The following is a 60,948-nucleotide window of genomic DNA, read 5'->3' as shown; positions in this document are numbered from 1 at the left end:
AACCTGTTAGAAGAACGTTCCATCTGAGCAGTTGCTCTAAAAGCAAATGAAACATAAGGCATCAATGTTTGTTCATGTGTTAGTTCTCTGAGATAAAATGCTTTGTTGTATCCTGCTAATAAATCCTAAATTTTTTTTGATATCACAGACTTACACATCAGAGACTCCAGACTAGAGCAGGCTGCTTTCTTGAGGGCTACGAGAGACATTCACATTGGAGCACTCCTTCTTAACCTCCAGACAAACCCTTTATCTCCACTAACATGCATTCTTTTACTTTTTGCAACAGATACCCCAAATTCTGTTTTGCCATCTGCTCTGCAGCAATTGAGGCTTCAGAGGATTGGCTATTTATTACTTAATAGCCATGGATTGAAATACAGTAAATTCTTTACAAAATAAAAATCAATACTCACTGACATACTGCATATTGAGGAAAATAATTGTTTATGGCACACAGCTTAAGCTGTTCTGGTAATCACGTTGAAAAATACAATATTTATTCATTAGATCAAATTTAATGAGGCCTCCTGGCAGTAATTATAAAAATTACTGTAGCAGTAAATTACTAATGAGTTGTGATGTGCTTCCTACCTGTGAGGAAGGACTGGGGGTTGAAAGAATTGATATCCAGACAACACTAGGGAGGGTGAGATCTTGAGGCTAGGAGTCAAGCTCACAGCAGCGCAGAAGTTGCTCACTGCACCGGAATGGTTAAAGTAAAAAAAAGAAAAAAAAAAATAGCTGAGAGACTGATAATCATGAGTTTCACTTTAAATTGTAGCCCTACATTTGTTTCCAAACCGACACCTATAGGCAAGGGAACAATGTTATCAATGGGAGGAACAGACTTCTGTACATCCTCTTGCTACAGACGCAGCTGAAGTGACCTAATTTACTGTAGTAGATCTTAGGCTGGGAGCAGCTTCTTGCTTCCCAGTTCTTAAAAAGTTCCATGCAAAACACAGCAAAGAGGACAATGTTTTCTTAGTGCCCTTAAATCTTCAGAAGAGTCACGTAAGATGTGGAGCTAAGACAAAGGTTTAAATCCCCCACCAGCTTGCTTTCAGGCAGGGAGTTTGACCCGGATTTCTTTCTTCTGAGACAAAGCTTTAAGGAATGCAGAGGCTTTTGGCAGCAAATGGTACACAGTATGAATAACACCAGGGCAGAAAGGTGTAAAAATGGTGCCACTTCTATCAAAGTCCAGGTTGCTGCTGAGCACGGGGTGTTGCTGCAGTAGCAGAGGCTGGCTAGAGAAAGGGGTTCTGCTGCATGCCAAAATGAATGCAAAAATGAACTGGCATATAATTACATTTCTATCTGTAGCTTTTACAGGTGCTGTAGATGTGACAGGTGGTCTTTGGTATTGTAAAACCCAATTAAATTGGCTAGCTTTTAGCATTTTCTTTTGCAAAAATATTTTTAAAAGATTTTTTAAAATCTTTTGCTGCAAAAGATTGATTCTGGATTGAAACATCTACCCAAAATCAAATGGAAAAAGGCTGGGCATTCTTCTCACTCATGGCACAGAACTGCTCTTAAATACACGGTTGAGGCTTTAAAAGGAGTGGGGAAAGCTTATTTACTCCTTATGTTGGTGTGTTTTATTAAAAGGAGCCACTAGGCATGGATACTTCCTCACACTCTTACACATTGTGAAGTCAAAAGGAGAGAGAAGTGTGTCCACTCACCCTGTAGTCGTCTTCCAAAAGCCTTGAAAGAAGCAGAAATGCAGGTCCCATGGACACAGAGATGCAGAGATGCTGGCTTTTGTGGAATTGAGGGTTTCTTAAGCTAAAAGAACCCCTAGGAGTCAAGCATTACAGTACTGAGCCCAAGTCCCTTTGTGGCTTAAGCCTCACACCTAAAAGGTTGTGTACAAAGCCTTGGGCAAGCTAGGAAATGAACAGCAACCTGTCAGCATACAGCAGCATTATTTTTGCAGTTTCCATACTTTCAAGACAAGGGTACATCTTTTTCCCCCCTCTAAAAAGCAGTGATTTGCAGTGGTTTGGCTAATTCGCATTACCTGGCTATTGTTGTTGCAATAAGGCAAGAAGAGCTTTTGCCATGATGCAATCTCTCAGCCACCCAGAAATTAGCCTTATTTAACTTCATTGCCACTAAATCCACAGACCTGCTCTGTCTGTGCTGTTATGTCACACTGCAGAGAAAACCCATCTGCTTTTGGCTGTGAAGATGGTATCTCTGCTGCTCGAGCACTGAGTTCTTTTCCTAGCGTTGCCACACATTTCCTCAGTGACCTTAGGAAATTCTGTCTTCCCCTGTTTCCCTTTTTAAAGCACAGAAATCCTCTCCAGGCATTCCCTTGCAGTCTGATCCTGTCTGGAAAAGAAAATAAAGTGTGTTTTTTTATTACTAGCTAAACTGAATTTGGCAATGGACAGATGTTCACTTTGCATACAGCTGTGCTGGCTGAAGATATATTTTTCTGTCTTTCTGGAGGCTAAATTAACACTGATAGAAAATTCTGTGGTCTTCAGATAGAAAACACTTTAGAAATAGGAATTATTGTGGGTTGGTTTTTCAGAATTGCAGTCAGCCACAGCTGGAATCAGTGGAAGCTGTGGGCTGTAAAAACCTGGAGCCCTGAACTACAATAGTTTACATGAATTTAGAAATAGTTAATAGTTGGCACAGGATTTTGGATCAATCTCCAGTAAGAGCTCTCAGGTAAATACAAAAGGTGGATGTGGTGGAATGCTCCTGTTTGCTTTTTCTCTTCCTGCATTGTTTTTTGATGTTTGTTTCATTTTTTTAAGCTGCAGAATGCAGGTCTGAGGACTTACTGCCCAGAAGGCTACGAGCTTTCACCATAGGCTGTCTGACTATTGTCTAATGATGCAGAATAGGTTTTCAGTTAGTATTGTGAGTTCTTAGGGCAAAATGAGAGCAATTTACCTAATGTTTCTTCTTCTACACCTATGAAATTAATTTACTGTATATGGAGGAAGGGGGGGACACTGGAACTAAATAAAAAAACTAAATAATAACGATGAAGCTTTTAAAAGAGAATGTCTCACAATCTGACATAAGTAGTAAGATTGTTGCTGTGCACTATTACTATAATTAAATTACATTATGCTATTGCATTAAATTAATCTGTCAGTAATACTGTACTTAGCAGCAAGATTTTGTCACATAAACATTATGTGCCTTTAAACTTCTTCATTTTGTCTTGCAAAATGCAGGGAAAATACATAAATTGGAGGAGCAGAATATAACATGAAAAGCTATAGCGCTGGAAAAAGGCCAGCTGGTTCAACATGCCAGTCCTTTTAAAGCAGGTAAGTAGAGTATTAGAATACATTTACCAAAAGGGTGGAACATGAGATGCATGCATGAGGTGCCAGCTATTACTTTGAAAATGTTAGGTACCGATCTAAAAATTATCTTTCCAGCCTTTTCCCAAACAACAGAACACATAAGGCTGAATCAGAAGCTGCTGAGAGTAACCTGTTAAGAAAAACATGCAAACAATAACTGAAATGAATCTGCAATCTTTTATCTGAACAGAGGCAGAAAAAGAAGGGGGCTGCGGATCACTTAGACTATGATCAGTGAAACAGCAGCTGATCAGAGAGGTGCAGTCTTTAGAACAATGTTAGCTTTTGCAGACCTAGGAAGCATAATAATATTTTTCAAACTGAAGACTTCATTCCCATCGTAACAGATCAAACCATCTTTCAGAGCAGCAGATCCTGTCCTCTCTCTGCCTGGTAAGCTGTTGTACATTTATTCTGGTGCTAGCTCTTTTCCAAATGAGTTACTGGTGCTTTCATCCACATCCTGTTGACAGCCATCCCATTCTCACCTTTGCAAAATACAGACTGTGTTAATTGTTCCTTTTTGTTATCATGCACAATTACTTGGATTTTAGCAAAAATTCTCAAGAAAAATGACAAGCAGATTTCTGTCCCATAGATAGCATACAGATACACACTATAAACTTGCTGTATGCCAAACTGCTGTAACTAGGACTAGAGCATTTGCCGTCCTTCCTGTATTTGCCTCTGCCTTACAGTGTTCACTGAACCATCCCAGCCTGCACTCCCTGTGATCTGATTGTGCCGGCAATATGCCGGGATGGACATGCTGCTCATTAAGGATTCAGATGAATACAGGGGTTCTCTTCCAGCTCCTGGGGGTAGGAACAGGATGAAAACATTGTGAGACTTTATTAAGTCTTATAAGACTGCCACCCCTTGCCTCTGGCAGCTTCAGAGGTGGGAATTAGCCTTTACAGGGAGGTTATCATCTGTAATACATATTTATGCTGTGTCCATCCTGTATAAGAATGCTCTCAGTAAAACTTAGGCTAGGCTGTAATAATACTTTGCACTTCTTTGTTGCCTTTCATCTGAGCATTTCATTGTGCCTTTAAAAGCTTTCATTAGCTAAAATTCACAACCCTGTTGTGCAGTAACTGTGGATTAACACCTCCACCACATGCAAAATACAGTTCTGAGAAGCAAGGACTGGAGTAAATGATTTAAAAAGCTGGAAAGAATGGAGGGTGTGGAGAGAAATGGAATTGATTATTTCCATATCTATGTGCTAGCTCTGTGTTTTCTATCTAAATGTCTTAGACTTGGATTGATGTTCTGGCTTCATTCTGCTGCATTTTTAAATGCTGATGTGTGGCAAATTTAGCATTGTTTCAAAATTCTGAAGATACTCATTTGCAGGTTCATTTATTATCTGCTGGAAATCTATCCTTTGATAACTGGATGCAGATGTAGCCACGAGAGTGATATAATTGCCTGTGGAGCTAGGTATGCATTTTAAGTATTGCTAAGCTACAGGGTCTAGTTTCCCTGGGATATGTATGACACTTGTGAATGCCAGTTACACACATTCCAGGGAAGAGAATATGCCCCTAAAGCTATAGTGTCCTTCGTGCATAGCCTCCAATCCTCTACAAAGCTTACATTTCACAGGATTCAACATTATTGGTTCTTTTGGGATCAATGAGAAACTCACCACCCATCTCCAGTATCTCTGAATTACAGAGCAGAACCAGATCAAACACAGAAGAGTTCCCTCATTTATCCTGCCTCTGTAATACATCAGAGTGTGTGCTGCATTCATTTTGTGTAGGCGGGCTGGTGTCTAATGTACTCTGTGAACATATTTATAAAGGATTAACCTGTGCCTGGTGTTCCTAAAAACTGATTTATTTAAAATACATATTTTATTCTACTTGTCTCAACCATACAAATCATTCCTGTTTAGCTTTGATGTTAGTCATTTTTGCTGCAGTGTAATGCACTGCACATTATCAGTAGTCCTGCTATGTGTGACAGGCTTTTTTCCCCCAGCCAATACTTCTCAGTGCATTGTATCATCTGCGTCTGAAAATTTTAACCTGCAGTGAAAGTGTTCACTAATAGAATGTACTGCTTAGCAAATGCTGGAACACTGAGGCTTTGAATAGGGTGCTGTTGCTTTCAAAGTGTTTAGAAGCAAACTGGGTGTAGAAGGTCAGGAATCACAGGTGCTGGAAAAGACCTGGATGCACTTTGTAGCTGGAATGTTCTCCGTGGTCACACACGCTCTGACCTGGCACCTTCATACTAAGAAGGATCCAGTAAAGTGAAGCTCCTGGGCTGCAAACAGTTGCAGCCCTACCTCCCACCAGCCCCAAGTTAAGTATGTATATTTAAATTATTTACTTTGACACAGGCAATATTTAGAAATTTGTTTTGTATAGGAAAAGGATTAAAATACTAATGAATAGCTTGGCAACAGGGAATTCTTACCTTCACCTGCAACACATGAAGATAACTCCAAAATGTGAAGGGCAGTTTGAGAAGTTGCTGACTAGGAACTTGGGATAAAACTGAGGAAGGGCGGACTTCTGATGAAGGATTAAGGGTAATTATTGAAGTTATCCACCATAGGGAAAATGACAAAAGCAAACACTGGGAAACCGGTTTCTTCTGATATTTGACAGCCAGACTTAAGGTTTCTTCTCACCTTGATCTTCAACCAAGAATTCAGGGCTTGGTTTGATTTTGGTGTTTTGATTTTAATTTTCTATCAGCCTACACTGGGAGTGCAACTGTGTGAAAAAGCTTATAGAGTTTTCAGTATCTTCTGAATGGAATAGTGGTACTTGATTATACTTTTGTTGCTCATTTGATTGCCATTGAATTCAAGGACTGCAGGCCACTGTAAATTTTTGTATAACTCCTGTGTCAGATATTATTTGTTGTACCATCAGTCCATCTTATTTGGATATAAGAAAACACAAAAATCAGTCTGTGTAGCAGGGGGAGGAAGATTCTTCTCAGCAGCCCATCAGGCAGTTTTTCTAGTTCATTTTCTTCCCCATTGTTCAAATACTAACTCGGAAGCTTGCAAATGTTTCTGTTTCTTGCCAAGACAGTGGTTCTTTTGCCCTGGCACACATTAATGTTTTTTTTCCTTTTCTTGTGTTTTGAGTGCAGCTGAACAACAAATTTCTCTCTGTTTAACAAGCAACTTCCTCATATTAAAAGTTTTTTCCAAACCAAACTATCTTTTTTTTTATTTCAGCACAGTTCTGCATTTGTATTTGTTAATTAAATACTGACAAGTGAAAAACAGCAAGTGTAGCAATATTGTGTGTTTGTGGGCTTTCAGAACAGCCCCTCTGGAACCTGAGCCTGTCTATCTCATGGAGCCACAGCCACAGCCATTCTGTGAGAGGTAAGACAGTAAGACAGCAAGTTGGTATTCATGAAACAAGAGTGGCTGCTTCAAAAGAAATCTAACCTCTTTTCTGCCATTCTGTGTGCACTAGACTCAACAGTACTCTCAGAAATTTTCATGCAAGCTACACCCATTTTGCACCCCTCCCTGAAATGGAGATAGTTTTGTTTCACAGCAGCAAAATAATTTGCTGCCTATTTTCTCCCCAATGTAAGAGACTTTCTTTAAGTGGAAGTTGGCTCATCAGAGGCCAAAGGAGGACATGGATAGATGGATGGATGTGTGTGTACGTGCATCTGGAGTTCTTTTGTTCTCTCCCTGCCAGCTTTGACTGTTAAAACAGCCATTTCAGTAATTTCTTGGCTGGCTTTGCAGGGAATAAAATCTTGGTCTTTGCCGCTCCTGGAAGAGAGGTTGTCATAATGTTGCTCCCCCACTTGACTGACAGACACCTTTGCGAACACACAGCATGTTTCATCTCAAAGCACTCGATGAATATCCTTAACCCCCCCTCTGGACCAGCCCACCTCTCCTTGCAATGCTCCTTGTCTTTTCTCGCAGGATCGCAATCCTTGCCTTTTGTTCCTCCTTCTCGGGAGTTAATACCTCCCCACCTTACAAGTCAGCAGCAGATGCTGTCAGTTTAAAACCCTAAATAACAAACCCTCCTACCCTGAAGGCCTTTTCCTTTCAAGCCTGTATTTTTCTAGCCTGTGAGGGAGTCAGTGCCATAACCCTGAGTTTTCATGGAATAGTTTCTAAGCCTGTATCTGTGTATCATGAATATCTTCCAAAGAAGGAATGAACAACCCTCTTCTGGCAGCTCCTGTATTTTGTACCTTCCTGCCCTCCCTCCCCACATCCTCTGCTCCTTATATGCCCCTCCACGTCATGCCCTCTGCATGTGATGTCTCCTTTCAAGCCCTCATTCACTGCTGCTCTCACCTCAGCCTGCTCCAGCCGTTGCCTGACAATGCAGTCACAGCCCAGAACCCAAACAATTTTGCCTCTGTTAAGGTGTGCCACTGTTGGTCTTTTGCAGATTTTCAGAAAGCTGGATGACCCGTGACACAAGTTTCCTATCTTTCTCTTTCCTCCTCACTCTATTTCCCTAACTGTTGAATTCCTGGGGCCTGAAAAACAAAGCAGAAGCTTGGTTCTGTCCTTTTTACCCCACTTAAGATCTCTGGCATCACATCCTCACCTTTCTAGCTGAGGGGTTTTTCACCAGTCTGTGGTATTGCTTCTTGCTTCCTAAAATGCTGCTGTTAAGAAATACTAGACACACCTGCCCTGGGGATAGCTGAGTGTATCCAAGCCAGAGAGAGGAGACTGCTGGCTTAGAGGCAAGAAGAAGTGTATCCAAGCCAGTGAGCAAGCTGCCGTGTGCTTTCTCCTCCACAGAAACATGAAATAGGTGACATATAGGGCCAGCTTACAAAGGGAAGCATTAACAGAATTTGTGTTCATTTCAAAGACACAGAAAATGATCCTGAAGATAAACTGAAGATCTGAGATTGTTAGGTGATCTGACAGTCTCTGTCATTTTATCACTTGCGTTTGCTGTTTCTGACACGTTTGCTGAGCCCAACATGCTTAAACTGTGCACGTATTCTGATTTTTCCCTTTGCCTCCTCACTCTGTCCCACCTTTCTTTAAAATGTCAGCTGCTTAGAAATCAAAGGAGTTTTTTCAAATGTCTCAGATGGTAGCATGTCAGGTAGGTATATAAGAGACAGAGGGGTTTGAAACAGGAGGATAAAACTATCATGATGACTGAGTACTGCATGCTTTGCAGCATGCACGACAGGGAGAATGTCCTTCCCTGGAGGAAGTTTACATCTCCTGCTACTGACAATTACTATGGGGTTTTAGACATGACAGCGATTCAAGTGCTGTTTTCAGTCTCTGTTGGTTTATTTCAGCTCCCCGAGCCCAGGGACTGACAGCCAGGCTAAGCTGACCACTCCACCAGTGCTGTCTCTGTGTAACCTCTGTGGTGCCTCCCTGTCATGTCACCTGCTCCACAGTCCCTCCCTGTGCACGCTGTGCTCCAGCAGGGAGGCTGTCTTGGAGCCAGCTGCACAGCTCTGCTCCACAGCAATGATTTTGCTCCCTGGTGACTCACTGCGTTTTGCACCTGATGGTAAAAGATAATCTGTCACCTTAAATCCTACTAGTTCTGCAAGATAGCTTTTATATAATCAGTGGGTACTTTTACCCTCTTTTGTCCAAACATGAATATAAGGTCCAGCTTGAATCCCCCATATATTTTTTTAAAGAAAGCAGCTGTGTTGTCCTTCAGGAAAACAGCTTGTAATTTAGCATTACTGCGTTACATCCCCTAGGCAACGCTTTCTGTCTTCAGGACATATATTTATCACAGACATCACAGTATCTCTATGGTGGTTTAGTTTTCCATCAAGCAAAGCTAAAAGAGCATTTAATTCCGTAAAGCTCTGATTGATCTTCACCACAATGTACCTCTGGTGCTTTTCTCAATGTTTCCTCTGCTGAACAAGATTTCTTCTTCCACTTTTGATCTCTCAGAAGTCTGAACTGATCTCAGAAGTGTGGGTTGCTTTGCCTTCTAGCGCTACCTGTCTTTGTGCTTGGCAGAGCTTTCCTGTCCTTTGGTCAGCTCTGGAGTCCTGGTTAGCTCCACCAGCCAGTGGCTCTTTGCCTCACTCGGGAGGCTCCCTGTGGAGAATTGAGTGTATGTAAGCAAGGGCATAATCCGCCAGCCTTGGATGGCTTTCACTTTTTGTTTTCAGTTTCATTTTTGTATTATAAAACAGTCATGGTGAGTAGATAGATGGACATCTTAATTGAACATCTTAGGGTGTTCAATTAAGATGAACAGAAACATCATGGCTCCACTACTTACTCTGAAACTTTTCTCTGTTCTTAGCAGAAGCCATTTTGTTAATTGCTCCTTCTTCTGGTGATCATTACACCCTTGAGCTCAGAGCAGTGCCCTTTTATTGTTACAAATTCTGATCCCAAAACACACTAGAAACCAAGCTTGGTCTTCTGCGTAGCAGATACTGAGTGCTACAGCATTTGTCAAATGTATTTGATCAGTGCACACAACTTGAGAAAAAAGCAAGCAAGCAAGGAAGAAGTGGAAATGCAAATTTTAGAGAAATCTTTCAAAGTCTGCAGTAATTGGCAAGGTAAATGCAAGGCTCTTTCTGCTTTTCATAACACTGGTAATATCAGTTTATGATAAAAACCTATTCTGAGTTACACAAGAAGGTAAGATATTTGCCAAAAAATTCTTTCATTTCAATTCTATTTTTTTATAATGGACATGAAGTGCCATCCATGCTGAATGACTGTTGGCATTCGACTCACCACTGAGCAACTGTATGTTGATGGATAAGCCAGTCTCATCCAAGTGTCAGGAAGATTATCAAAAAAAAAAGAGCTGTCTGTAGTTGCTCCATCTCTGAGGAGATTGCCAACTCACTCTAACAAAAGAAAACATTAGTGTGCTATTTGCGTCCCACAAAGAGACTGTGATAAGATGACATGATAAATGATAGAGGGCTTTTTTTTTCCCCCAGGAAAAACACATAAGGTAGCTAAATCGTCAAGTGTAAAGAATATTTTGGCTCTTGCCACTGGGGTGAGTAATTTATTTTTTAAAAAGAGGAAACAGTCAGAAAAACAAGAGTGTAGGTTCTGGGTTTTCACTCTAATTGCATTAAGTAATTATATGATATAGTAATTCATATACATACACGTGGAAGCACCCACCTACGCATATGTGCAGAGAGAAAATGATAAAGGGCCAAATTACTAACTTGCTTTCTGATATCCCACAGAAAATTGTACATGCAATCAAGCTACCATTCTACTGACTTGCTTGCACTAATGGCTATTTGAGTGCCCATGTTTTGTTACTCTGAATTAAAGATCGAAAGGAAGGTAATTTTAGGTGGCAAAAAAGGAGGTCTCTCAAAAAAAACTAGCTCTATGAATTAGACTTTCAGTACCTGCTTTTGGAGTGGTATGCATTAACTACAGCTCTGCATGGATTTACCACGACTGTCTGTGTAAATTGCTAGCAATGCCTAAGAAGCTATTGGCTGCCCAGTTATGCGATTGAAGATATATTACATGTTAGTGCAGCAGGTACATTGCTGTTTGAGATTGCTAGACGTTATGAAAATTTGGCCTTCTATGATTAGGAACATTACATGTTGCTATTCAGCACTTTGTTGGTGCTGAGAGACATTATTACCAAAAACTGCTGAAGATGTGTGATGAGTTCCCCACGTCCTTTCCCCCTCTCTTCACTGCGCCCACCAGATGCAGAGTGAGACCAGAATTTGGGTGCTGCTGATGCTGCACCTTCACCTGCAGTTAATGGCCATCTCCTAATGATGGGCAAATGCCACATCCTGGTGGCTTTGAAGGTGTTGATCATTTAACTGTGTGCCTTTTCCAGCAGGGATCTATACAAAGTAGTGTTTGTTTTGGATGCCTCAAAAGGTTTGTTGAGGCATCCAACAGCCACCTCCCTTCTCTCCTATGGACAGCCTAAAACACAAGTGAACAAATACATAACAAGCAACTAGATCTCCTTGCAGTTATAACAGAAGCAGCAGATTTCTGCAATGGCAGAGGAGAAAAATGTACCAGCTTTACTTCTTTGTCTGCACTGAAACAGGAATCAGACCATAATAAGAGACCTTGCATTTTGCTTCCTTTTATGCAGAGAGAGGATTTCAGTGTCCTGAGCTGTTTAATGCTATTGTTTTTTCCACACAAATTACAAGAATTTGATATATGGAGATGAGTTACATGTTTGGAGTAGGGAGCTTGTGAAAGCCCAGTTTTAAAATAAATGAAATGAGAAATAAGCTCCCAAAGTGTCACAACTGCCTGTTACTGGCATTTACACTGATGCTATTTAAAGCCACGCATCCCCTAAGATTAGTAAAGCAAAGCACACATATCTTCAGACCTAAGTTAAGTTCTTGAAGAGAATGCCTCACCTCATCTATGAATGGATCCAGTCTTTCATATTCTGGAAAACAAATCAGTTTATGTGAGTATCATTCTGCTGGTGTTTGAGTAAAATATCTGATGTTCCTTTCTTCTGAAAGATTTTTTCTTTATGTTGTCTAGCTCTGCTTTCATCCTCAAGAGATACCATGTTGCATGAGGCAACTGTCTCTTGTACCCACAACTGCATAAATGTAAAGGAAATTATAAAAATTGTATAAATGTAAAGCTAATATAAACTTTGTGTATCTTAACTCCATGCAATGAAAGCATTTCTGTGCCTTCATGTCATAGTATGAAGGATATGGAGGATTTATCCTGTGAAATGGAGAGAGAGGAAAACCTGTGCACATCCATGCTGTTAGGAAGAAAAGCAAATTCTGCCTTATAGCTTGGAAATAATGGCATTTTTCAACCTGACAAAGGATCCTAAATGGCACAATGCTATTAATATATTGTAACATTCCAGCAAGATCTTTTTTGCTCTGTGATGCAAAATAATGCATATATTTATGTCTCATGTATACTAGAGATCCCTCACTGCAAATTTCAGATTGAATCCCTGCAAAAAACCAGGTAGGAAAATATCTAATTATATTGAAATCAGTTCTGTAGGAGGAAAAAAAACCCAAATAAACCCATAGACAAAGGCAAAAACTGTCTCATGACAAATTTGAAGGCTGCTCTATGTTTTGACTGACCTTGTCTTGCACAGCTTAGGAGACTCCTTCCCCAGTCACTCCTTAGTGACTGAGTATTTGAATTGCAGCTCTGATAGCAGATGGAGCATGTTGTCTGCAGGTATCACAAAAGCAGTCTCCACATTGGGGTGCAGGCCATAACATATGGCACTTTGGGGAGGCAGTATTTTATCCATATTTTTATGGTAGCCTTTATAATCCAGGTTTGAAGAGACTGCAAACCCTGAAGCAAGCACTGACTTCCTATCAAACTGTCAAAAAAATAATAAAAACCTTGTCACTAAGACACTGCTGGCAATCCTCACTAGACAGAATAAGGAACCTGCTTAGGCATAAATGAAATAGTTCTATTATGGAGCCATTGTTGAGAATGAGACTTTTATATCACTATTATATCTGTGGAAATTAATCTAATTTGTTCCCCATTTTAATTAGCCCCATTAAGTCACACCCAAGTTCTGATGCTTGCAAGAAAAAAAGAGGAATTTTTTAATAATCAGATTATCCTTCTGAAAGAAAACAGCTGAAAGATAATTTTAATTTTAAAATAAAAAGACAAGAATATTTTTAAAAGAAAAATGTTATTTCTTCCAAATTATGAATTGCTGCTCTCTGGTGTAACATTATTATTCTGTGTAGCAACTTATTAAATGAAGCAATTTATGGTAGCATCTCTGAAAAATGCCATCCTTTATTGAAATGAAAGTAATAGCATAAGGACTGTAAAATAAAAAGGCAGAATATCTTCTTTTAGACATTACAAAAATACATGTATTGTCTATTTGAAAATCAATACAGTCTCATAAAATAAAATGGAGCTGTGGTATCATCATCATAATTTCTATTTCAAATGGTTTGCTGAGAGCCAAATTGTATCTTTTATGGAAAAAGAATGACAAATGGTTTAATTCAATATCACACACGTGTATATATGAGCTGAAATTCTGCTACAACTCAAAGCTGTTAGGCAAATATTTTAGTATCACCACAAGTTTAAAAACAACAGACATGTGGGAGTGCATCCATTTATTTACACTTGTACTGACTTAAAATTCAAAATGCTATTTGAAGCTTTTAAAGTACTGCTGTGGGATGTTAAATTACTGCTGAATTCTTACTGTTCTGAGATACCTTTCAACCTGCCAAGATGCATGATGATGATAATAATAATAATAACAGCAGTAGTGTGGGGATCTTTAAAATCATGTGGGGCTTATTTCTGTAAGATAAATACCATTTTCACTAACCCCTGTTTTATGATTCAGCATTTCTAATACATTAAAGTGAAATAATGAAAGTAAAACAACAACAGGTTTGTGTGGGCTGGGAAAAGGAAAACGAGCACGTGCATTGTCAGAATTTCTGCAGAAATTGCAGGGGGAAAGAAAACCTCATGTAAGTGGCGCTTCCCTCTCTTCCCCATGGGGAAAATTCCTCCTCTTGTTTTTAGTGTTCGTTACATTTCCTTCTTTTATTCCTTTTTCTGATCTCGTCCTTTTGTTCCCCTTGTCTCCTCGGATGCCCGTCCTCGTGCCGCAGCGGGAGCTCCCGGAGCGGGGCCGGAGCGCGGCGGGCGCTGCAGGTGAGGGGCGGCGGGGGCGGCGGGGAGCCCGGCCTGGGGCTGCGGCCGAGCGGGCCCGGAGCGCTCCTGCCTGCCCTGCCCGCCCTGCCGTGCCTGCCCTGCCCGCCCGCCCTGCCCGCCCGCCCTCCCTGCCTGCCCTGCCCTCCCTGCCCTGCCCTGCCCTGCCTGCCCTCCCTGCCTGCCCTGCCCTGCCTGCCTGCCCTGCCCTCCCTGCCCTGCCCTGCCTGCCTGCCCTGCCCTCCCTGCCTGCCCTGCCGTGCCCTCCCTGCCTGCTCTGCCCTCCCTGCCTGCCCGCCCTGCCCTGCCGTGCCCTCCCTGCCTGCCCTGCCCTGCCCTCCCTGCCGTGCCTCCTTCCAGGGACAGCAGCGCGGCTGTGAAGCCCCCGCCGGTGGCGCTCGGAGCTTTCTGCCTTGCTCAGGGCTGCGGGGGAGGAGGAGGAGGTGAGATGGCAAACGTGCTCGCAGGTGAGGACGAGGGCTGTGACCGCCCGTCTCCGCCGCGCTCGGCTTGCACGGGTTGGGAAGCTTTTTGCTACCTGCTCCCATCACCATCTGACAAATGCCGGGTTCAGTGGGGAGCCCTCGGCCACAGGCAGAGAGATAATCACCAAATGCCCCACAGATGTGGGAGAGGACTTTTCCACCTCTCTCTCGCTGAAGTAGTTTGTCGCACCTGGACCATTGGTCATTATCGCTGCTCGGCCGCAGCAGCGCGGGCACGGCGCTACAAGAAATCTTTGCATTGCTACGGGATCAGAGGTCACCGCTGCAGGGGACCAAGGCTGGTTTATTAAACAGCCAAGTCTGTTTAAGGTGTAATTCCTCAGGAAGAGCAGTGTGCTTGTGGCCATTTTAAACGGGTTAATGGAGCGGACCCGTTCAAGGCCGTGTGCGCTTTTCCCCGGGCACAAACCCCAGCTCGGGCTGGCGCCCGGGGTTGCTGTCGGCCGAGTCGCCTCAGCCCAGCAGGTCTGTGACCTCCGGCTCCTGCCCATGTCACATCCCTGCCCTCCGGGTGGAAACTGCAGAGGAAAGTGCAGGATGCAGCTGACACCGCTCCGGCCGCGCTGGCTCCTGCATTGGTAATGACCGGGCTGACACAGGCGCCCGGGCGGGAGGCTCCGGGTCGGGGGCGGGTTACACACTCTGCCCGCCAGCGCTGTTGGCAGCGGCTGCTGGGAGTGCGGCCCTGCGTGGCGAGTCCCGTATGGCCCCACTCCAGCGTCCCCACGAGCGTCTGCGAGAGGGAAAGCTCCCCTGGAGGCCGAGGCCGCCGTCCCAGCCGCGCAGCGCTGCCCGGGGTCAAAGGCGCTCCCCGTGGGACTCCCGCGGCGGGTCCGGGCCCGGCCGAGCCCCCCCGAGCCCGCCCGCGCCTCGGCCCGGCCCGCGGGCAGCCGCCGGCAGGGGGCGCTCTGGCTCCGGGAACGCGCCGCCGCTGCCCGGCCCAGGCCGCCGCGGGCAGGGGGAGGCCGGGCCGGGGCACGGGCGCTGCCCCGGGCGCCAGGCGGGCACCGCGGGGCCGGGCTGCCGCAGGGCGGCGAGCCGGTGACGGGCTCCCGGCAGAGCCGCCGGCCCGGGAGGTGCGGCCCGGCCCGGCCCGGCACCCCGAGCGCAGCTGGGCGGGCGCGGGGAAGGCGGCGCCGCGGGGATGGAGGGGCCGGGGCCGCAGCGGGCCCAGAGCAGCCACGGCCCCGGCAGAAGTTGGTGCCGAACGGGCTGAGGCTGTGCCTGCAGCCACGGGTTTCTTTGTGCGTCTGTCTGTCTGCACTTTGGGTGACATTCCCTTCGCCGCGCGGGTGGCTGGCGATTTTTCCCTTTTTTACTGCTGGAAGTGGTTATTCTATACAAGAGAAAAAGAAGAAAAGCCTTTGTAATTTTTACAGAGGTTTTATAGAATATAGTGCCGAAAAAGCAATTTGTTTGGGGATTTTTTGGTTTTTGTTTTGTAATTGCGGAGTTTTTTTAGCATTCGGGTGGATGCTGGATGATCTTTCTTTAGTACAGATTTATGTCCTAAAGAGATACTTGATTTCTTTGACCATATCTGTGATCATAGCTTACAACTACTACCTATACACACCTGTGTTTGTAAGTATCTTTTAAGAGTCAGTAAGAAAAATTGTTTTCATTAAAAGCCTTCCAAAACAGAAAATGAAAAGGACAGAGGAAAATATGATAACCTAGCAGCCGAGCCATGCTTGCCTCTAATGTTTGATCCAAATGTTTTTGACCAAACACATAGGAATATAAATTGGTGTAGTGAATCTCACTGATTTACCTCAGCTGAAGACCTAATTCTAGTGCACTGCATGCTCAGAATATGTAAAAGATATTCCAGAGACACAAAACCACATGGTTGTGCATCTCAAGATAAACCAAACTAAGCTAAATTAAACCAAAATAAATTCTTGTTCTATACTACAGTAATTACCTGTAGTGACTGCAAATTCTTCATTTCCCATGCAGACAGACAGGTACTTGGTTAGAAACTGTATGTGATGCTTTAAAATTGAAAGAAGTAGTTTCTTGTTTGATTTTTTTTCTTTTTTGTTGATAGATGTGCAGTCGCTCTATAATATGTGAACAAATCTTTAAGAAATGAAATTAATTCTGCTTTGCTATTGCATATCCTGTAAAGGCTTTTAGTGACTTCAAGTGGCTTTAAAATGAAAAGTTCAATACTCACATTTTTAAAGTTTTATTTCTGTGGTGGTTTGCTTGCCTGGTCAAATTTATCCAGTGCAGCACGGTGATCAGGCAGTGTTACAGGTAGTGGCTTATCAGTTATTTTAATGGGAAATTTCCTAAATCCACTCTGGAATGAGATGTGCTGTAGGGAAAGGAGCAGGTTCCCCACACTCAAAACCAATCGCCCTGCTGAATTCCTTCCCTGATTTTCTTCAGTAATTTCTCTAATGTGTCCAACCACTTTACTACAAAATAAATATTCAGAGATAAGGAGGGAGAGGGGGGAGAAGGGAGGAAAAAATAGGCCTCCCAGTGAGCTATTGATTTCAAATTTCAAACATTTTATTGATACAAGAAAAACCCAGACATAAGGAAGCAGTTTGATATTGCACAATATTTGAAAAAAAATGTGTGCATCTGTTTAGCACAATACACTGCATAATGACAGCAATCTTCCCTGTTTGTATCTATTCATCTGATTATACAGCATAACAATTCTTTTTGCTACACATTTATTTACTAAAGGATTTTTTTTAATGGATAATAAATTAGTAAATCAGATATCATGTGCTTGGGAAAATATGTGAGTTGACTCCCTACATGCAAGATAGTTGCAATTCATATTTTATGTGCTATTCAGCGATCTCACATACAGAGATGAAGTTGTGTGCTTCCCTTGTGGCAAAGACAAAGGAAGTTTTAAATCACTATTTAGTACTCTTTCATCTAGGCACATGTTATTTTGAAACGCTTCAGTTTTTAGCACTGCAGTGCAGCACTGATGTAATGAAGAGCTTTGACTTACTTGAAGTATAACCCAGTGGCCTTCTTTTGATGCCTTTTCCTCAGCTATTTCTGCTGCAGCTTCCTGTCCTTGACCCAGCGATACATTGTGAAGTTCTCCTGAGTCAATGGTAAATTCAAACTTGTTCCCTAAACAGAACAATATACTGTACTACTTTGAGCCAAATAATGAAGTGTTCAAACAAGCATATGTTCTACACATAGTGTTAACATGGCACCACCTCACATGAGTCACCAAAGGGAAAAAAACAGCCCTCAAAAATACAATTTCAATCAATCAGCTGAGCTAGGATATTGTGCTGCTTTCTGGCTAGGTATTCTGTATTAGCAAAATGCTCCTGTGTCTGAAAAGCATCCCAGAATGAAACAATTGATTCTTGCTGATGGCTTCCCTACATATTGCCTATATGAATATTTCAATGCACACTGAAGTGGATATGTTAGAAATTTAGCTAAAGAAAACAATATAAATTAATGTCTCACTGAAGGTGACATTACACACAGGCAATGGAAGAGGTTTAACGGAAGTCTTTATGCTGGTATTAGGAAGTAGTTGGGTCAGAGGAGGCTTAGCAAATTTTCAGTGGGGTTAAATCTGTTGCTCAGGTATACTTGTGCAGATACAGCAGAGCAAGCAGCTAGCTCTGATTTCAGAAAGCAGAGAGTGTTCCCCAGGCAGCTGCCTGAGCCAAGCCCTGAAACTTTGCTCAGACACTGAGTGCTGGAGGTGTAATGCCATCGGTGTGTTAACGTGTGACAGCACTCAGCAGTCGTGGAAAGGCCTGGTTTATTTCTCTGGTTGTGGTAGAATTTCTAGGACCAGTGGTACTGCTAACTAACTTGCAGAAAGTTCTTTTATTTCATGGGAAGTGTTATGTTTTCTCATGGTTTTTAGTAATAGTATTTAGTCCAGACTGATCTAATAGGTCAGGATTGATAAGGGGAGGAGTCCAGGAGATAAACACTACTGGGGAACAGCACTGCCTTCTTTGGAAGTTTTTGTGAACACTGAGCACGTTTAGTTCCAAGTTACATTTGGGCTAAGTTCCCATAAATGAAGAATTACAGTGGACAGAACCTCGTGAAAAACAGCAAGGTATAAGACCTGTCTGTGGGGCATAGTATTTTGTCATGACTTCTATTTGGTAGAGATCCAAATGCAAAACGTGTTAGGGTCACTCACAGTACAAAATCAAAGGTCTGAGACTGGTGATGCAAACTGACAGCACAAGTCATCCTGGGCATTCTGCTGCCTCACATAAATAGTAGGTTGAGGAGAGAATTTGTCACTTTTCATGCCTTTGGAAATTTCTCCTTTCTGGACATTTCAAATCCATTTCTTTTGCTTGTTCTATCCAGGAACCTTCAGTATCTCTCTTCAAGTAACATAATTTATTTAACATTGTCCACAATTGAAAAAATAATATGTGGAGCCTGTACATTTGAGCACAAGCAAGTGGATTTTAAAAATAAATGTAACTGAAGTTTTTTTTTTATTTTTAAAAATAAATATAATATAAATTTAAAAATATAAAAATGTAGGGTCATTATTGTAGACACTCTGTACCCTGATTTCTCTTCATGGAGAGTTAAAGTCAAGTAAATGTCGAAACAGTGGTCTAAGTTCAGAATGTTCACAAAGCATGAGTTTGTTTTTCGGTAACTAAAAGCTTTAGAACAGCTGTGAAATTAATAGAACTTATTTGTAATATTTATCAGTGTTTATTTTCTCAAAAGCTTTGGGGTTTATTTGTGGCCAGCTTCCTCTTCAGAAACATTTAAAAATCTTTTAAAACGATTCGGGATAGAGTAAGCTTAAATCATACACATATAGAAACATTCCTTAGAGTATATGAATATGTTTACAGATGATGGTTAAGTGTGTCAATTTATAAGACCACCTAAGCTTTCACCAAAGTATGGACAAAATTCTAAACATAAATAATTTTTTTTCTGAAATTTCTACCTTAACTAATTAATGTGGATTTTTGTGTGTAAGACTTTTAGTATGTCAGCAAGGCTAGAGACACTGAATTGTGCTGAGAAGGAGTATTAATACAATGTTCCAAGGTCAGTTGAACTCAGATTTTTCTAGAAGAGGAACAGTTTTTATTAAGAAATTGCCAGATCAAAGTTATATGCTGAAATGCTTAAAATTTTAAAAGTCTGCACAAGACCTAAATTTTCCACCGTTGTAAGAAACAACAAGAGAGCTCCACGCCATTATTTATTGTGTTGTACAGGGATGTGCGGGGTTCTGTTGCTGGGTATTTAATCCAGAGGTGCATTCAGCTATGTATTAGGAGCGAGCTCTGAGCCATTAGAGCAGCAAAGGATAGGACAGAAATAAACTGTTGGCTGCAATTGCCCCTTTGAAAACGAACAGGAATTTTGAGAGGGGAGAGAGGGAGATTCCTTGGCCTCGGTGGAGTTTATTATTCTCTGGAAACAGGTAAACCAACCCTGGCTCAGGAAGATACTTTAGAATAGGAAATGTTTTGCCTTTGAAATGTACCAGATTACATGTCATTTCAAATAGTGTTCATGGCAAAGATACCCCTGGGACCACCTTACAAGAGCTTTATTTCTTGCCTGCAAATTAGTCAATTCAAAACACTTCTCCTCTCATCTCTGCCTTCAGCTCTTAATACCACACACGCCATTCGTAAAATAGCGGAGAAGAATGAAAAGACCCTGGATACAATGGTACAATTAAAAAAATAAAACAAAAGACTGTAAAAGCAAGAACAAGATGGGTTTCAGCAGGCAAGGGGAAAAATGAAATTTTGGTGCGTTTTTGGAGGCATTTCAATAAACCCCTTTTCTTCCGTTTCAGCAGGGGCTCATTGAAACAGCTATGTTTTCCAAGTGCAGGCAGACAGCCAATAGCATCTAAATTATTTTTAAGAAAGCACTTATAGCACTAAGCACTCACTACTACTAAATCCATCTTAGAGGAGAAGGGTGGAGTAAGAAGAAAGGTCAACAAATGTATCAAGTTCTTTGTGTAATGCCTCACTGACATTTTCCAACTCCCTCAGCTGGCTTTTATTTTTTTATTTTTTATTTTTCAGAATCCTGGTAAAATGCAGTAAAGGATTTAAGGTTATCGTCTGTCTCTCTCTAACTTCTGACATCTCTTTATAACAAGAAAGAGTCACAGCCAACTGTAACAGGAGGGCAACACAATGAATCCTGGTAAGACAGGGAAGGGGGGAGGTTCAACTTTGCTGCCCCTTTGCCCCTATTTCTTCCTCACAGAACAGAAGTGCCATCTGTTACTGGTCCTAACATGCATACATTTGATTTCCATTCAGTAATAACTATCACAGGAAAAAGATTATCAAGTGATCTAAAGCACTATCAGCATTAGCGCATCTTCCCATCCAGTGTTTTGTTTGTACCTCCAAAGATGTAGCAGATGAAATGGATATGGGCAAGTATCTTAATTGCCTAGAATTATTTTGTTTTCTTGTAGAGGACCATATGGTCAAGGTGTGGATTATGACCAGACTGAGGATATGTGCTTAGGTCAGAAGAAGATTTAGAAAAATCAAACAAGAGGACTGATGTTTATATTCTCCAATCTGAATTCACTACGGTCTTTATTACTTGGTGTTGTAATACATCATCATAATAATGGAAAATAAAATCATAGCATGTATGTGAGGGTAGACAGTAGTAAAGTATAAGACTGTTTTAAAGCAATCTGTAAAAATGTTTCTCTAGGCTTCAGTCAGATTTATCACATTCACAAATAAAAATCCTGACACCACCAAATGTCTTACAGCCCAGTAAACTCAGTTTAAGATTGTGCTAGTTTTGACTGGGGTAGATTTTCTGGGTTAATTTTCTTCATAGCAGCTGGTGTGGGGCTGTGTTGTGGATTTGTGCTGGAAACAGTGTTGATAATCTGGAGATGTTTTAATTAATGCTGAGCAGTGCTCACACAGTCAAGGCCTTTTCTGCTCCTCACACTGTTCCACCACCGATGGGGCTGAAGGTGCACAAAAAGTTGAGAAGACAACAGCTGGGGCAGTTGACCCCAAGTGACCAAAGGGATATTCTCTGCCATATGGCATCATGCTCTCTGTATAAAATAGAGATGGAAGTTGGCTGGGGGCTGCAGCTCAAGGACTGACTGGGCATTGCTTTGGTGGTGATGAGCAATTGATTTTCACCGGCATCACTTTTTCTTGGGTATCATTTCTCTCTTTTTTGGTATTATTATGGATCCCTCAGCTATGCCCAGTTTTGCCTGACATCTTATTGTTGAAAGAAATGGGGTGCAGCAGCAGATCTCTGCAAAGGAAGGGTGCCTACAGTGTGCTGTTTGCAAAGCAGGGTAACAAACAATTGGTGCAGTGGGATTTCTCTGTCAGAGCCCTTCAGGTATTTCACTGCTCTTTCCTCTTGCTGTGTATACCCTATTGTTTTAGCAGTCTCTCATTTCTTCAACTTCACATCTTTTCCCCTTGCTCTTGCTGCCTGTATACCTTGTTACTTAAAACACTTCTATGACCAGAAATTGGCTGCCCTGTCAGATGCCAGCTTTCTTCCCAGAGGCTGGAGAATGACCTCAAACATGGGAGATGCATGGCCAATGCTGTTAAAATGTAAATAAACATGTAAAATGGTTCAAGAGGAAAAAGCCAAGAAAATTATTAGCAAGTAGCTTGTGCTTTAGACTAGCTTAATTTGCTCAAGTCAAATCTGAAGCTGATCTGTCTGGCAAACCTACTGATGCCTACATTGTCAAAATACATGAGACAACATTTCATTTCTCCAAATTTCCATTAATTTCATTGCCTTATTTTCTTTCTTTTCCTCCTACACGGGGATGACATTTTTGAAGTGTACTTTTAAGAGCATAATTTGATCAAATGATCCAAGGGAACTCCCTATAGATATCCATGATTTAATGCTGTATGTGCTCTAAAGGTTAGCATGCCTGACAATGGCAACTGGTTTAACTCCAGTTAATTTTTAAATAATTAATAGAGTGTGTTTTTTCTGAGCAGAACTGTGTTTTGCTTACATAATTCAGTGAGAAAGGCGGGGCCCTGCCATGTGGTGGTGAGCATTCTGAGCATCCCAGCCTCGACCAGAGAAGGTCTTTGTCACCTTGCTGAAGTCAGTCATTGCACATGTCCTCATGCAAGATGCTTGTAGCTGACCTCCAGATAACCTTGAGGATACTGGGCAAGCATTCACTGGCTGGCTGATTTATGTTTCAGTATAGTAGATATTCTGGGCTCTGAAAATAAGTAGGGTCAGCATCTGAATATCTGAATCTGAATTTCTGTCTTCCCTTTTTCTTCTCCATTTGGAATTTTATTTTCCAGCTCAGATCACATGCGCTAGAAGCCAAAGAAATCTCTTTTTGCAGGTTAATATTTTCATCCTAGTCCTGGTTCATATGCATGTAGGCTTTGGGCTCCTCTGCTCTGTACCCGTTTGTCACTCTTTTCAAAGGCAAGAAGGAAACTCTTGGTATGGGTGCAGAACTTAGAAGAGATCTGTGCCGAATAAGAGCGAGAACGCAGCTGCACAAGACTCAGCACACTTCTGACAGACAAAGTGCGGTGAAGGAAAAGATGACACTTTAAGCTAAATGAGAGATCGTTATACAACACTCTTCCCATTCAGCTCGTTCTAGGGGGAATATATACATGTGGCAGCAGCAGCACTCAGGACATGAAGAGCTACTTTGAAAGCTGATGCATTTCCCAGTGTTGGAGATGGAGATGGAAAGTAGAGAGTGAGAAAATTGGCTGTCCCTGCAGAGGTGCCCCCCAGCCACAATAATATTTGTGAAACCGTCACACTTCTCTGTCCTTGACAAGAAAGCAGCCTGAACTGGTTCAGAGCAAATGCAGTTTGTAGGAAGCATTTCAGACTGATGTTCTTCCCTGGTGAGGGAGTGTTCCAGGGGCCTGGCAGAGCGAGCTGGCAGCATGAACAGCTCAAGCTACAGCAAGGGGACCAATCAGAACTACACAAACTTGTCCATATTCCCTTGTGCCGTGCTGAACTGGGAAGGCAGGCAAGGGAGAGCTGAAAACCTTAAGGCAAAGGACTGCTCTGTGGGCTGCCTGGCCACACAAACAGGTGTACATACACAGAGTGGTGAATGGCAGCTCATGCAGGGTTTGTGCTCTACTGGGAGAGCTAACTGGGCTGTGAAAGCGAGCTTTACCCTTTCAAAGCGACCAAGGTAAATGACAGTTGAGAGTGTTACACAGGCATTTGGGTTCTTTACACTCAGCCTCATGTTCTCAGAGTGTTTTGCTCGCTGCACTGCCTTGCGAAATCAGCAGTAAAAGCCTGTGACCAGAGGGAAAGTGGTAAGCCAGTGGTAGCACTAGTGGCAGCACTGATTAAAACAGCAGCACGCAAACACACTGACCTCTTCCTGAGTGGTAACCTTCAGTGAGAGCTAATTCACTGGATTGATTTTATTCAGCTTGTCCATGAGAAAATAGAGCACAGCAGCATTGACTGCAACTGGCCAAAAGTGCTTGTGAGCTTCAGGGATCTTTATAGTGCTTGTTTCAGCTTCCAGGTTGGTGATGTTATGATGTGCTATTACACTCTAAGTCTTCTGTGTGGCAAAAATGTACTGGCAAAAGAATATAAACTAATCTAAAAATTTATTGTTAGTCCAGTTAATGTTTTTAACAATCCAATAGTCAAAATTACTTAATATATAGGAGTATAGGAAGACTGCATTAAAAATAGAGTTGCTACACTAAAAATTCCCTCTTGTATGATGTTGCACTTACTCCCCCAGTTCTCCTTTGGATTTTAATATTGGTATTCCTCCAAAGAAATAGGGAAGTATTATGATGAATTATCACCAGGATTTGTGTGATACTCAAGGGAGAAGGATGTCTTTCTTCTGAGCCTGGTGTCTGCTCAGATTTAGTTTTATGTTTTCTTAACACTATAATCTAACTATGATTAAATGGTGATTTGTGTCAAATGTGTCTGCACTCTTCCCCACAGCTGACTCTAGAATTGTAGGCAGTTCAGTTCACAATGAATAACCATTTGTTATTATCCTAAACTAGAGTTAAACTGAAACAAATCTAGTCAAGAGTGCCTCACAGCTGGACAATTGCTATCACAGCTAAACCATGTTAAAATCTATCTAGGCCCATAAAAAGCCAGAGCATTGCTGAGTCCCTACACTGTCACCTCAATATAAACCCTGTTGCTTTTTACCAATAATGGCAAAATCACATTTATTGGGCTATAAAGTCACTTTGAGTAGTCTGTGAAATGCAGAGCAAGGATTTGCAAACCTGCTATGACTGCAGAGTCATGACTGAGCAGCAGATCTTGGAAACATTCACACTTTCCTAACTTCTCTTGAATTAGAGTAATTCAAAGTCTGATTGACTTGTAATTCTTCATTGCCATCAGGAGGCCAGCTAACAAAAAGTATTTGATTTTCATTGCCAATATAATTTTCCCAATCAGCAGGAATACTGTGATTATTAAACTGAGAGCTATAGTTTGTAGTGCTAAGTAAAAAATTCCCGTAGCTGCAGGAGACCACAGTGTAACCTGATAAAGGTATAGGACAATTAAGAAACATGCATGAATCTAAGATACAGCAGACATACAGACACACAGACAGGCACTAGCAGGCAGGTTTTACATGAGGTCGTTCACAACAATTTCTGAAGTTGGGTCTCTACACAAAACTAGATCTCATACATATGATTTGAGATTGATTAGAAACGGAATGAGAGACGTCATAGTCACACCTGTTCACCTTTTGATCTAAGTAATCATCTGAAGACTGGAAACTAATATCTTCATGTCTCTATTAAATATTTCAATGCTGTTTGTCAGCATGCTTCTGAAAAGACTCAGTATTCAGGGTTTTTTTTGGCAGACTGTGTTCACAGATGCACACCTTTAATAACAGAAGCACTTGTTATACATTTCCAAAATTATCTGATCAGCTTCCTACAAACAAGAACTTTTCCATCAATTTGATAGATGACTTTGTATTTTACATATATGCAGTTTTCACCATGTACAAAATTTAAGGTGCTTTAAGCCACCTCCCATAAAATTGTACATAAATGGTACATTTATTTTGAAAATGGGATTTTGCAATTGCAAAAAAACACTTTGTTGATCCATCTTTTCTTTTATGTTTTAAAAGCACTCAGAGTTTCAGCTGTACATGTAAATATATATCTTTTTATGTTACAAGAATAGATATTAATATCTGGGTGATCTGTTAAATGTCATTACTCTCCAGAAGAGGCCATACAGACCTCGTCATCTGGAGATGAGGGAGTCACAGCCTTCCAGGGATCTTCTGCCAATGTTTCACCACCCTCATGGTAAATGATTTTTCCTAATCCCTGGTCAGACTTTCTCTTGACTTCTGCAGGTTGCCTCTTTTCTGTCCATATCCACATCTAAGAAAAACCTGTCTCTGTCTTCTTTGTAGTCTCTTGTGAAGCATTTCCAGACAGCAGGAGATCCCCCTGCCCTCTTGGCCTTTTCAAGGCTGAAGAACCACAGTGCCCTCAGCCTCTCCTTCACAGGTTTCCTGCTATAGCCTCCACTGGAGTAGGTTAATGTTTTTCTTGTACTGTAGGAGGTGCAGTAATTAAATTTGAATTTTTCATTTATAACATCTATTTTTTGTTCATACACTTAACTGGTAGTGTAACCCTCTTAACACCTTCTATAGCTTTTGAGAAGCAACAGAACTCTTTTTGAGTTTTGTCCTGTTTGGTGTAGTTGGATGTGCTTCTACTTCAGCTGTCAGTTTTGTTCTCTGAAGTCCAAATTTCTCCTTGCACTGCCAGTTCTTCAGTTACATCCCTTGCCACTAACTAGACAGCCCATGTTTCAGCATCTTACAGGCTTTCCAAGTGAAAGCACCCTCCCATCCATCCCCCCACCCCTTTATTTCTTTTTTTCTTCCCTTTTCTACTTGAAAAATCTTGTTCTACTTCCTGCAAGAAGCTGGAACCCAAGGGTGTGGTTCCCTCAATACACTGCCCATGGACCAGAAAAGTTCAGGACAGAGAATACCTAGAGGAGGGGATCCAGGATTTTAAAATTATAAGAATATGAAAGCTCCTCTGAGTTTGACTCTGTAAAATTACTGACAGCACTTGGCTCTGATGTGCTGCTGTATGGAATGCTTCTGAATTTCACCTGCAAGTCACTGAGAACAGAGCAGACTCAGGACTTAGCAGAAATTATTCCCCCTTTTGAAGGATCAAGCTCTTGAAGAACCCCTGCTGTTAGAAATATGACCTCTTCAGGTACTTAAAATTACTTAATTAGCATTATAAACATTAGAAAGAACAAGATCATCCTAGCAAAGGGAATAGAGCCGTAATTGCAGGTGTTACAGAATTTAGTACAAAAGATGGGTGTTCCCAATATTTGTTTTAAAGTATTTTACAAGGCTATATAAAGAAGGAAGCAAGCAAGCTATCAGGTAGTGGGGGTTTTCCCCTCCATGTTTTTGTGAACTAAAATTAGAGGGAACACATAACAAGCATCTTGCTTTTAAATTTGCCCATGACAAATAGTGCAGCTGCATGTAGTGTGCAGGAACATCTGTAGAATCATGACACATGCAGAATTCCCCCACACTGAGAGCGTGACACTATACTGAAAACAATTCAGTTGTAGAAGCAATATAAATATATTTTATATAATCTTTCTCCACCTTCTCCTCCCCCTTGTCTTTTGAATCATGTTAACTACAGGATTCTGTCACTTCTTCTCAGAATCAGAAAAAAAGTATAAAAGTGACTAAGCATTTCAGAATTATGCTCTTCTTTCATTAGCAGCTAGGATGCAGACATTTCTTATCTGAAGAAACAAAAAAGAAAGAATAACCAGTGGCAGAAATGCACTAGAAAGACACCATAGCTTACTCCAAATGGAGCTTGACTTGGTTTGAAGATGCAATTTAACTCTTGAGAAATCAAAGGGTGATTTTCTGTGTCAGCATCTCACGTGGTTGTTCAGTTCAAAGTGAGCTGTCGGATTGCTGCCAGTCTTTGCTTCACCCATGTAAGTGATGGCACAAAGTACTGTGATACATGATATCACAAAGTGCTATGAAAAAATATGTCTAAAATCTACAGATTTCCAAAGTAAGGGGAATCTCCTTGCCTGGGATTTTGTGAGTTCCCACAGTTTATTGTCTGTATGTAGTGATGGTAGAACTTGCTCGATGACCCTTTAAGCTCCACATGGTCATAAAGAAGGACTGTGCCTTTTTCAAAAGCCTTGAAAGCTTTTCCCAAAAATTATTTTAACAAAATATTTGCTTCCTTCTTCTAAATATTCTGTTGTTTGCTCTCTGAAATAGTTGTTCTGCAATCTTTAGATTTTAGAAGTAAGAAATTTTATAATTGCAATGCAAACATTGATTTTTGTAATGTCTGAGGTTGTCTAAATTTAGACTATGTGATAATAATACCATGAGAAGGCAAACACATGCATGTTATGAAGACTTGGATCATCATCAACTTGTTTCTTTGAAACATCTTACTTTCAGTCATTAGGACACATCAGAACTGATAACTGTGTGAAGCTCCAAGATAATTTCCAAATTTTTTATGCAGACTGCAAAGCAGGCATGAAGCCAAGACCCAGCTGTCTTGGTCATAATTTTCAACTCCTTGCCTATTAAATTCCTGCAACCCAACTGCAAAAACACTACCCTTATGACATATTCCCATTTGGATTTTATTGATAGGATACATTTTTAGTTTACTTGCTGATAGTCTTTGGTCAAGTTGTTTGAACTCTTGCTTTATGCATCACCTGAAAAAACCTTGTTTTCCTCTTTCAGAGAAACATACTGTCCATAAATGAGAAGGTTTTTAAAACACTCTGATGACTGGAAAGATATGCAAGTATAACTGATATTGCCTGATGACATTTGCTTACTTGTAAGAGTATATTTATCCCTTAATTAAATTAGATATGATTCCTCATTTAATAATACAATGACTTTGAACATTCACATCCTGGTTTGTGTGTCCAGTGACTGCTTGCACAAGATACACAGTCATGTGCATCAGCACAGCAGAAAGGAACAGCAAACATCCTGCAGAGCTGGAAAATGCCTTCATTAACTTTTCAGTATCCACAACTTTCTTATGGAGAAGTGCACATCCCGTGGCCAGGTGTAACTGCAGTCAGCTGTGGCCACCCCAAGCTGGAAATGAGTGTCTGAGCATCCTGCTCACTAACCCTTCCACTGCAGTGCCTGTGTTCTGGCTGGTCTCTTGGGTGAGTGCTTCAACAGCTCCTTGTAGTCCTGGGCTCCAGTTAATACTATAAACAGAGGCACAATTTCAACAAGTTAGCAGCATAAGGAGTTGTGGGAAAATGTACCAGGGAAACCTTTGTTTATATGATATGTAAAATGGAGCTATAGAATACCCCTCTTGCAGATTTTACTTGAAATAAATTAAAGAGTTTTGTGGTAATTTAAAAAGTTTTATTTTGTTTTCCTCATGATGGAGATGCAATGATTCTTGGAGGGAGAACACATACACATGGATATATTTACCATGGATAAATGAATAGAAAAATAAAGACTATTAAATAAATACAGTTAGTTTGGTTTAGACCCAAAGTAGCCAAATTCAGCATCAAAATGATTAATACTATAGCTGATCTAATTCTTTTACTTGTTTTTACTTTGCTTGTATTTTTGCTGCTGTGTCTTGTTTACAGCTTCTCAGCCAGAAGAATATCCTGCAGCAAATTACTGTCAGAAGCCAAAAAAAGTGTCCATAATTCATCCTAACGCACTGTCAACTTAATTTTAAAATAATTTTTCTGCTTTATGAGTTCTGGCTGAAGTGGTAAGGTTGCAAATCCATAAATCAAACCATAGGAAATAAAGGAAATACATACCTCTGTTTAAAAGATTCTGTTTTCCTACTTCATTGTAAGCGTAGTTTTTATTAATTAAAACTTCAGTCACTAGGAAGAGAAGAAAGAAACAAAATTGTGGACTGTATTCTTTACAACTGTACACATCTGTGTTGTGACTCCAGAGCCATCTCTTTAGACTATAGAGAAGCTTTTCAAGATTTATAAAGCAGAAATTAATTTAGATTGTGCATTCCAGTGAGCACTCTGAGGAGCACATGTGTGTGTGTGTGTGTGTGAATTAGGCTGAGCCTGTTGAGGCCTGTAAAGGGTACAGTGTGCTGTGAGCTGTCCTGCGTTTGCAAGTGCTGCTCTGGGGCCCTGTGCAGACACTCACAAAATGTCCTCAGTTTCCAAATGTTTCCAAACTGACCTCACACCGACCTTCACTGCAATAACAGTGAAGCTGATTCAAGTTCTTTAGCTGTAAGAGGCACATTAGAGAGCAGGTGTGGAAGCTTTCTGTGAATCTTCTGAGAATCACTGAAAATTGGGTGAAACCTGTGTCCCCAAGTGCAGGAACAGCAGCCTGGCAGCAAGTGTGAGCATGGCCTTGTTTGTGCTCTTCTGCACACGGGGAAAATCATGCAGAATTCCCTGTCCCAGGAGTCAGTTTATCATCACAGAGGGAGTAGAGCCCCAGTGTGTGTTCCAGCTCAGAGCTGCCACCAGCAGCTACTGAATAGCACCACGTTCTGAATCTCAACACACCATGAAAATCCTCCTTTAATCAAATGCTCCCGGGGGAGCAAGAAATTCAAGATGCACTTGCAGCCTGGGCTGGTGCACAGCACTAGGTCAATACTTGGCATAAAGAGCTTTCTGCTTGTCTCTGCAGTGGAGGGGGGCCAGGGACACTCGTAGCAAGCAAAACCAACAGGCAGCACATGAGGTAACATGAGAGCAGCAAGGAAGAGGCAAAGGTACAGGACTGAGTGGGGCACTGTGGTGGCTGGACTAGAAAGAATTTTGCTTCTCAGCTTGAGATGTTTAATTAAGGAATTTCATAGTAATTTTGACGAAGCTTAACAAGTAACAAATGCAGTGCTCTGGCTCACTAAATTCTTTCTTGCAGTCTAAATAAGCTGCAGATCTCAGACCTGGAAGAATTCAGTGCCTTTGTAGCACTTTCTCTCCAGCTTGCACTGTAGGTAAGTGCTGTCCTGTGGCAACCTTTTAGGGTCAAGTGATTTAGAGAGCTTAGACAAGGCTGGGGTTCAGGATCCCTATATTCAGACATGATCCTGAGTAGCAGAGGCTGTGAGGAAATATTTTCTGACATTTACTAGAGGGGCAGGGGAGGGAAGGGAGGACTCAGCTCTAGGAAAGAGAGTAGGTACAGCTAAACTAGAAGGAGGGGAAGGACTCAAGAATATAATGAGGAGGTGGGGGAAATGACACTGGAATAAAAGGGTGAGTATGTGAGATACACACTCATCCTGGCCTTCCTCTGTTCAAAGCACTCCCTCCAAGGGTGGGTATAAGACTTGAATAGAGGGGATGGATGTCAAAATATTTCCATAAGGAATATAATGCAATAAATCAGAGAAAAAGGGCAGAATGGAGGCAAGGAGCAAACAGTAGGAGAATTATTTTAGTTCTAAGTGAATGATTATGTCTCCTGAGTGATTACACATCAGGATGGTGGTGTGTTGGAGAAGATTGTTCAGCTAGATAGGAAGGAGTGCTCAAATTGCAGTCATTGAACTGTAGTTCATGCAAGGGTGCAAATAAGATAAGAAAAATAGACAAGTAAAAATCCAGCTGGAGTGAATGTGTTTTGGGCACTGCAATCCATGTGAGTTAATGTAACTATCATACAGGTGCAGGAAGAGTTTTCAGAGGAAGCTATTTGGAATACTTGTAGAACATAATCAGAGAGAGAGACCTGATGAAGGAAATAACAGACTATTAAAAATACTCTGAACATAACTTGCAAGTAATGGGTTAAGTACAAGATGAATAATTTCTTCCAAGTTTCTGCTAGAACAGGATCACCAGCAAGAAATATCTGCAGTATGACACAGCTATGGAATCACCGCAGTACAGGGCTGGTGAAAAACAAGAGATACAATAGCCCATTCATTATACTGCCATGAGTGGAAAGTAGGAAAGGGCTTGAGCAGAGTTGATATGGGCATTACACCTTGGGCAATATCAGGCATTCAGAAGAAAGAGAGCTGTCACATTTCCTTCATAGCTCTGCATCAGTTTTACTCTCACTAGCACTGGTCGCTTTTTGATTAAAATAGATAATTTATAAATTGAAACAGATGTGACTCTTATCCAGTTTTTCCCCAGTGCTGAGGTTTGATCTTATGCCAGTTATGACTGTAAACATAAGACCAAGGACTTCTCATGTGGCCATATTTTTGCCAGGCACTGCTGTCACTTTTCTATTTAGCAATTGTTGTAGCATCCCCCCACTCAGTGGCTGGATCGAGACCTTTTGTTCCTGTAATAGGGACGTGGAATAATAAAGGTTAAGTTTTAAATTTCTACTTACAGAAGCTAGTATGTCTCAGAACTCACTCACTCGTGTTTTTGTAAAAAAAGCAGCATCACTGGGAAAAATTTATTTATCCTTATTTCATCCAAAATTCAAGAGATTAAAAAAGATGAAGATTCCTACACTGAATCCAACAGTCCTTCTTTGTTCTCCAGTAGGTTACTGGGAACTTAGTAATGGGGAAGTTTTGAACTCATCTTTGCTCCATGTGGAGCAAAGTCAGCCATTACTATTGCCAGTTATTCTTTCAGATGTTTTAAATTACAGTTATATTGCTTTATTTATGCATGTATTTTATCTCCAGGTGTTTCATGAGAATGTGGAGCTGCATGTCACAGTACCTTTTTTCCATGGGTTAAAGGAAACTGTTCAAACACTCCCAGCTTGTGCTGGCCAGGTACCTTCTGCTGAAGCAATCCTTTGTTACCATGGAGGGTCAGTCACACAGTGCTGGTCAGATTATGTGCTGCCTGTTATGTCCACAAGTATATGGAATATAGCAAGGAAAAGAGAATAACAAAGCTTTAGTGGTTTGCTGTCCCTGACGTGTATTAAGTTGGAAGAAATTGCAAAAACCCTGAGTTATTTTCCTCAGCAGTCCAGAGTTCAGGGAGACCGAGAGCACAGGAACAGTTGCTGCCACTGCACACCATTCCCTCCTTCCCCAGTATGGCTTTCTGGCCAAAGTTAATGATTCATAAGATTCTGCACTGATTTCACTGTGAGCTTCCACATTTGCATAAGTAAAAGCTTCTGCAGCTTCTGTAAGGAGATTCTTAGTGAAATTGCAGCACAAAACATTGATATTATGTAATTATGGTAGTTCATCTTAACTTAAATGAAATTGTTACTTTAAACTTGCTCTAAGTGGCTCACAATGTAATTTTTGTATGACACACCTACAAAACAAATGAGTTAATCACAATATGTGTCATTTTTAATTTTTCTCTTTCATTTTTCTTTCAGTCATTCTCTCTTTGTAATTAGCATGAAGACTACCCTTCAGTCAAAACTAGCCACCTGGAAAGTTTCAGCTTGTAATATGCAGCTTTTTTTTGTGAATTATGAATGTGCAAAAAAGAGACCTTTCTCCTTACACCCACTTCCTTGCATAATTCAAAATATGAATGAATGAATTTTATTCAGGCTTGCCAAAAAAATTATATTTCAGCTGATAACAAGCATGAAAAATTTTAGATGAAAGGGATTAAAAAAAAAAAGAATATTCTGAGCATGGGAGAACAGCAGGTTAAGACAGAAGTCTATAACTATAACAATTGCTATCAAGCAAATACCATATCCAAGCACTAAATCTTGCTTTGTGCTGCCCTAGTGCGCAGTAGCAGGGACGGAGTAGAATAATAAAAGCTGATCCCCTTATGCAAACAGCAGGGCACAGCACTTGAGAGAATACAAGGAGAAGGTGAGCCTGCCTACTGTTCTGGCTTGCTAACCATATTCCCAAGGTCTGTGGGTTAGTTGTCTAGCTCCAGTCAGATAGCAAAAGGTACTTCAAACACTAGCAAAGGGAATGTTTTGGTCCTTTACAGAAGAACATTTCACTAATTCCTTGCCTCCAAATGTACTGTTCTATTAAATAAAGTATTTGAAGGAATTCATATAAGCAACATCATGGTTTAATGGGTCAAAAAGGGAACAGAATCAGTGCCAGGTATTTTTGGGATTGTGTATTTTAAGAATATATATCTGAGAAGAAGGTATTATCTGTGCAAAGCAGAATGAGATTTGGGCTCATGCCAGTACCACTTTGAAAATAAACTATCACAGTGAAAAAATGTTACCATCTGGAACATTTCTGCATCATATTTTCTCTTGTTCCCAATAATGCCTTGGTGATAAGTCCATCTCTCCTTTTCTACTCAGAAAACAGGATGAAAACTCCCATTCATTTACTATGTGTTTTTTAGAAAAAATGCCCATTACAGTGGCTAAACAGCAGTGAATACTAAAGTATTACCTTGCAGATTCACAGATCCACATTGATTAGAGGATCAACAGACAGGATTTGCAAATAGGAAGCCTGGGCGTAGAAATCCCCTTCCAGTCTGATGTGAGTTGACTGTTGCAAGTTGAGCTTGGCAGAGAGTGACCAAAATTGAGTTGTCAGCCTCCTCCTGCATAGTGGAAGAAGTTGTTGCTTTCTTGTGCAGATGCAAGAGTTTCTGTGGGAAAACAGAACATAATCATGGTTCTGAATGTCTCTGTGGATTGGTAATGTCTCTAATACATAGATCACTTGTGCAAATTCAGTCCCAGCTGGATGGGAAATTATTGAAAATGGTTGTTGTTTGATTGATATAAAATGAGTTGTCAGCTTGATTCAATGCCTTCAGGGCAGATGTCCACAGCATAATTGGCACCTGTCAGAAGCAAAGAATTCCTTGGTACAGAGTAACAGCTACTCATGCAACCACCCAGAACTGTCCTTGCATGCCAGGGCTCAAAGAAGAAGGCAGAAAAAAAATACTTCTGGGCAGGATCTTTTATGCCATAAAGTCAATGAGAGATTTGATGTGACACTTGGTGCAAGCTTTTCCCTGGGATACTGGCTACTCATGATCAGCCTTTCTGCTGTTTGGTCAACACTTTCGCTAAGAATTAGAAGAAAACTCACATATTTGGTTACTTGTTATTATTGTCATGGTGAAGGTGGGTTTATAAAGACCACTTAATAAAGAAATGTTTACATGTTTGCTTATAATAAAAAAATGCTGTGAATAATTTTATTTTTCTATTTCTTGAGAAATTCTCCTCACAACAATACAACTAAAGAAATAAGAGAGTGTCCTCTCAGCAAAAAATAAGGTAAAGAAACAGCCAGGAGTGACAGTACAGCAGTGTCAGTATTACATTGCTACTAGTAAACAGTGACCTATTATTTACCACAGAGTAGATTGAACCGGATTTTTTTCCTATAAGTCACTAAGTAGCTGTCATATGGTTATTGCTGCCTTTGACCAAGTGTGGTACAGCTAACAACAGGAATGGATTCTATTTCCCATCACCAATCTGTCGAGCGGGCCACCTTCTTCCTGGGGCTGGTGCTTTGGGAGGTACCAGCTGAAGGACTTTCCATTAAAACTCATTTTACTGTCTTCATCTAGCGCATGGCTCAACTTTCCTTCTCTCCTTTCATCTCTGTTTCCTCCTTTAGATTATTTTTCATTACGCCTCCCCCCCCCAGCATACCCACACTTTGCCTTTCATCTCTCTATGTATGCTATTCCAGCACTTGTCAGGCCCAGCAGTAGGCACATGGGAGAACCAAACAATATGATATGTTAGGTGGAAGAAAATATTAGAACAATCATTTATTGTCACACTTTAAAGAGTTCTGCTATGTTATTTATTTTATTATTCTGTATTAGGTACATGGTTTCGTTTTACAGGCATTATTAATCACTAAAATACATTACACTTTCAGCCAGGACGTTAACATTTTAAATGCATTCATCTTGCTTTTTAAACAGAAACAATGGGTCTTCTGCACTGCCCTCCCTCCCCTTTAGTCAATAAATCCTTTCTATTGATTCAGGAAATAACTCTTAAACCCTGTTTTATATTTTAAGTTCCACTAGCTACACTCAGCCATATAATTTTGCTCAATAACAAATGGATCTTCTATTTTTGCTGTTTACTATGTGTTTGGTTATCAAACTCAGCTTGAAAATATTGGGTAGAAGAGGACAAAAACTATGATGGCAGTGAGCCACCATGAGAGATTTCCTAAATGAATATTGCAATAAAATAAAGTATCTGTAAAAAGTGTATGTGTGTGTGTATAAAAAACAGTCTCATCAGTAAATGAATGATAAATGAAAAAATCCATCAGTGAGTATGGATTCCCTTGAGCCAGCCTAGATCAACAGACAATACGGATTTTTGATAATTTATGGCTTTGCTGTTATTTATTCTCTCCTGAAATACCCATTGCAAATCTCAGAAACATAATTAGAGAATTATCATATTGCTTAACTAAGTAGTGCAAATTGTATTAGATTCTATGTATCCCAATCCTGGGCAGAATCATTAGTGTTGTTTAATTGTTACAAATATAGTCATCGCATTTTAATAAATTGCCTTCGTTGTCAATATCCACAATTGACTACTTCCCTTAACGTTGGTGGATAGGTTAGTTACCAGGTAATCTTACAGTTAAGATACACCACAATGAAGCAAAAATGTAAGAAAATGCAAAGGTCAAAACCATGTTTCTATTATGAAAAAAATGAATGATAATGACATAATTTTTTCAGCTCATCAGGTTCTTTGCTAAGTGCCTCTGTTATTGCCAGATCAGTAGTGTATAACAAAGAAGTGCTTTCTGTAGGCTGCTTCATTAGCCTGCCCTGTAGGACCTCACCTCAGACCTTTCACTAATCTGTTGGCCAGCTCAATAGCCTTGTTAGTTCTATTCACTTCTTCCTGGCAGCGGATTTTCTCAGCTGTAGCTCTCTCAAAGGCAGTGGTTAAGGCAGCCAGGATTGTGTCTAGTTCCTTCAAATAAAAACAGTAACAAACAACTTCGGACATTGTAAGAACACATAAAAATATTTCTGCTGTCCCATTTTATATTGCTGGAAGTTAAATTACACAGTGCAAGAAAGGTGTAAACATTTAACTGCGCTCAGAATTTTGTTTAGGTTGCGGTCCAAAGGTGGATTCAGGAAAACCTGGGGAAATGTGGGGCTGGTCTTTGGTTTCCCCTAGTTGTTCAAGATCTTACATCACTAAAAAAGGAATATCCCCTTCTCCCCAAGGATTCTGAAATGAATCCTAATATATTTCTTATTACAGCTGTATATCTTCTATAGCAGATCCCAAACTTGAAAGGACAGCTGTTTGGAAACTAAAGAAAACAGAAGGGTTTAAAGATGATAGACAAAATACTTGAAAATGCACAAGTAGTGCCCTTTGCTGACTTTTTCAGTTCAATTATGCTTCCCAGTGCACACACTGTTTCCGAAAACAGCCTGAAATCCCCACCCACCTTAGATTTGGGAGCAAGCAGCTCAGTGCCTGGTACATCAAAACATTTGAGCACACAAACAGTCCCACTAGGTCAAAGCCTTAGTTATTCCCAGAGGGAGGAGTGGAAGATAATTCAGCATGGATGGCTGAACATGGATACGAGGCAAGAACGACGTGCAGCTCCAGAGAGTCAGGGCAGAGCACCCGAATGACTCTGAGTGCAGAGGATGAACTGCCTGGGGAGCTGATCAAGGAGAGGTCAGAAGGGTGCTGTAAGGCCCCAGCAGAGCAAGGCACTCCAGAACTGCTGTCACTGGGTGCCCATGAACAGAGCCAGGGGCTGGGGCTGGGGCAGCCAGAGAAATGATTCTCTCCACCAGCAAATATGTATTCCCTTCAGCCTGGCAAAGGTGTCCATGCAGCTCTACTGAATTTCATAATATTCCCCAGGGAAAGTCACAGCTGAGCACAGTTCCTGGCAGAGGGCTGTACTTTATCCCTGCTGTGCTGCTGACAAGTTCTGTGCACCTTGGGCAAGGCCAAGGGGCACCCCAGGAATCTCCCTAGAGAAATGCTGAATGGGTGCCTCAAGTCCTCCTGCCTTGAGGACACTGTCAGGTGGAACCTGTGTGTATAACAGGACATTAAAAGGAGCTGTGTGATGGGACAGATGGCTGTTTTATTGGGAAGGCTTGGAGAAATTTGGAGTAAATTACAGCACAAGCATTTTTAAATGGTGCCCAAAGATAGCCTTTAAAGAAGGGCCCAGCAGTTTTGCAGCAGCCACGCAGCCCAGAAGGGCTCTGGAGCGGGCAGAGTGGGGACAGGTTACCCCTGCTGCTGTGTGAGGGGAGCGTGGGCAGCACCTGTGCTGGAAATGTGTCCTGCTGGCCAGGCCTGCTGACTGACTCCTGCCTCTCCTTCCTGCACAGGGAAGATCCAGGCACAGACTGGAAACTCACCATGCATGAAGAAAAGCACCTGCTGTGGTTCCAAGGCACACTGTGGGGCTGCAGAGGCTGGGGATGTGATCCCATCATTTAGCTGAAACTCAAAAATGTTACTGAGTGATGAATTATACCAACAAATACCTTTGCCAGTATTACAATGAATCGTGTGGGGAATACCTCTGACAGAGGAAGGTATTACCAGTAATTGAATTTCAGAGGCTTCTAAAATGTCCAAAAAAGTATTTTTTGGTATATCTAGTTGTCCTGACTCTGAAGTTCATGTCTTTGAGCCAATTATGACTCCAGCTTTCCCCAAGATTTCTGTCTTCCACTGCAATGCACTTCTACAAATGCTTGATATGTATATATATTGCCTAAACAGAAATTAAGGTTGTCAGATGGATAGCAATAGGTCTCTCTTCAGGTGAGATCAAGGACTAGCACTTAGGCATTAAAGCTAAGGGAATGCAGAGAGAAAAAAAGTGGGAAAGCTACCTGCTGTTCTGAGCATGGATGCTGCAATGCTCATGGTGGGGTGCAGAACTTGCTTTAAAAATTTTCAGAGGTCAGGTTCAGGAATTGGGAAGGATTTTTTACTGCAGTTTTGGCTCTGCTGAGCCAGGCTGAAACACATTGTGTGCTTCTCTGCCCATTTAGTGTTTGGCAAACCTTCCTCTAAAAGAAAAAAAAAATTAAAAGGAAGTATTGGAAGCAAAAATTAAAGCTGAATATAGACATAAAAGAACACATTTGTGTATGCATATGTGTGTGTGTGAATAGGTATGTATATGTTTGTGGTTGAACAACAGAACAATTGCAGTTCATGAAGGTCAAACCCAGGACTTGTGAAAGGTGCCAGAGGCAGTGAAAGTGCTGGCAGGAGCCATATGGGGAACTGGAAGTTGCCAACTCCTCCATGTATTTTTTTAAGCTTTTATCATATGAAACACTGTGTGCCAGGAAAAGTATGTAGCAGCTTACTGTTGGGTACCAGGTCTTCCCTCTTATCCTTTTCTACCTCATTGCAATACCCCTTCTCAGTACCTTGACTCAGCTGGCAAGATATCTGTGATGTGGAACTGATTTGGGCAAGGACGGAGAGGCCAAACTGCAGGTGAATACTGGAGCTGCACAGAATGACTTCCTATCCAAATGGAAGCCCGGAACAGTCAGGCCCTTAATGTGTTACAATTCATTTGACTATCCACATTTTTGACTTTCTGTAAATAATGTGCTAAATGGATAAAAGAATATACCATTTTTCCTTCTTTCCTCTGAGTTACTGATAACAAGACAAGTTCCTTCCCTTACAGTTTGTGCATATAAATGTGATTAATGTAAAAAAAAAAAGTGCCAAAATCTCTTTATCTTTCTCTCTCTCTCTTTTTTTTTTTTTTTTTTTTTTTAAGCATTGCCCTTTTCAAAACAAGGGGAAATTCAGTATAGTTTCAGTGCCACAGTGATCAAACAGTGTCACATCACTATGGCAATTGCTGCCCAGGCCAGGAATACAGATCAGCTTTAATTGTGCAACGCCTTATTGCTGGTGCATGTCAATCAGAACCTATGAATTGAGAAAAATTTGCTCTGTTCATTCTGTTAAATGATGTATCCAATTAAACCTGTTAGAATTCATGATCTTCAGTCAAGGTTAAATGAAAGTAGTTACTCCTGTCAGCTAGGTGATTAAATGCTGCCTACATCAGGCACATTTATGTGCAAAATTAAAATTTTGGTATAAAGCATGAATCTTTATGCATGCCAGTTAATTATCTTGCGGCTCCTCCATTTATTAAATGCCCACTGCATTTCTTCTTAATCATCAGCTTCCTTTCAAAACTTATTTCAGACACTACATTATACCAAATTTCAATGTTTAAAATGAAACGCTTGCTCAATGAAAACTTCCTCTTTTCAAGGGTTTGGCTGTTGCTACGTTACTAAAGATGGCCATTAACAGTTTTTGAGTCATTATGCAGAAGGTCTGTTCGCGTTGTTTTGCTCCATTCTGAGAGAGCGTTACAGGAACCCCTCGAGCTGCTGCCGTGGGGCAGCTCCTGTTCCACAGAAGGATCTGAGTTCTGCGGCACATCAGCCAACTCTAGCGCCGGCTGGCAGAGGCGCCGCGGCCGGGGCAGCGCCGCACTGGGGCCGGGGCCGTGCCCGCCCAGCACAGCCCAGCCCGGCCCAGCCCAGCCCGGCCCAGCCCAGCCCGGCCTGCCCAGCCCTGCCCGGCCCTGCCCGGCCCTGCCCAGCCCTGCCCGGCCCAGCCCGGCCCAGCCCAGCCCGGCCCAGCCCGGCCCGGCCTTCCCAGCACAGCCCGGCCCAGCCCAGCCCGGCCCAGCCCGGCCCAGCACAGCCCGGCCCAGCCCAGCCCGGCCCAGCCCGGCCCAGCCCAGCCCGGCCCGGCCCAGCCCGGCCTTCCCAGCACAGCCCAGCCCGGCCCAGCCCAGCCCGGCCCAGCCCGGCCTGCCCAGCCCAGCCCGGCCCCGCTGTGCCCTGCGCCGAGCGCTCCCCGGGCTGGCCCCTTCCCCAGCCTCCAGAGCTGCCTCAGAATTCCCTTTGGTTTGGCAATCTGACGCGTCCTGTTTGCCCCAGGCAGCTCCCGTATTGCAATATCATATTTTAATTAGAAGAAAAAATTATGTGTTGCATGCTTGAATTAAATTAAATTGCATATTTATATTTATAAGACACAGTATTGGCAGGATTTAAATGCTATATGAATTGAAGAACCAGAATACAGGTGTATTATAGTGATTTGTAGCTGAAACGTTTGCTAGAAATGCACACAAAGCAGAGCAGTACCAAATGCTAATTTAATACCCTAAGACAACACTGTGCTCTTGCAAGCACAATTTCCCATATTCCATGTTAGCATTTATCCCCTTTCATTATGAAAAGGTATTAAGAACCTTTGTTACAAACAAGCAACATAAAAAATATGTCATACCACTTCACAACTACTAATGAATAATATCATTTAAAACAGACTGGGAAATAAACTAGTATAACACATTCTGCTCTACTAGTACTATAAATATTCGCAAGGTTGTTATTAAAGATAAATGCACACAGTAATTTTCTACTTGTAGGTTTTACAGGTATAATTTTGAATCATACAATATTTTTAAAAACACATCACAAGGATGGAAACCAACAAAAAGACTGACTGGCAGCAATTCCTTGTGATCAATAGCTGACGTCTCCATCTATCTTTGAGGGCCCACATGAATTATATCGTGGCAGTATGAACCTTCAAGAGGAGCGGTGTGATTAACTTGTTCAGGGTCACAATGGGGAGCGTCTGATCAGAAGGATTTTATACCTGTGGCATTGCTGTTCTGCAGCCACATTTGCAGATACACTCTGCAGGTGCCAGCAGCTGCCCTGAGGTGCTGCCAGGGGGAGGGAGGGCTGTGGACAGGCCAGCCTCAGCTCCATATTCCTGAGGGGCAGCTCGTTTTGTCTTCGCTGAGATCCAAAGCTGAGAGCTCTGGCTCACAGCAGGTGAGGTACGAATGTCACACACAGATCCCTGCACAGCCTGAGCCTTCCTGGGGAACCCTGGTGCAGTTGCAGCCATGGCTGCCCCAACCTGCCCTTCCCAGACCTCAATAGCCTCCACTGCAGGCTTTGGAAAGCAGACAAAAAGACCCCTCCTCTGCTGCTCCCCTAGAGCTACAAATAATGGTCTTCTCTTTCCTGGCAGCTGCAGAGAAAACTACAGATATTTTTTCCTGTTTTGTTCAGCAAATACAAGCTGTAAGTGAAAGCCCAATATCTTTAGATACCTCAACAAAAGAGGAAGAAAGGGAATCCACACTTAAAGAGAATAATTCCTCAGGGGCACTGACAGGAGATGGCGATGTGCCAGGGAAGGTAGCTGGAGAATAAGCCTCTTGGCAGGATTCTGGGATGTCTATTGCTGAACTGCTTCAACTCAGTTGAACTATCTAGAACTCACATTTAATTCTTCTTCTTTCTCTACATGTTCTTACTTTCACCCCAGTCCTCCAAAACCAGATATCATAAGCTGTGAACCCCAGGCCCAATGTGCCTTAATGTTACCCCATGAAACAATACTGGCAGGACAATTTATTTCTGCTCAAAACAATTTCCCTGCCCTAAAATTGTGATTGTTAGGTTAGCATCCCATTGAGATGAGAAAAGGAAAGAGCTGCACTTTCAGGTTGTGCCTAAAATTTTAAGGAAGGCAAGCTGCACTGATTTATCCTTGGCATACTGTTTTATACCCATAAGAACAAAAAACTTCTCTTTAGTGGCAGATTAAATTGTGCAGAAATGGACTGACACTGAGAAGGCAAACACTGCAGTCTGCTTAAACAGGCTGAGTCCCACATCAAAGGCTACTTGGCCACAAAAATATAAGTGTGTACGCACTTATAAAAAAAATTGGCGTGGAATTTTATCTTTTTAATAGATAGATTTGCAAAGAATTTGTGATTTAGATTATATTTATTTTCAGGAAACTTGCTTACAAAGTAATTAAATGTATTTTATCCATTAATTCTCTCCTTTTTTTTTTGTTTTGCATTGTGCTACAGGAACAAAACTAAAAACTATGGAATGGAAGGACTTTTTTTTTACCTGAATATTATAAATGAATAGAGCAAGAGATGTTAATGTTTGTCATTTTCCTTATCTGTACACATGAATATGTTATATGCTCATTTCCATTGCAAATGGAACAACGGAATGATCATTGCAAACTGAAATATACTGTACATTTCATTTCTTCATTTCTTTGAAAATACCACTGACAAAAATAATCAAATGCTACCATTCTTGTTCTAAAGCTCTGAATCTCAATGAAAATGGAAGGAATTAATGGTGTCCATCTGGAATAAAGCATGCAGTGTGTTCTGGAGGGTCATTATTATTCACTGCTGAAACAAAGTCAGCCTATGGAGCCCTGAACCATGACTGGGCAATTGTGCAAGGCACTGTACAAACATGTAGCCATCCTGTTTCTTGCACACCTCTCCTGCCCCTTGTTCACAATTAATGAAACAAAATGCATCATAGCTACATCAAACAATGCGTCATAGCTACATCAGTGAGGAAATACTAAAGAAGGAAAAGAACCTTTTAAGGTAAAAGACAAGCTTGTCACAAGAATAAACCTGAATAAAATGTCGGTGGTAGAGTTAAAGTCACGATTAAGAGGATTCCATCCATCTGAGCAGTGGGGTTCTGGAGTAGCATTCCTGTAGGAGCGATGGGGCACAAGAAACCTTCCAAGCGTTAAGAAAAAAATCACTCTCTGAGTTTCTTTAGTTTTCCACTACTCTGTATTTACTTTGCAAAGTACAATAATGTCTCCTTCTCGTTTAGTCCTAGAGACCAAAAAAATACAGTGAGAGGTAGTGCCTAGCCCAAAGTATATTTTAAATCATAATAGACAACAGAACCAAAGGAAGGAAGATCTGTAAGTGCAAGCATCAGCTCTGAGCTCAAAATGACATTTGAAGATACAGTAAAAAAAAACCACTAAGGCAGGCAGGAGGATTGGTACTTTTCACCAGAGATAACTCACAGTGATGAGGCTCTCTGGGACAGAAACCAAAAAAATATGTAGAATAAATAGGCAGGAATAAAACCATAGGATGAATATAGGACAGGAAGGTAAACTGCACCCTGCTGAACAGAGTGGGGCTGACATCCACGTGTGCCTGGTCTTACTGCTAATGGGACACTGGGTCACATCCTGAAAACCCTTACTTATGCAAGTAATCCCACTAAAATCAATGGGAACCATGACTGTAATGACTGCTTCCATGTCTCCACTAGGGATTGCAAGGTCAGGTCCATTTTCTGTGCAATATTGGATGAATGCTAGAAAATCAATATCTCTATTGAGACTTCTTCTTTTGGAGTAAAAATAAACCTGGACCATTTTGAGTTCAAATGTTCATTGTTCCTGGGTGTTTTTATAAATTCCTTTTGAAAGCAAAATGGTCAAATCAAAATGGAGTGAAATGTTCATCTTTCTGGTGTGTTTTACAGCTTGTTGTTATACCTAGCTTTGTAATACTATGAAAGTTAAAGGCAACTTCATAGTTTCTTTGTATTTAATCTTTATCTGTTAAAAAGAGACATTTTAGTTTTAGCAATTCCCTCTATTCAAATGAGTCAGGGATAAGTGGGGAGAGAGGAATGGCGCAGTCTATTTTTCTTGGAATTTTGTTATTAGATGGAAAACTTTTTGGTCTTTTTGCCATAGAAAATTCAAAGGAAGGGGTTTTTTAGTGAGAGGATTTTGGTGCAGTCATAGAAATGTAAGTAACTGTTATAAAGTATTGCTTTGGTAGCATGGGAAAAAACCCTACTCAATTCTGTTCACATTACAGGTTATTATTTTACTTCAATCACTATGGAGCACCTTCAATTATAATTTTGTTTAAAATGCCTAAACCTAGCTTGGGGTATTTATTCTTAATTTGCTACTAAACTACAATTAAACCTACTTGTAATTGTGTCCAAATTGAATTTTCATACTGAAATATGTTGAATTTGTGTGTTTGATTCCCTTATATGTCAATTGTGGTGCATCAAAATGAAATTATTCCAAGGCATACAGATACATTATTTTAGGGGTTTTGTAATAGATTCATGCTTTTCTGCAATCTCTTGATAGTTTGAATGAAATTTTAAGATGGATGTCATTATGTTGGAGATGTGATCAGCTTCATGTCTGGTATGAACAGTGGTCTACAAAAGAAATAATTTCACAGAAAAAAATCTGCTAATTCCTAATATATTAGAAGTGTAATATCCACCAATGAAGAGACTAACAAATATGAATTGTGCTTTCTCTCAAAGACAGTTCCTTGAAATTTTGAGAAAATACATCCTCAATCCATTCTGCATGCATTTGGTTGATCCAACTCAAATATTTTTCCCAAGAAATTTCATTCAGCAACAATTAATGGAAGAATCAGTTCTCTTTCAATCCAGATTAATGGGAATAATGGATGACCAAGAAATAATAATGCTTTGGTACCCAGGTTTCAGCCAAGTTGATTGTATTTATTCTGGAACCAATACAAAAGTATGGACTTCTCCTAGGATTCCAGCTCAGCTGGATTTACTGGCATGCTGGGGAGCAAATCCAAGAATGTGTTCAGTGCTCAGTCCCTTTTACCCACCTCTGCAGGACTTGTTTCCCACCTGCTGTGTGACACATTAGCCATAACTTCTTCCCCTCTTGCACCAGTGCACACGGGACTGTGGTTTGGCTCTGTACTGCTAACAACATTATTGACAAAGCAATGCTCCTGAAGTGTAACAACGAGCTGTTGTAGCACTTATTTACGCAATGACGGGCACTTTTCACATACTCCATGCTTCTGTTGGTTTTGGAGCTGTATTACTCACACAACATATTTAACTAGCACTAACAGCTTTACAGTACAAAAAACATGTAATTGGAAATCCAGGAGAACAACTGGCACCACTACAACCCCACACAAACACAGCACAACACTACAGCAAGCAGTACCTGTGTCTTCATGGTGTGCCCTGCTTTGCTTCACCATCTGATTTCTATGTTACTATTGCAAATGAAATTAACCTAAACCCCAAAGCAATGGATAACACTTTCCAGTCTGTTTTTTAGCTAACTATGCTGCCTACAGGATAAGATTAAAAATATTCCATTATATATTTTTTCTTTTATATATTTTTTTCTGGAAAAGTATAAAAATTAGGCATCAAAACAGGTCAAATACTTACATATATCTTTTTGATGTGCTCATGTGATAGGAGAGCAGATTGATAAAGGACAGAAGAAATGCTAAATATGCACCATGACAAACAGTGAAAAATTAAGTATTGTAACTAACATTAATTACACTCTAGTAAGATGAATAGGCCGCTCATCATTAATGAGAATGTACACCTTTGTCTAAGTTTCACATCTACCTGTGATAAATGTGCTAACGGCGATAGAATACATCATAGTAACATTTGAATTAACAGCACACTAATAGATTGACATACAAGTATGAATAAAGCATTTAATCATAAACATTATACCACACCCAACAGCAAATTTTCTTTTTTGCATATATATCAAGTAAAATGTATAAACATTTATTTCAGTTTATGGTGAGATAATGTAATGGTATTACCTCATACTAGCCTAATATTCGTAATCCAGACTCTTTGATACTTACGTGGTGGCTTTTGGGAGACATTCAGGCAGTTTAATTAAACAGTAAGGGGAATTTCTGAACAGAAAGGGACAAACTACCCACTGACTCTTGCCCATGTGGCAGGGATGGAATTCTCAAACAATCTTCATAATGGATTGGCTCCAATGCTTATGAAAGGATTACTTTATTGACTTGTAATGAAAACTGAAGCAGGTCTGCTAGCCTACAGTTCTTATCTATATCTTCAGTAGCCATCTCTGCTGTGTTTCCTGGTTTTTCTGGCCGGGAGGCAGAGGGCTGATGGAGCCAGGCATGCAGCAGGAATGGCCAGCCCTGCCTCCTGTGCCCGCAGAGCCCAGAGCTGCAGGCAGCTGGGGCCTCCCCATTTTGGAGGAGCTGGGATGTGCAGATGCCATGGCCGTGCCATGCTTCCACAGCAGCCCTAAGGGAAAGGTCCCCCAGGTGACAATGCCAGACCACTGTCCCTGTTCACCCACTGCCCTCTGACCAGCTCCTGAGGCCCCTGGGCCTGGCAGCCTGTCCTGTGTCCCTGGCAGGACCGCCTGGCAGCGTGCCTACATTGCCTAATGCCACTGCGGTGAATGCCCATGGAAATGGCCGTGCTCTGCTGCAGGACCCAGCCAGGGCTGAGCAGACACTCAGCTGAGGAGCTGGGCAAGGAAGCTGGGAGGGCAGCTTGGTTCCCTGTTCTCCCTGGCACAAGAGGCTGAGGTGCCCTGAGGGAGCAGTGTGGGTGTCTGGCACAGAGCAGAGTGCACAGGTAACGCCTGGCACAAGGATCCTTCCTCGCTCAGGGGCAAGGCTGCAAGCGCGGCTGGCAAGGGAGAGGGCAGGATTTCACTGCCCAGCTTCTCTCATGCACTGCTCCCAAAGTCTGCACTTCAATGAAGAGCTTGACAGGCAGAGATGAGAAAGCAGAGGGAAGAACAGGAGAAATCTTCTGGCTCAGTAGCAGCAAGCAGAGCTCTGCTGCAAGTAAGACTAACAAATGGTGTAAAGACAACTGTAATTCACAGAACAAACATTGTGAATTAGTTAAACATTGCAAGAAGGAATTGCTTTAGCCTAATAGTTTCCTGAAGATCATTCAAACAGTGCAAGCTCATCAGTGTATTTTTTAAGCAATTAAGCAGATGGTTTAAAATACTTTAATTACTGCCAGGGCTCACCTAGGCTGCACAGTAGATGCCACTGGACTTGTGTAGTGCCTGATACAAAATGCTGATATAAAATACAGAGAGATATTATACAAGCAATGTATGAATACTCAAGCTCAATGAATCCATCTGCAGGGACCAAAAAAGGCCCTGCAGGTCAACAAGCCTAGAGACACAAGTGAAAAATCATGTTTGCTGTCATTCTTGTAAAACATACTGTGTCAAGACACCTCGTGCTGGTGATCTGCTGGGGGAAAGCAAAGCAGCATTCCAGGGAGAAGGAAGTCCCCACATGCAGAACAAGGCACACACACGTGGTCAGAGCACTTAAGTCTGGCTTTTCCCTTCTGTCTAAACTGACAGATCTCTCCAGGAGAACTGGAGGTCTTGAAAACTAGTGTAGGGATTTCAAACTGTTTGTATGTTTTAAACTGTTCTACTGCCACACCAGCACACAAGCCAGCAAGATAATACAGTATGACTGCACTGGTAGCTGCCATACTCACATTGAAAGCATATATTTTCTTCTTTGTTGCACTAAATGGTACATTAACTTGCTTTCCTTTGCATTCCAGCTGGCAACTTATTGATTAGGGGAACACTTCTTGGCTTCTCCCTCCTATGTAATAATCTTTATAATTTCACATTTCTAAATGTTAAAAGCACACTAATGCAAGTGGGAAGAGTTTCCTCTGCTATTTCATATACTTAAGGAGAAGATGTTATCGATTCATATGCTTTACTCTAGAAGTGCTTTGCAAGGGCAATAAGTATTATTATTTTCATTTTAGCAGAAGGAGAATGGCACACAGATTGTCCAAGGTCACCCTGCAGATCAGTTAGAAAACCAGGATTAAATTCAGACCTTTTGGGTCTCTGTGCAGAGACTCTTCTGCTGAGCTATTTTTGGAAGCCTCCATATGAAGCATGGCCATGATACACAACCCATTTTCACAGTCTAAAAGTAATTTATGACATTCAAAATATTTTTTTCTCTAGTATTTTTAATGGCTATAACTATGAAGTGAGTTCTTTGCAATAGCAGAAGAGTAGCTGAAAGAAGCAAAACCTTAAAATTTTGAGCTGAAGAAATTTACACTGGTTTAACTCCTACCTCCTGGACTCTAATGATGTTAACTCCAGCACTGTGTGCAGCAGCCAGCGAAATTTTCTTGCACAAATTTTGAGTTGAACTCTGGGTCATGGAGACAATCTTCTTTTACAATAACTGCAGAAATGTATTCCTTATCAAAATTAATGCATTTTTTGCAGAAATCCATCTACCTAAGGAAAAAAAAAAAAAGGAAATGGTGTGTGGAGATAGTAATCAGGTAACAAAATTTTAAGCTTGTGGAAATTTCAGTATGGTTCAAAAAATACCAGCTTGATAAATTGTCAGTATCAGAAATGGTAAAAAATTATTCAGAACTGTTTTTCATATGTATTTTGATTATTAGTTTGGATGCTTCTCTTGACACTGAATCTGCTCTTCTTTCCAAACCTTCCCTTTACTGAAGCTTATTGTTACCTGCAAATGCAAGTCATTCTTTACTAATAAATTGTCTCCCACTCTTTTTCCCTATCTCCCTTACATAAACACAGTTTCCTGGGGTTTAACTAGTAAAATCTAAAAATTAAATTAGTGGGGGGAAAATTAAATAAGTGACCTTACACACAAAGCAAGCAAAATATAGTCACATATTTCATTTTTTTTAATTTTTGTTACAAATAAAAAAACTGCTGGCCTGTTCTATGATCTCAAGAAGTCTTCTGAGTAATCTAGCAATTTGCTAACAACAGCCTCAACAGAGAAAAGATAACAGAAAATTTTCACTCTACATGCAAGCAATGCAAATACTGTACATCTCAATAATGTATTTTGCAATCACTCTTTTAAATGTCTGTGATCCTAGAGATATTCTGGTTGTTCCAGGATACGAGAAACAATCTCTGGACACAAACAGTAATTAATTGGACTAATGGCTGATTTACTAACATGAACTCTACTTAAAACTTGCAGTAATTATTTTTTGTTATTCACCAGGGACTGTTGCCTTTCAGAAATCGATCAGTAAGAAATCAAAATGACAAAATTATTTTTAATATATTACTTTGCAGAAGCACAACTTTTCAGTGTTTTATCTTAATGAGATTTGTGGGTACATGGGTCAATCATTAACCTAATTTTAAGCAACAGCTTGATTTCTCTTACATTCATCATTGATCAATAGATCAAACAGTCTTTCAAGCAGTGGTATGAATAATCCCTAGGATAGAACCGATTGCTAAACTGTTTATGAGCAGTAACTTGGGATAAACTAATACTCCACCTATGCAGTAGTCAAGATATCATCTTCATACATAGGGTTTTCTGGCTTGCTTTGTGTTCCTCCATAGGACTTCTGCAGAAAAATACCTGAGCAACACCACACTGACACTACCTTAAAGGATATGGGAAGATAGGCAGCTGAAGCCCCATACTCTTTTGGGGCATTCAGCAGTTTTATGGTCATCTATGACTGTCAATTATTTTACTTTTTAATTTGTTACTTATGGCTATCAACAATTTTCTGGTCACTCCTTTTAATTGAAGACTGAGGTTATATTCTCAAATATATAGATAGTGACATTTTGATGTGATAGTGACATTTTGATTAGATAGTGACATCTGGACATTTTGATACCTAAATATGTTGCCCCACACCCCTGTCTCAAACACTTCTAGAGCAGCAAGGACCAATATCACAAGCCTTTGATTTTCATTGCCCCAAGGAAGACAGGGAAATCTGTGAAGTGTATATTAGTATCCACTCATAGCTGTCTAACATGTTTTTGTAATTCCTCTGTCCTTTACAACACCATCAAATTAAAGAGGCAGAGCTGGTATGTTTATATCCTAAATCAGAACAGAATCAGAAATTTTGCAGGCTATTATGACGGGAAGTGTGTCTTTTTCCTGATGTGTTTTGAACTCTTCCTATTTCTACTTTTCAGTCCTTTAAGTTTAGATAACATGGGCTAGGCAGTGCAGAGCAGGAGAAAAGAGCAGACTGGAGGCTGGAGCACAGCCCTGACACTGAGAGTCTGCTATGCTGTGATTGCAGTGTTGCTGCTGGGAGCTGTCACAACAGCACTCAGGGAAAGTGTAACCTCACCCACCTGAAGGCATCCAGTGCATCGTCCTGCCGTGCTCTCAGCCAAAGCCATGGGTAGGGCTGCTGCAGTTACACTGCTCCAGGCAATTAGAAAAGAAATCCACAATATTTTATCTCCCATGAAAACTTTTGAAAATGTTTGCACTTTCCCTTTCAGGGATGTGGGGCACAAAGGAGGTGTTTTATCTTCTAGGAAATTTAGTATCTATATGCTAAAGTTCTATTTAGCATTAATGAAAAACTATTTTTCTCTCCATAACTAGCAGCCATTGGTATATAGCAACTAAAGGCTTTGAAACCTTACTCTCTATTCTGTATCTCATCACAGCTATTAAAGAAAGACTGAGAATTGGAACCTTATGCTGAGTAGGTAGGATTCTATCTACCCATGCCACTTTACCAAGCAAGGCTTCAACTTCAAAATGTGCTGGTGCTTAACTGAGCCTCAAACTTGCTAAAGCTGCAAGGAAGGCTGTGTTGAAACCAAATCTTTGGTGTCTGACACTATCAGGTACATGAAATTCATCAGCATGATAAGTGTTCCTGCATGCAGTATCAGTAGCCATCTTTCTTACATGATACAAAATTAATCCTTCACTTGAAGCAACTTTCTCTTGGTCACTATATCTTATTTCTTGGTGACAAATGGACAGGATGTGCTACAGAGGAATTCAGCACAAAGGAGATGAGACAACATAAACAGACATGCTGTAAACCTCCCACTGCTCACCTCTCCAGCATTTCAGCACTGCTGTCACCAGCTGCTCAGATGAATGATAAGAGTTAGTGTTTCCCAAGCCTCAAACAAAGCAAACAGGAGCTTTTTTCACTTTTCACACATGGGTATTATTTGGAATTGGAGGCCCCCAAGCTATGGCAAGAAGAGGGTACAGTGTTGGGTAGGCACCGGCACCTCTCTGAATCCCTGCTAAAGGTACATTAGAGCAAGTGAGGCTGAGCACTGAGTTCTCAGCCTGTGGTTGCCTGACACAGTCCAGTCCAAACAAGCCTGATAATGACAGCTCTCTAAAGAGCTGTCACAGCATCACATTAATAGTACACATTAGACTGAAATTTCTGAAGCTTCTTTGCAAAAAGATTTTCTCTGGCACCCATCTGAGGAATCTGGTTTTTTGACATACATCTTGGAGCCTTTATACTTCCTAAAAACACACTGACATTTAAGAGCTGTATTCTTTGGCAATATTTAAATATGTCACATTTTACAGAAATAAGATGGTAAAGGTGCTTGCAATTCACTTGGGAACAATTTTTGAATTTGACAAAATCCTGCTATTTCTGTGATCTTTGGTATTTTCTTGAAATAGCACTAGGAAACCTATGTCTAGCAATAAAACCTCATTTAGTTGGACTGTTCAAATAAATCACATTCCTTAAATGTGCTCACAACATTTTTTTCATTTACCTTCTCCCCAAATATATTTGAGATTTTCCAGCCTCAGATTTTCCCCCACAGAGACAGACACAAGGCTCCACAGTGCTGCATCACACCGGTTATAGTTTGAGTAGGTTCAGGAAAGTTCCCAAGTCCATCAGGTTTACCTAAAAAGCTGACAAGATTACAAAGCTCTGCTGTAAAAAGTATAGATCCAGAACTTCCAAGTGAGACAAAAAAAAATTCTGATCATTCTACCACAGAGCAAGAAAGAGAGATACATTACTATATTTAAAATACTTTAAGCAGCATTTTCTGCATTAAGAACACAGATTTAGCAAGGTCATCTTTAGACTCTTGTTGCTGTTTCTAACTTTTGCCTGACTAGTAACAACCTGGAAAATATCACACTTCCATTTTCACACCCACTGCACTCATGCTGCATGGCAAAAAATTGTTAGAAACAAATGGATTCAGAGCCCAGTGAAACCAATTTACAACCTAGTCCAGCACAGGAAACTCCTCAATTTCAAACTCACTTACACAGGTGCAAACGACAGCCTATTTAACTCTTGATTTAAATGTCTTATTAAATCTTATTTATTAAAGACTTACTAAATATACTATACTTCTAGCTCTGAAGGATACCTTTTCTATATTAAAGATTTTTGAGTAGTCTACGCAGTTAAATAAAAAAATAATTTTGACATCTTAAAATGTAAGTATCATCATTCTAGGAAAAATGCAGGCATACTAAGTGTCCTTAAAAAATAGGATGAATTGATGTATATCTGTAAATGAACAGGTTACTTGCTAATGCAAAAATGTGAGTGGTATGTGAAATCTGTAACACACTGGCTTCTCTAATATTTTGCATTTCTTTCTTCCATGAACACCCGATGAATATGCAGCCCGAAAGGACAGAGCAGTGTTATGAGGATGGCTGTCAATACTGGCAGCAGGATTGCTCACAAATGCCTGGCATTTCAATCACAGGCAAGGCATGCACTGGACAGAGGGAACCAATGGGAATTGATTCCCAACTGGATGCTGTGCCAAATCACTTGAATTTCTGCCCAGTGTCAATTGTGCAATAGCTGGAAGTTTGGATGCACATCCCTCATTGTGACTATGGTCATACTAAAAAGGGTGAATTAAATCAATACAAAGCTGCTTTCAGTTGGATGTGAGGGCCACAGGAATGTGTTCCAGTTCAAAGCAGGGGAGCAGACAGTGACACTTGTTACTAAACAGTGGCTGGCAAACACGGCACAAAGAATAGACCTGAGGCAGCAGCCTCCGTGTTGATGGGATATTTATCACTGAAGGAGGAAATCAAGAATGTACCATTTTCAAGATTCCTTGTCTTTTTTTTTTTGCAGCAAAGGCAGAACTGGGGGAAGGGTGTGAGGGAACACAGCATCACAGTGAAGAGAAGCTGTATGCTCTGTTCTCTGCTTTACCTTTAATGTAAAGAGCGTAGACATTGAGGGTATAGAATCTTCTGTAAATCAGACCAAAGAGACCGATTTTTTTTCCATACAATGTTACTTTAAAATTGCTTACCAGGAGCTTTATTTGGGGTACAAAGCTGAGGCCCTGTCCCTGACCTCATACCTCTGAAACAGGGGTAGAGTTGCTGTTGTAATCACTTCTATCAGTCATGGAGGAAGAGAGCAGATTATCTAGTTCCAAAGTTAAGCCTTAGAAAATAAAAATATATCCACAGGTATTCATGTAGCAGAAATTCCTGATAAAATGTGCCTACTCCAAATATCACCTGAAGCCTGTAGCCCAGCTGGCTTTGAATTTAGAGTTACTCACTATTACACCTGTTCTGAGCAGCCATCATCTCCCAGAAAACAGCCATGGAACAAAGAAGATGAAAGCACTGGTCTTGCAACTCCCCTCCCAGGTGGATACAGCTTGAGTTATACCAGCATTAATGAATAAATCACCACCTATACATGAGTATGTATGTGTGGATGTAAATATTATTATGTAGGTTTATATATACTCCGGTCTATTTATATTTCTGTCACACAAGACATCAGCTCAGTTCCATTTTATGTGGATGTTTGCCTGGGTTTGGCTGGGGCAGAATTAATTTTCTTACTAACAGCTGGTACAGCAGTGTGTTTTGGATTTACTGTAGAATTCTTGTTGACAAGACTCTGATGTTTTGGTTGCTAAGTAATGCTTCCACTAAGTCAAGGACTTTTTGGTGTCTCTGCTCTGCCAGGGAGGAGCTGCACAAGGAGCTGGGGGAGCATGGCCAGGGCAGGTCAAAGAGATATTCCATGAATGGTCAAAGGGATATTCCATGGCACACAATGTTATGGACAGTGCATAAACACGGGGAGAGGGATGTGAGGGCCTGATCACTGCTGGAGATGGGCTGGCTCTGGGCAGGTGGGGAGACAGTGTATTGGGCACCACTTGCATTTCTGGGGGTTTTTACTCTTTTTCTCTTTTATTATTATATTTTAAACTATTTAAATTGTTAAACTATTCTTATCTCAACCCACAGATTTTACCTTTTATTCTGATTCCCCTCCCTGTTCTGCTGTGGGGAGGCAGGATGGGAGAGAAGGGGATGAGTGAGTGACTGCATAGAACTTAATTGTGGACCTGAGTTAAGCTGTGACAATGTAGATAGACAGATGCAAGTTCTGTTCTTCACTGTTACCTGTGATGACTTTTCTTTTACCAAGCTTTTCTGTGTACTATCTTGTTTTGTCAATCTGTGCCTTGGTGTCTTTCTTTCTCAGATGAAGTTCTCTCTCTCAAACAGCAAGCTTAGACCTCAGCTCTTCCACCTAAATTATGGAAGAGAATTGGTAATTAAGTTTTAACAAGATTTAAATGATATTAAAACCAGACAGTTAAAAGGAGACACTGCCTTGGGCTTTGTTGTAAATTTGTATAATTATTTTTAGTTCTCTGGAGGATGCATGATTATGTTTCTGTATTTATAAAAATACTGCCCTGGAGGCATGAAAATGAATTTTATAGTCCACTGATTTGCATATTAATGTCAGCCTTACGGTGTAAAATGTATATTTTAGCAAATAAATGTCCATAACAATTATCAAAAATTCCAAAGAATTTTATAATATGTTTGACCTGGATTCATTTTTTTTTTAAGTAAAGACAAAATAAGAAAGCCAATATAGCACAATGATAAGGTATTGGAGAAGAATGAACCAGATGAACTAAACAAAACAAGAATGGATTTTAAACTATGAATTATAATAGATTTGGTAAATAAGTATTAAGTCCTAACTCAGATTCTGATCCAAATCTCTTTAAAGATATAGAACTGTATTGTCAGAAAATCTACAGACTCTTGGTCTGTAGATTTTCTGACAATACAGTTCTGTATGCTTGCCTTCCTGCAGAAACATAATCACTGGGAAAATCATTCTCTAGATCAAGTGCCCTTATATACTTTTCAGGATGACAATAAAGAAAATCAGGGACAAAAGATGGTTGCTACACTCCAAAATCCTAATAAGGAGCTGGAACTGTAATGTTCAAGTCTTGTATCACCAGCAGAGCAAAAGTTATGGCTTTATGGTGGAAGATATGGAGGTAAAGCCATCTCTTCCATGCTGCTATGTACAGGAAAATATAGTTAGGTTAAGGTTTGTTTTTCTCATCTCTAAATCTGCCTTGCAAAATCCTGATAAATTCACGCTTGCTCTAATTCCTCATTTGTCTTGCATTTCATAATTTTCAAGAGGCATTTTGAAAGACAGAAATCCTGGGCCTGAAGTGCCAAGTAAAGCTATAGGCTTTTGGAGCTTGTCTAGACAATACAGAATAACAGTAACAATATTGCACTAGTGCAGAATCCAGCCTTGTTACATATATGTAGACAAAATTCTTACCAGCATTCAGTCAAAAGACAATGAACTCAATGGGAGATTTCTTTGTGCATGGATGGAAAAATTACCATCATAGTTAATAGTAATCCATTTTGTTATCAAGATAAATCCATTGGCCTTGCAGTTTATCTCCCCATGGAACTAATGTATTGTCAGCTCAAATAATGTGTTATTATCACTACAATAATTATCATTGTAATAATCTTAAACAATTATTTGGATTAGAAACCTGTCATATTGTCCAAGTTTATGAGGAGAGCTAAATACAAGTTTTCTGATTTTTCCTCACAGAGAGTAGAGATGCTTGTTGTGTGCCAAAAACTATAAGAGAAAGTGCCACCTTAGTGTCTAATAGTAGCAGATAAGGTGTATTTTACAAAAATGATCAAATGCCAGTCAACTGCTGGCTCAGGGAAACACTTGTTAGGCCATAAATGAGCTGATTGTATGTTCAGAACTATGATTTCCATAAAGTCTCATTCAAGGAGATATTAATAATCATTACTTAAATGTGACAAAATGCTGTCACAGAGGGAACATACACCTGACATTCTCCAGCAGTCCCTTGCAAACATGACTCCTGATATACAAACTTTTACCCCATGTATGTTAGCCAGAATATTTAGAGGTAAAGCAAAAATACTTAAAAAATAATAATAAAAAAAAAAGCCAAGACTGAGCAAAATGTTTTTATGATACTCCAATGTTGATGGCCAATCATGTATATTATCTTGGGAATGAAACAAGGGAGTCTGAAGAAGCAAGCACAGAATATTATTGTTTTTCTTTTTTTTTTTTTTTTATCAAGAAATCTTTGGCAGGCTACTGAGATCTTCTGCACTTGAAATTTTGTACCCACAACTGCAGGAATTGCAGACATGATTTGACAGGACATGTCCTTGCAAAGTGCTAATCATTGGCTTTGAGATGAATGGCAGGCAAACCCCAACTCCTTGGAGTACCAAAGATGAAGAGAGCACCTTAAGTAGTGGCAATGGATCAGACATGAGCATACAATCTCTACCTGATCCTGTATGGAGTCTGTCAGACAAGGCTCCTCTTCAATAATCTCTGATCAAATCTGAGCTGGCAAAGCTCTAGGAGTATGGACCTTTCTATATATGAGACTGGCAATATTTTTGACTCAGAATCACATGCCACAAAACCATATTTAATGTCTTGTAGTCATTAATTATATTTGACTACAAACAGAAAAGGGTACTTATTGTTAGCAAAATATAATTACTTTTTTATATGCAGTACAAACCATCCATCAATAAAAAGCAAAATTTGAGGGTAGGACCTATCTTCAAAGGTTTGCCAAAGATACAATGATCCTTATATATGCAAAATTATAAGCAATGCTGCATTTGACAAACAAGAGATATTTAAAAGAGATACCACAGACAGGTAGCTCAGAATTTTAAAATATTATCTTCCAGTTTTTATGTTTTCCCATGGTTGGCTTGGGTTTAAAAATAAATTCAGAGAAAATACTTTTACACATACACAATCTGCTTCATCAGTGAGATAGAGTTTTGAAGGCTAATGTTCAGAATTGCTATCTGTTCCAATAATTGTCTTTTAATTGATGTTGATAATTAGGGATCAATTACTGTTTGGCCTGACTCTGTGTGTGTGGCGGCCAAAAGATAAACAAAGAAGGGGTGAAGAGATGGCCAAAAGAGCCTTTCTTGCCTTCAGTCAATCTGCAGGAAAAGGCAATCACAACTGCAGTGCTCTGGGCCAGCCCAATCTGCCCCTTTTGGATAAAATACTCCCAAAAAAAGGGCAAAGGGGCCATTCCTGTCTGTGCCGTTGTCATGGATGAGCTTAGTTCACTAAAAGAGTAGCATCTGAGTGGGTCTGACAGTACCCCAAGATGAGGAGAAATCCCAAATATTTGAGCTAATATAATTCTGCCCTATCCCTTGTTCTAGGTTCCTTGGATTGTGAACTGTTAGGTGTAGGAAGAGTGAAGGTAAAAGTGCTGCTAGGGTTGTCTTTGGTCTGCACAAATCCAGCACCACAGAGAGGCACTGGAAATCAGAGAACAGTGTGTAGCTGTGTAGCCACATAGCTAATGGAATACTATAGAAAGCTGATTTATTACCAACATCTTGTTCCAGGAGTTTGCAGCCCTGTTTCATACTTTGGATGCCTCATTATACAGAGTCTGCACCTCTGGACTCTTCCTTTTCTGGGTGCTGTCATTTTGAAGTAATACATTACCAGTTTCCATCAGCTGGTGATGCATTACAAGAGCACATCAGAAGAACAGCTGGCTCAGTCTCTCAATCCTTAGAGTCCAGCAATGCTGACTGTCATGATATATTACATGAACTCTTCAGTCTATCATTGTAATACATCAAAACAAGACACTGGTCTGAAGGTGTATTACTCAAAGAAAGGCAAAGCTGAATTCTCCTGTCCAGGAGAAGGGTTCTGGTTTAATTATGGAACAGAAGTTACAGTACACTGCTCAGAGAAGGTTTGCTAGCTTCAAATTCTTAGTGCATTGGTAAAACACATTTTTCATTCATATAATTTGTGCTATAGGAGAAGGTCACATTGCTACTCACTTTGGAGACAATCTCAACAAACAGAGTTCTGTAAAAACACTGCAATGTGCTCTGTATAAGAGAGGCTGTGCATATAAGGGAGTCATGCAGGATTAGAGTTCAACTGCAAGCACCAATTCCTATTATTTTCATTTCTTGATGGAAATCCCAAACAAGACTCTCATATTTGGGAGTGGTAACTGAGAGCATCTCACCAGTGGGTTCTTGCTGCTCCTTCATTTGGTGGTACTCTCAGCGGGCTCCAGGTGATGTTGAGAGTCTGCAGAAAAGCAGCAGCAGAAAATAGGGCCTCAGACATTGTCAGGGAAAGAGCTGGAGCTGAAAAAATGAAAAAAGAGAAAGAAAAAAAGAGAAGAAAGTAAGACAGTCATCTGCAAACAAATATAAAAGATTATTTAAGTCAAGCCTTTTCATCAGAGTTGAATTGACTGTGGCTACTTACATCAGACTTCACTTTAATGGATGAGCATGAATCTCCCATTGATCAGAACTGCAAACTTGACACAGGAATATCTTGGTCTGTTAAACTGAAGACAAACCTGTTTCCTCCTCTTGAGTCAGAAATGGTGGCTACATTTCTCTCTTCATTTAACCAGGGCTTCTATTTTACCCAAAACACAGGAAATGGTCCCAAAATGTTCCCTCTGGATTGGGTTCACACAGAGAGTTGGAGTATGAACCACATTTTTCACCTGCAAACCCATGGAAGACAGACAGGATTTAATAGGAAGCACAACCAGTTAGAACTAAGGCAGTGAAAAGTTCACTTGCCTGTAATGTACAAGTATTATTTCCAGCAATTTTCCAAAAACTCAACTGCCTAACCATTTTCTACCTATCTCAAGGTCCAGCTTCTTTGTCATGTGGCTCAGGATAGCTCCTTCAGTGTATGCTACCGACTTCACATTGCAGTTTTATCGGTGTTGCTGCAAAGTGGCTACTTTCCTAAAATGGTACGTAATACTGCAAGCTTTCTAGAACATAAAAATTTTCTGCTTCCAAGCACCATGTCCCTACCAACACAGGGATAAAATGGTGGCTACTGTATGTACCTTTTCATATATAAAGTATAAATAAATCCATTTCAGTAAACTGAATGAACCCATTTGTCAGCCCAGGGCACACCTGCACTATAGGTAATTTTTAAGATGCACAAAGAGATCAAAGAATCAAACCCCAAAAATGCTCATGCCAATAAGTCCTTATTAGCCATCGAATTCAAGACAAAAATGAACAAATAATGATTGAATAGCTTTTGTACTTTCCTTCTTCAAGGAACTCAGAGCACAAAACCCTACAGAGAAGATCACTATTTTTTAATGTCATCTAGGAATCTACTTGAAGTTGGTGTAGCACTTGATTCTGGCACTCCCTGCAATATCAGTGCTTCATCATCAATTAGTATTTGGACAGCAGAGTTGCTAAGCTGTTCTGCTTCTATGAAAATAATTTCTTGTGTTGACTACACTTATTCCTTTCCTCTTCATTTCTATATTATAGATAATCTTAAGTTTGTCAGGGGTATTATTAATCACTTATTGTTACCTTTTTCAATATAACTTGGAGACCAACATTCCCCAGTCACAAGTATCAACATATTAAGTACTGTTCAGACATTTGAACATAATATACTGTTTCTAAGTCCTCCGTTGTATTACTAGTAGGATAATTATTACAGCAAATGATAAAATACTGCAAAATTGTTTTCTCCCCCCCTTAATAACATAAATAAAAGAAGCAATTAATTTCCTACAATAAAAACAGGCAATACAATAACGTACAAATGTGGAGTTTCTTCATTATTGCATCAAATTGCAAAACGGAAACATATAATTTCAAAAGGCTCATAAGCAAAAATGGAAACACAGCTGATGTTGCGTCAGCATGTAGCACAAAAATGTGAAGCTTGCACAGCTCACAGCTAGTCTCCTCAAATGAAGCAGTTAACATTTCTAAATGAAGTACATAACACAGAGAAGCTTATCCTTTTTTTTTTGAGTCTCTACTTCCAGAATTTAAGGCAATTTTGCAGAATATTACTCTCCATCCAATATTATAACCTTATAGCATCACCAGTTATTTTAAAACCTGTCTATCACACAGACCTACATCTACAGCTTTATTGACACATCTTGTGACAGATGGCAATAATGTTTTCAAATGGAATCAATGTACTTCCAAACTGATACACCTTCCTCTACACCCCAGATATTCATCAGATGTGTTTTTATACCTCTTTCTGCAGTGGTATTTTGGTTTGTTTCGTTTTAGGTTGCTGAGAAAAGGTAACACATTTTCTTTGACATCTCATGCAATTTTACAAGTATTCAGGGCACATTCCCTGCTTTGCATGGAAAATGTATTTGCACAGTTGTCAGAATGATGGACAAGGGGAGAATGATAGGAAAGAGCACTGATCTTTGCTTGTTATTACATACAATAGCCCAGTAGGAATCATGATGTGTTGGTGAGACAAACTGTGTCCCATTCTGGAACATATTAAGTTTGTCTCCAGGACACACATGACTTCACTAGGGTGTCTAACCTCATTCATAATAGATGCTAATCTTTTCAGGGCTGACTGATGACAGCACTTCCTGCCCTTCACGGAATTAGAGCTGGGTTTTATCAAAGGACTCAAACTGCCTGCTAATTAG

The 60,948-nt window shown here is 40.6% G+C and overlaps 1 long non-coding RNA gene across 1 annotated transcript; it reads left to right on the top strand.

Moving 5' to 3' along the window:
- The first annotated feature begins 14,393 nt into the window (after positions 1-14,393).
- LOC131085626 (uncharacterized) lies at positions 14,394-34,732 on the top strand. The gene is made up of 6 exons (XR_009114668.1): positions 14,394-14,483; positions 17,556-17,620; positions 20,585-20,708; positions 30,535-30,610; positions 32,273-32,365; positions 32,935-34,732. It is a non-coding gene; the product is annotated as an uncharacterized LOC131085626 (long non-coding RNA).
- Positions 34,733-60,948: the final 26,216 nt, after the last annotated feature.

Source organism: Melospiza georgiana, chromosome 7 (genome assembly GCF_028018845.1).
Source record: "Melospiza georgiana isolate bMelGeo1 chromosome 7, bMelGeo1.pri, whole genome shotgun sequence".
Classification (NCBI taxonomy): domain Eukaryota; kingdom Metazoa; phylum Chordata; class Aves; order Passeriformes; family Passerellidae; genus Melospiza; species Melospiza georgiana.
The sequence above is the reverse complement of the archived record's forward strand: the minus strand, read 5'-3'. Positions and strand labels throughout refer to the sequence as shown.